Source organism: Chelmon rostratus, chromosome 20 (genome assembly GCF_017976325.1).
Source record: "Chelmon rostratus isolate fCheRos1 chromosome 20, fCheRos1.pri, whole genome shotgun sequence".
Lineage (NCBI taxonomy): Eukaryota > Metazoa > Chordata > Actinopteri > Chaetodontiformes > Chaetodontidae > Chelmon > Chelmon rostratus.
In genome coordinates, this window is record NC_055677.1 from 17,487,974 (window position 1) to 17,558,473 (window position 70,500).

At 40.1% G+C, this 70,500-nt stretch overlaps 1 protein-coding gene and 1 pseudogene across 1 annotated transcript; both read right to left on the reverse strand.

Moving 5' to 3' along the window:
• Positions 1-19,697: 19,697 nt before the first annotated feature.
• On the reverse strand, positions 19,698-55,272 carry LOC121624116 (2-lysophosphatidate phosphatase PLPPR4). Its single transcript, XM_041961731.1, has 7 exons — positions 55,201-55,272; positions 34,851-35,036; positions 29,646-29,775; positions 29,011-29,206; positions 24,924-24,981; positions 23,299-23,472; positions 19,698-21,398 (listed from the first exon to the last, which is right to left on the reverse strand). The coding sequence occupies exons 1-7, from the start codon at positions 55,270-55,272 to the stop codon at positions 19,698-19,700; spliced, it is 2,517 nt and encodes an 838-aa protein (XP_041817665.1).
• A 1,905-nt stretch (positions 55,273-57,177) lies between these two features.
• LOC121624321 lies at positions 57,178-57,322 on the reverse strand (annotated as a pseudogene).
• Positions 57,323-70,500: the final 13,178 nt, after the last annotated feature.

Genomic DNA, 70,500 nt, shown 5'->3' on the forward strand with positions numbered 1-70,500 from the left:
TTCTTGATAGGTGACATGTTACGGTAAAATTAGACTCAGATTTTTTTTCAGAAGATTCTGCCTATAACATTTGATTGCATTTCTAAATTAGTCATTGACAACTTCGTGTAATAAGTGATTTGCTTGCCTCCATTAGGAAAATAACATACAGGATAACAGAGTTTTCATTCATAACATCAAATGGTGAGGACAGAGCGACCTGAGGAGCTGAATTGTTGAATACACCAAACACATGTAAGATCAACTTTATTAATTCCCAGCTGGGCAAATTTGGTGCTACAGGCAGCATCAATGAAAATAGCAACGGCAATGGAAAATAAAAAATACAAAATAAGAAGTTGACTATGTGTACATTTTATACACATGACTATAGAAAATATGTTGCCAATGGAAAGTACTTGAGAAATCATCCATTTCCATTCATAAATGGTTTCAGCTCAACTGATAACACTTGTTGGTTGATGCAGCTCCAGTCAAAGAAAAGGCTTTCACAGTCCAGTGAAGTAACCCTGATAACAAGAAGAAACCCTGACAAAACGGATTCTGATGCTTTAGTTTCCTAGTTGCTATGAGTGAGATGTTTTCCCTCCGTGCAGCTGTGGTGGCCTCCTCCTTTAGCTCTAAGCTCAGTTGTCACATAACTAAAGTGCAATCTTTGGCACGACTGACTGTATTGTATTGCACCATGTATTATATTAAGCATGGATATTAATATTATAATGAAATCAGCATTTTCCTGAAGGATAAGGAGTCATTTATATGGATAAAAGGTATGGAGGTGATCTTAAAGTTTGAGCGTAAGGACATGTTAATAACATAGTAGCCTGGTGTCCAGACATGCGAAACAAGTTTGTGCCAAACGTCCTAAAATAGGTCTTATTTCTGGAACAAGTGTCTGCCTCACTGGCAGATTCATATAGCACTCAGAGTAGGAGGATCTTATCAGGCTTAGCGTAGCATAACTTTGTATAAATACTGTACACATAAAGCTGATCTGAGTCCTGCTTTGTCACACCGCGGTGAGGTCTGTCTCGTCATGGGGTTTTTTGTCTTGTCATTTCCTGTTTTATTTTGAAGGTCTAACTCTCCTCTCGTTTCAGAGCACTTGCCCTTCCTCATGTGTCCCGTGTGTCCGCCCTGATTACCTATTGTCTCCACCTGTTCCTGATTATCGTCCACGTGTTAAATAGTCTGCGTCTCCCTTGTCTTGTGCCAGTGTGTCTTTGTCCGTCGGCGATTCACCCGAGCCTGTCTACTCCCTTGCCCGTTCCACAGCCACAGTTATTGTCCGTAAGCTCTTGATTCCTCTTCGTGTTTTTTGTTTGTAACTTTGATAACTTAGTGTTTGGTTTATTTTCTCTGTTTATATCTTTGCCGAATTGTTTTCCTCTTGATAGAGTGATTTTCTGTTGTAGTAGTTTTGTTATTTAGTTTCCAGTTCCTGTGTATTTTGAGTTTATAGTTTTCATTACCTAGTCTCGTTTAGTCATTTCCGTTTTCATAGCCGTTTGAGTTGTCCTCCTTCGGGAGTGTCTTTTGTTTCTAGTTTTCATAGCCATAGAGTTTCTTCGTTATTCCTCTGAGTGTTTTCTGTTCTTATTTTTCTTATTATAGATATTATTATTAATATGGCTATTTGCCTAGAATAATTTCATAGCCGGTTTGTTTAACACTTTGCGAATTGGTTCTTGAGTGTTACAATAAACTACTGTGTGAACTGATCTCTGCGTCTGAGTCCTCTTCTGAGTCCCGGCCTGACATGCTTTGGTCGGTGTGAAATTTAGGCAAGACATTTGATTACATTAAATACTAATTATGAACCTGTCTGTCCTGACACAGCTGTTTATCCCCGTGCACCTGAACCCAAGCTTTTGTCAGTGGAATTGCATAAAAAAAGTCTTTAGCAAACAAGGCTGATGATGATTTACTGGCATTCTTCAGCAAAGTCAGGGATTGTGTGTACATGTGCTGCATCAGCCCATTAGACTTGCTTTGAGTTGAATTGGTTTTCTGGTTGTGGCATGATGAAAAACATCCTTGGTCTTTGGAGGAGTCAGTTCCAGAAATCCAGATAAAATGATGCTTTTCAGTAGTTCAAATAATGCCAATGTCTGTTACACTTACAGAGCTTAGTATAGCGAACTTGTATTGCAGCTTGTAAGTCACCATCTTTGGCTGAGTCCATTGAGCACAGATACTTACATCATACATTTATTAATTTACCTTATTTTCTACACACTGCCATTTGCTGTAGATATTCTTTGTGCAATACTTTTTCATTACTACTGTTTACTATTTTGCTATTTTATTTATGTATATAATCTTTTTACTGCTTGCTATTTTGATATTTTATGTATAGTTTGTTCTTTATAGTTTTATTTCACAATTTTTCACTTATTTCACTGTGTGTAATGCTGCTGCTGCACTGCAATTCCCAGCTTGGGATAAATAAAGTATATCTATCAGAGAAAACAAACTGAGGCGTAAGCAGTGAAGCTACTTTGAAGAATGCAGCTATTATCACATGTATCCCATTACAGCAGGTCATCACTGAGATGAGTCGTGGTGTCTGGTCCACCCATTTAATACGACTAGAAGGTCACTGAACAAACCACACTGGCAAACGCATAAGGCATAAATAATGTGTAACTTTGACATTTTACCATAAATAGCTGTAACCACATTTGATTTTCTGATACAGTACCACATGAGAAAACTGTCATCCTCTCAGCAATTTACACTTGACATTTTATGGAAATGATCTCGAGATTTTGATCTGCCACATTTGACCAAAAATGGCAACTTACCGGAATATTTTCTGGGGCTTTCAGCTGCATTGGTGTTTGTTCCATTTTCATTGAAAAAAGTGAAAATGGTTCAGTTCCACTGAACACATCAACTAACAAAGGCCACATGATGTAGCTGAAAGCTTCTGAAAATTTTCAGTAAGTGAACCGTGTGCTCAGATTTTTCTTTTGAAGCAGTTTTCAATGAGCAACTGATGAAGTTTAGCAGATGTACAATTAGGAGTATTCTTATGCTCACCCATTATCTTCTATTACTATTACATTTTCTTTCCCTCTCTCTCACCCTCTCCCTCTCTTTTCCTGTTTTTGACCTAAATTTTATCTGAGCGTTTCACTCTTTCTGTTAAATATATTTTGCCATGACGTCTGTAAGCCAGTCTGGAGTTGTCATTTCAGCCAAATCAATGCAAATACAAAACCTTCACATTAACATTTTTCAGTTGTCTTCCTTATGTAACCCTGGCTCTCTGAATCTGTGTTTGTGAGACTATCATTGGTGCACTGCAGTGGAAACGCTCAGACATGGCACTGACTGCTTATTTAGCTCATATGTCTCCTAGCATATAAAAACTCTATATGGACACGCTAACAGGGTTGAAAACTTTCATTTTGTTTATTGGAGGGGGTGTTTAACAGGCTGAGTGTACTCCCCATGGCTGATAAAAAGGTTTCGAGTTAGGCTATTATGTTTTTATGATTATCATGACATTTTGAAAATGTTACAGCAATTTCCTAACTTTGATGATCTTGTGATGAAACCCTTTGAGTGCTATTTTACAATTCAAAGTCGTTTATCTTTATTCATAGATTTTCTCTTAAAACCTACTCTTCATCTGCAGTTTGTAGTTTCTCCTCACTCACACACACACTATTCCTCATGCAGGCTCTCAGCAGGGGTTAAGACACTCATTAATTAAAACAAATATTCTGGTCGGGTTCAAATCCAACAAAACATTTTTCTGACGAGACTTCAATGTACCTCAGAACAAGTCACAACTTGGTGTTGTGGGAATGCACTGATTTCCACTCAAAAAGGTCAGAGTTACTGTTGGTGTGAGAAGGAGCTAAAGCAAAGAGTAGTGGGAGCACAGATAGCCCCCAAATCATATCCACACCCCAATACACCACAGACACACAAAGCTGTGACACTGTTGCAGTCGACTTAATTTCCATTTATCTGAGCGCAACATAACATCCATAGTACAGTCAGAGATTGGTTGGTAAATAATAAAGCTACGAGCTCTTTCCTCTCAAATTGACTTAGGTTCATTTTAGTTGAAACTCAACTGTGAACTGTCGTTGGAAAAGTGGACTTCTGGGACGCTGTCAGGTGCTGTAAAGAAGCAGGGTGCAAGCCATCATTTCCAGTGAGGATGAAAAAGACATGTCACCTTCACTTTTACAGTTTCAGTTTGACTTATTCATTAAAATCTCTCTAAACAGCGTCCTCTAAATGTCCATTATCCACTTCCCCTGTGTCGCCTTCATGTGTTCCTCTGCTGTAAATTCTTTTTGGACTTTAAGCTCCTTCCTCTCAGGATACATACAAGCTGCCCGAACCATCTGATTATTGGACCATGTCCAAAAATGAGAGAGAAATCTGCAGCCACTCCTCAGGACTGAAGATATTCATGTGATTTGATTTTCAAATGTCAGTGTGTGACATTCTCCTGCAAAGATCTGAGTACTGAACATCAATCAGAAGTTAAGCAATAAAGGAGATATTTCCTTTTAGTTTAAATGTACACAAATGCAGGAAGTCTTTAGCATTAAGATGTCACAGCAAACTCATGGAAATAATGGCATGATATACTGTCACCTTAGTTATTATACTCCACCTGTTTGTAAATACCTCCCTAATTACATCCGTCAGACACAGAGCAGGCATCCTGCTGGAGTTCCAGTGGGATGGCTGCTAGGAGTCCACCGAAAAATGTAGGTTGAATACTCACCCTGGTTGGTGATTCACTAACTTCTGAGAACTGTAACTGTGTCTCTTTAGCTACTAAACACTCCACTGTTCTGTTTTATATCTTAATTTTATTTAATTAAAATGTTGAATGTTAAATTTTATTAAATGAAGGTTGTTTAAGTTGTCATTTTGCATTTATTTGACAGTGACAGTAAAGAGTCAGACAGGAGACATGGGGAGCATGTGACATCTTACAAAGATGACACTGGCGCTATGATTATGTACCTGTGGTATCTGCCTCAACCACCACGTCACACCACATCACGAGGACGCCCTAAGCAAGCTCGTTTGCTTGAAAACTGACTGCCTATGAATTGTTTCTGGATCGATAAGAGTGGTAAGACTGAAGCCTATGCTCTATTTGCAGTTGTACAACCACCATTACATTTAGTCATTTGATTCAATGTTAGAGTCAAAAGTATTATGCAATATGCAATACAGATTTAATGACTCGTTCTGATGAGTGTTGACAGCTGACCTCAAGACAGCCAAATCTACATAATTTAGATCTTCATAAAGAAGAACATCATATTACTGATAAAAACCTAAAAGTGCAAGCCGAATGGCACGTCTGTCCTCTTCACCCCAGCCACAGCGGGAACAAATCTCTGCAGACCTCATGTAGCAGTGCAATGCACCTTTAAATAATTTGCCAGGCTCTCAATCCTTTGGAATGAGACAACTTCAGAATTTCTAGTGTGTATTTTTAAATTATTGATCACAGCTATTTGAATTATTCACTGTTGACATGACATGACTGTATGTGTGTCAGTCTTTTAAGCTTATCAGAACGGTAATGCTTTATGAAGTGTTCATAAAACCAGCCATGTGTAATCTCCTGACACTAAGGGAAAACATATTTCTATATTAATCCTAAAGACAATGCAAAATGTTAACCGTTTCTATGAATGCGACCGTTACTGCTACCATTACTGATGGTGGTGACAAATTGTGCACAAGACCAGTAAACAGTGAGGATGTTAGAGACATACGAACTCCAAACTCAGATATGAGCTCTGTGGGGTTTTCATTTGACAAAACTTTTCTTTTCTCAAAGCTCGTCTGAAACTGACCAGTAAACAAATCATATGTTCTGGACCAATTAAAGTGAAAATAAAGACTGTATGATGTATATTGTAATATAATGGAAGCAGGCATGAAATCTACCGTTTGGCCCTGAGAGCATCTGCTTGGATCATATGATATGGCTAGAGATATATATCAAAAAGGTATCACAAATGACAAAGCCAGAATGCGTTTGTCTTGACCTAGTGTGACGTCTCCCACAAGATGTTCCTGAACATTGACCAATCAGGTGCTCTCTCCAGAGTGCAGTCAGGGCAAACATGATGAAGAGGAGGAGGAGAGATGAACAGCCGAACTTGCTGTCAAGTGGGACAGCGATAGAGAGGAAGAGTTAGTCGAGCTGTGGCAGCAGCACCCCGGCCTGTTTGAAGTTTACACCATCTCTTGAATTTGCTTTCAATGTTATAGCATCCACATTTTTCTCTTCTTTTTCTGTCACGTCACCATGATTGACAGTTGCCATCCGAACTTTACATACATACGGCACTGTGATCCTTCGATCTGATGCGACCATCGTCAAAGACAAAAATATCATGTAGACTGGGCCCGACATTACTCACTCGACCTGAGCGAACGACAGTAGTTGTCCCATATGTCGATGTAACAGCTGTTTGTACAGTACTCTGCTCCTTAGACGTTGGTGTCTGTGTTGGTATTATGGGTGCTCTCAACAGATGATGTTGGTTTTGCCGATACTGTCTGTGGAACTGGCTCCTCAGACAATACCTGGTGTTGTGCTTCGTGTCTCATCGTCCAGTTTCATGAGAACACGGTCTCCTGTGTTCAGCAAAGGTAGATATGTCAACACATTTCTGTGGTTGTAGAGGTATGCCTGTCTCGGACGATTTCTTGTCCGACCATTTTGAGTCTAAATTCCCAGACAGGGTGGGTAAAGTTGTAGAATTTTCCCGGCCATCAGCAGCTCTGCAAAGCCACGTCATCAGAACCAGGAGAGGATCTTCCTAACCAAGAATCTCTTTTGCAGAAAAGAGATCATTTATATAAAATAGAACTCAGAGACACAGATGATCCTCATTCCATTTCAGTACGATTGGCCCTGAGAAGGTGTTGAAAATAAGATTTTGGTAAAATTGAGAGAACATCTGAAAATTTGACATTTTTAGATCACTGGAGCAAAGATGCAGATGAAGAAAATGGGCCCAGCTGTTTTTACAACATTAATGTAAATATATATATGTTTTTATTCATGCCTGAGTCGTGGGTGGGATTTGCAAACCACCTGGCAATTTCGAAGAGGGTTTGTCTGACTGTGAAAAATAAGCAGAAAACAATAAAAATAAAGAGAAGAAACACAATAGAGTTCCAGGAATGAGTGTCGTGATTTGGACCCCCAAAACTAAGTATCGAAATCTGACTGACGAGGTAAAACATTTTCATAAATGTGGCTTGTTTATAACGTCTTGTTAGCTTGCATTCATGTTTAGAAACCATATCTTTCGAGTTAAGTCATCTTAATCCTGGGGTGGTCACATTATTTAACTGCTTAACTTTTAACTTTGTCAGTGTTTCCAAGTAACATCAACACGAGCCAAAATGTTTGCTCATCTGATTCCAGCTCAGTGCCACCAGAGAAAAGGCTGAACCAGCAGCAGGACTCAGTGAACGTAACAGTGACACGGCACAAACTGCTGCACTGAACCACATGGAGCTGCTGGAGAAGACAAAGCTTTATTAGACTTTATCTTCGTTGAGTTTCAAACTGAGTCGGCCTGTTTACCAGCTGTTTTTTTTACTGAAGGTTTTAGTAAGAGGCAAAATATTAACAAGGAGTATAATCACAGAACACTGCAACTCAACATTTTTGTGTTTTTAATTGATATTAAACAGTGAATAGTTTGTTTTTCACATTATTTGTGTCAGAAAGTTGTTACTTAAAGAACCACTTCAATTGCCAGTCGACCAAAGTAAATGCACTTTTGATGAACATCAAATGGATTTTGATCAATAAAACATGTTAAACCGTGCACAGAAGAGGGAGAAGACATTAGACATTAAGACATTTTTAGACATAAAGGTAACAACTAGTGAAAGTCACCATTTATGTAATGGTACAGAAAATGTCAAATATACTGCTACGTTATTCCAAGGTAGAAGGGTTTTTATTTGTCATTATACAATACAGGATTACACTATGAAATGCAGTTGTAGCCCCGTCCATGCTACAACCACCAAATCCAACATCCAGCTGCAGAGTGTAGTGCACAAAGCCCAGAGTTCTGAATTTGATTGGAGATTGAGTAGCTGGCATTCTCCATGGATCTGTATGTAAACTGATAAGGGTCTAGGCTGGCTGGGATGTTATTTTTGATGTGCTTTAGAGCTGGTTTCTCAAAGCACTTCATAAGAAGGAGGCCGAGTGCCACAGAGCGGTTACACCAGACACTACAGACTTTTTAGGTACATGGACGTTGGTGGCTGTCTTAAAGCAGGTGGGAACACTTTCCTGTGAGTGCTACGTTCAATATTAAATTAATGACATCAACTTGCCATTTGACACATGTTCTTAGTACAAGGCCAGGGATGTCATTAGGCCCAGGAGCTTTGCTCACACTCACTCTCCTTCAGCTGGACGCTGACAGTGGCCAGTCCTCTGGAGGCAAACTAGACTTGACAGCTGACTCTTTGATGAGATCTCTCCTCTGGCAAAGATGACGGGGCTGCTCGTTCTTTTGTATTTAAAAATCACTTCACAATCATGATCAAAACCTTTGTATTAGCTGTACTGGCGTCATAGCAGATAAATCAGTCATTTCAGCATGGGCTTTATCCTTGACATTAGCAGAATTAAATAATGCCCCAATTTCAAGTTCTTCTCACTGTGCTTCTACTGTGGCCTGCTGATGCAACTGGGCACACCATGTGTGAATTATTTAGTGAATTAGTGAATTTCATTATTGTGAAATCAAAGTCTTATCTAATGTGTTTCAGATGAAACACACTCTCCCCAGGTCAACGGAGTTAACGGAACTGTGGCGCAAAAACAGCTGAACAAAAAAAAATGGCGCGAAAAAAAAAACGTGACAGATCATTAATAATAAATATTGTCTTGAAATAGTCTCAGTCAATATTTATGAACGCCCCCAAAGTCCTTGGTCCCTGTGCAGCGAGGATCTGATCCCCAGTGACTTTCTAAAAATGGAAGCACACAGCCCTGTTCTGACTCCCTCGGCTCATTGCTGAGTGGAAATAGGAGGCTGGGTTTTCAGGTTGTGGTGAAACATTAGCTGTGAAAGGCAGGCCATTGACCCACAGTGCACAGACAAAGACTGAGCTCATTACAAAAGTAAATTATAGTGTCGTCATGGCTAGATCAGTTCAGACATAGCCATTTGATTTGATTTTTTTTCCCCCAAAATATTTTTACTGAAGGAAAACTTACTTCCAGTCACAGAAATACTATTTACTTTTTTAAAAAATGACATACATATGGAAACATGAGCGTTCAATTGGGCAATACCTGAAAGTCTGTGAAACAAGAAATAAAAGGGTTGAAATTATGGAAAAACTTGTCAGTGCATCCTCTTATTGTATATTTAATTTTCTTGAGTTTTAGAAAAAAAAAACATGGTGTCTTTAAGCCACTGGGAGATGGATGGATATTTAGCAGCCTTCCAGTGCAACAGTCAGGATGTGTAAGCTTTAATGCAACTGAGGCGTCAGGAATCCCAAATATAGCAATCAATGGGCAGGGCTGCAGAAAAACACACAGACATATGGCTAAGATGACAGGGAGAGACTTGCCATTTTTCACATTTATCTTCCACTTCCGGATATATCAGAAAGTCTCAAAATTCGATAAGTCCAAGACGAGCACAAGAGGTGGTAGACCATATCCTATCTATAGCGCGTTCCCAGAACTCTTCACTTAATTGTGGCAGGTGTATGATCAACAAATTCTAGCAAACACGTGCTAATAATCATCAATTTCACACATAGGTCATTAACTGAAACAGAAACAGTTGTTCAGGAGGTTAAAAACTGGGTGAGGAACAGCCAAACTCTGCCATCGAGGTGAAGTTGTGGATACTGTTATACTGCATCAGCGAGGTCTCTCCCAAACAAAGATGTCGAGACTGGGTTTCAAGATGTGCTGTTCAAGCTCTTTTGAAGAAGTAGAATGTGCATACGTCAGGGTTATTGGTTGCTTTAAATTGTATCTTCTGTCCATGCTGGCTGCAAATAAAATCCCCTCTTAAATCAATTCCTGTGTAAGGGACAAAATCCACAGTTGTTTCTATGTGTAAAGTGGTAAGTTTACGCTGAAGCTGAGGCTTCTGCAGTCTGTGTTACACAAATAAAGTGGGTATCTTCTTCTATGTTCTAAGTTAAAATATTTTGGTCTGAAATTCCCTCTTGCTTCCACTGTGTTTTCGACTACATCGAAAGACACCAGCTTGGTTGGTCTAACTCACACTAAACCCTCATATTAGCTTTGGTTGAACTTTGAGTGCAGTGTTACACAAAATGCATGCAATGGAAAGTGTCCCACATTAGTTACTTTGAAACTGATTTAATAAGGGATTCACAGCCAGTATGAACAGAAGTAATAATTGTGGAGACCCAAAACTCTTCCAATGTACACATCGACACATAAGTATTGTTTTAAAACCAAAATGAGCCCATCCTTTGAGGAGGATGCATGAGTACACACCACCTAAAACAGAAAGCACGCGACAAACAGCTTTGTTATGTTGCATGAAAATGTATCTGAACTACCCTGTCAACATGCTTTAGTGTGCTTTTGGTCTGGGTATGTTTTTCCTGGTTTAGTCCTTAGTTTGAAAAAGAAATCTAACCTTAATGCTATAGCACACAGTAGCATTTTAGACAAGTGTCAACAGTTTTCCTGTTTCGACATGGCAGAGCCCACATGTACGAGGCCAGCTCCATTAAGAAGTGGTTTTCAGAGTTTGATGTGGAAGAACTTGACTGCTCTGTATAGAGCCCTGACATCAACCCTGTCTAACACCTTTCTAATGAGCTGAAACACTGACTGTGAGCCAGGCCTTATCACTCCATGTCAGTGCTGGACCCCATAATGTGCTTGTGTCTGAATGGGAGCAAATCTCTCCGGCTGAGTATCAACATGTGCAAAGTCTGAAACCTGCAGAAACCGACTGTGTACAGATATAATGTGTATTTTGATTACACTTTGTTACTATAAACCTATATTAAAATAAATCCTGCCCAGTGCCCTACCACAGAGATACCACAGGTCCTTCCTTCCTGCTGCTGTCAGACTCAGCCCTTCCATGATCCAGTAGTTTAGTGCTTTAGTGTATTTTACAAAGTTATTGCAGTTTTTGTCACCCTCTAATAGATAGAAAATGCTCAGTGCAGGCTAGATCAGGCCAGCCTGTTAATAATTTCATTGACCTACTTTAAACCAAATGATGATAATTACACATGGCAATCCTAGCGGGTTTTGTTACACTGCCACAGAGAGAGTCTGGTAGAGGCAGAGGAAAAAGAGAGGCAAGATCATCTGGAAAGAGAGAATAAACATGCTCAAATATGTGTGAAATCAATGCTGCATTATAATGGGGCGGGTAGCTCTGGTGCTCTTCTTCTTACCAGAAAATCTGCCTTCCCATGCACACATGGACATCCAGTTCCAGGCCAAACATCTTTAACTGGCAGCCAGAGGTGCAATGACTTTGCAACTGCTTTGCAGAAATGTTCAGATGCTTTGAGCTGGCAGGAATGAGGCGTTCATAATTCATCTAATGCTAGATGACTAATGCCCACTCAGACCTTGTGCTGTGTGGATTGGAGACGAAGGATTTCAAAGATATTTTGAATTTAAAAAGTTTTAAACGCTCTGCAGACTGGCTAGCATGTATTTGTCGTCTGTCTCCTCGTCCTCTCCCTCTTCCTACTCTTCTTCCTCAGAATTTTTCTTCTTTGCTGCTCAAAATGCCCTTTCTGCACTTCTGCATGAGTTAATTTAGCTTGACTATTAGTCTTTATGCACAGTTTGTCCTTATTTTTCTTGTTCTTTCTGTTATGAATATTGGAGTCCCTTGAACTATTCACCCATACATTAAAGTGCATACCATCATTATGGCGACTGCAACACTTATGTTCTCTTATCCCATGCTGTAGGCTGTGTGTACTTTTACGCACATAAATCTTATCACATGGTCATCTTACTTAACAGATGACATTTTCTCCAGGTAGCTCAACATGATCAGAGCGTGCCATAGGTGGCGAAGGTTGTGAGATTCATTAGTGCAGGAATTCTCAGAGCTAATCACACTTAGTAAAACTCAATATGACAGATTAATCCTGAATCAAGACCAGAATAAAAAAAATCAATATAAACAAAAAGCTTTGGAGCTTGTGAAGTTACTGGACAGCTTTGAACTTACACAACATGTAAATGAAGCCACTCATCAATATGATAACATTCTGGACATGGTAATAACAACAGGGTTGAACACTGACAATGTCTCAGTATTAGAATTACCTATTTCTTTTTAATGACAAACTAATCTTTACAAAGACTGCAAAGAAATTTCTGGTTCAAAGACGATTCCTTGATGGCAAGGCTGAAGCAACGTTATGTAATATTGTGAGATAATTTCAGTCAAACAGCTATGACTGCTCTTTAAATGACACGATTGACCATTTCAACAGTACCATGTCATCTGCTTTAAATGCTGTTGCTCCACTAAAGGTTAAAAAGAGGTCAACAGAGAGAATCTCCCCATGGCATGCCACAGCAGCGTTAATGGCTGCTGTGGCATGCAATTTCTGTCAAGCAGCTGAAAGAAATCGGAGGAAAATTTGTCTCTCAGTTCACTGTAATATAAACAAAGAAACCATGACTGTGTATAACAAAGCAACACGTGTGGCAAGAAAGGATTCCAAGACTATTACAGAGAATGCTGGGAACTCTAGACTATTATTCTCCCTTGTTGAGCAGCTACTCAGCACTGCCCCCAGCCACCCACAGCTCTTTACATCAAACTGTGAAAAACTTGCCTTCACTAACATAATAACCTCAATGAGAGAAAGCATTGCTTCTTATGTGAATATAGATGAGCTCAGTAAACCCTGTAAATGAGATGTGACCATGGTAAAATTTGCTTTTATTACATTAGCTGAGCTCTGCAGGACTGTCACTGAGTGAAACTCGTCCACCTCCTACAGCATTTTTAAAGCAGGTGTTTGACAGTGTTTCAAGTCACGTCCTGAAGATTAGAAATACATCTCTGCAAACATGCATCTTTCCTGATGCGTTTAAAACAACTGTCGTAAAACCATAACTACAGAAACCCAACGTAGATGGTAATGCACTCAGCAACTATAGGCCGATATCCAACCTTCCGTTCATCAGTAAGACACTGATTCAGTTAAAGTTAACGCCTTTCTTAAAGACATTTTAAGGACAAATAACATTCAGGAGAAATTTCAGTCAGGCTTTAGAAAACAACATAGCACTGAAACTCCTGTTACTAAAATAATGAATGACCTCAGACTGAAAATAAAATCTCAGTTCTTGTCCTCTTAGATCTGATTGCAGCTGCCCTGGTCCATTACTGTTCTCACTATACATGCTACCACTTGACGACATCATTGGAGAGCACAATGTATGTCTCCATAGTTATGCAGATGACACATGACTGTACATCTGTGCTGAACTAATTGATGCTGCATATAGTCTGTCTTTTGGCAACAAAGAAGTGAAAGAGCAATAATTTATTGACGTTTAATGAGGACGAAACTCAAAACCTACTAGTCGGTTGCCCTAAAACTGCCTCTTTCTTCTCCTTCTTCCTCCTCCCCTTATAATAATCAGTAGTTTTGATTGTTGGAATTGCTAGAATTCATATTGCTTATTCTGTACATACAGGAGGCATCAGCGTTGCTATTTTCAGAGTTTTTATGTTGAAGGTGGCGTATCGGTATATTCAGAAGCGTCAGTCATTCTTGAAATTGTCTGTGTTTGGCTCGATCTTCGCACAGGGGAAGAGAGGGGGGACCCTGTTTCAACTCAGACTGTTAGGGGAGGGGAAGGGGAAATGAATGAATCAGATGAGCTTAAATACTTTGTGTGGAAATGGGATGTGTTTGAGACCTAACTTAGTTATAAAACCTAATTTATGATACTAATTAGCAAAACTTACTATGTTAATCCTTTCATATTGCTAATAATCTCTGCCATTTCAAGCCACAACCTGCTCTATTTGGCTGCATGATAAGATAACGGTGAACAGCAGCAGCCTGTGGTGAATAGGCTGGTAGGATCAGAGGTAGCAGCGTTCTTGGCAGACTTGCATCAGTGACTTTGCCAGTCGGCAGCCACAGCTCTCTGTTGTGGTGTGATAATGCTGAAATGCAGTACACCTCTGCACAAGTCAGTCAGTTATCAAAGAGAAAAAGCTAAACGGTGGTCCTTTTAACATGCCTTTCATTTAATTATAACACAGTAGAGGAAATACATAAAACAATGTTCTTCTTGTTTTTCTTTGATTTGTTTTATTTAAATCAAATCAAATCAAATGTAACTTTTTGATCCAAAAGAGGAAATTCATTTGGTCAGAGGGGCATAAAATGGTGGAAAAAACACAAAACAATTACAGAAATTTAGGCATTTTAAATCTTCCATACTAGTCCTATAAAAGGGTTGCTTGATATAAAAAAGTGTCCAATAATTTTGGATCAAATCAAGTGTTAACCTTTCACATTTTTTCTTCAATTGAGATAAAGGACAAGGTTTAGTGATTCAATGTCCATTTGTTGTTTTTGCAGTGTAATAATCAGCCAGGCTACTTCAGTAAAATGCTCTGGGTTTTTGGCCAGAGTAAAACAAACTGTGAAATGACAACAGCCACATGGATGAGAGGACATACATCGATTCAATAGCAAACATTTATTCCAATCATTTAGACAATGCACAATTTGTCATCTACCCTGATCAGCGTGCTCTGAATACTCAGTGTGACTGCTAGATTCAACTGTCTTGAAGCATTCGATACTTTTAACACAAAACCGCAACCATTGGGTTGTTTTTTTTTTTTTGTTTGATTATTTTTTTAATTCATTTTTAATTTTTTTTGGAACTGAACTGATGGTAACTTAATTTTTTCTGGCTGCATAGAATTCACACAGCTGATCACAGTATCAGAAAACATTAATTATTCATCCAGGGACAACACAAGAGGCTACACATGCAGAGAGCATCCATTCACAGGTCTACGCATTGGATCTACATTTCTACTCATGTGTCACATTACAGTCTTTGATTTCACAGGCCTTTGGGACAGATTCTAAATCAATTTAAAACAATGCAATAGAAAAATCCACATCATATCTCTTTTCTTTATATCCAATCAACATATTAGATATGTTACTCTGGGGGGATTTCTGCTATCTCTATGCGCCATCCTAAAGGGAGTATGGACAATGTTAAGGCTTATATCTAAAGAATATATCTTTTATTTTGCACCTTCTCATCATGCAAGTTAAACTTAGTAAAGATGACCACAATCACATGATGCATCATGCAGGCTGGTTTCACATAGATTATGATTGTATGTAAAAATGGCAGTTTTCTTTGATATGTCAACTGTTAATAGGCTGGTATGAAAAGTTATTCTTGAATAAATGAGTAGGCTACTATATTGTTTCAGTGGCCAGCTGTATTGTGCACAAGAAAAAGAAAAAAGTACTTTAGTTAGTCATACAGTCCTATATTAGATTTTGAAAATTAGCTCCTGTACTGTACTTCTTGTTTTTTGAGGCAGACATATTTGTCCAGTATGTAGGCCTAGGTTAGTATGTTTTGTTAACATTGGCCAAATCAATACAATAGGCCAATTACTGATTTGCAATTAGTCTGCAATGCAATGTAAGAAAGCACAAGAGGACCAAAGAACGGATAAATCTGGTGACATGTCTCTTAATGTCATGATCCCAAACCTGATATATCTTATTCCTCTCTGCCATAGAGCTCTATTGTTGCACAAAAACTATTAAAATCCCACCAGTGAGCTACACTGTTGCACTGCGTGACATGTTCCTTCGTTATCACACTACATCACGTTACACACACCGTGGTTTATTTTGACTCCATCCCACATGCACCGCCCTGCTGCCCAAATACTCACTAGAGCACAACAGGCCTATTATTCCAAATTCCTGACCCTTTTTTAAAAATGAAACTATATATTTGTGAGCCAGTTTCAAAAATGTAAATCATCAGTTGGAAGGAATCAGGTTGGTGCTAAAAGGGGACTAACATGTTGTTGGTCTTGGTCTTTTCATATGATTTGTTTACAATAAAAAAATTATATTAAAAAGAAAAATGCAGTGTTTTGCTTTAAGATAGTAAAGTACCACTGTTATCCTCGAAGCACTGCATCATAAAAGATCACTTGGGAGAGGCTGCTGGTCCTAAAGACACTGTAATTCTTACTGAGCTATGTTGTAGTAATGCATTTATGATTGTGACTGTGTAGTGCGTTGGAAGTATAAATTAAAACAGGAAACAATAAAATAGAACATTAACCCTCGAGGCTGAGCCACCAAAACACATCATCTTTCTAAGACTTGCATAAAACATTATACTGTATGGTAGCCACTCTATGTGTTAGTATTTTTTTTTTTTTTGACAGGAAAGCATCTCTAAAGAATGCACCTCAGTAGGATAGTGAAGAATGTAATTTTTGCCTCAGCTGCTGAGCATGTCTGACGTAAAAATACTCATTGAACAATCCTCACAAAAAATAAATCTTCACTGGATTGGATTGAAACAGTGTTTCTCTCATTTTTGACATTTTGACATTTTGAGAGTAGTCAAAACTACTATACCTGTACCCACTTATTGTGTGGCTACAAGAAATTACCTTAAAACCATATCCACCAACTCAAGTGCTTGAGGCAGTCATACACTTGACACTTGGCTCGAGAGTTTAAACAACACAAAAAACTGTATTTAAAATATTCAATCCATGTGGATTATTTTAAAAATAAATATTATCTTTTCAAGATTTTGATTCAGCTGAATCTAAACCTCAGCTATTTTTGTTTAATTATGCACACATTTCAGATTAATGACGCAGATGGAGTGGCAGCTTCATTTAAGGAAAATAAAGAAAAAAGAAAAAAGCCAGCCAGCCTGTAGTGATGGCATGAAGGGACAACAGTACTTAGATAAAAAAGATTGTCATATAACTCTTAACACTGAAATAAAGAGCCTACTGTTAAACATTTCTGTAAATTCAAAATAACAGCACATTTATGATAAAAATGTTGATAAATCTGATAAATCTTGTGATATGCACTTTATAAAAGTGACCATGCAAATGCTGGGGTATAGAATAAATCATGTATATAATAAGTACAATGCAGGCTTGCCATACAATAGTGAAAATTACATCTAATAATTCATATTCTTTTCCAATTAAAAAATTCTGGCTTTGGCAAATTTTCTCACAATAACTCTAGCAAAATACTTTCATAGAACAATTGGTGCCAATAGTGGAGTGCTTGTATCAAATATACTTTATATACAGTGGGTGCTTATATAATCACTGAGACACTAATTAATGATATGCACCAAAATGTAAACCACTGTAAACAACAGATCTCATGATTGCTCAAATGATAAACAGTCACTGTCCTTCATGTACTGAGTATTAATGAATAAAAACAAAGAAAAATGTGGTTTCTGAAAGAACTGGCAGCATCTGCTGGCCTCTACATAGCATTTTGATACACTGGGTTGGATTTGGTAGAAAATCTGCTGGTTGCTTTATGGCACAAAAGGAAATGACAGCACAAAGCTGAAAGAAGGTGCTGTTCTTCCAGTGCATACAGATGATGGAGGGAGTGCTAAACCCAGCAAAAATCATCTGTTACGTATTCTGTTCAGCAAAGCCAAACATGCTAAAAAGTTTTCCTTTGATGATGATAATTATGCGGAGGTATTATTTTAACAGCAATATGATATATTCTTGTTGAAAAATGCTACATGTAGCGCTTGTAAATGTGTGCTACAACAAATCGTGTTTGATTTTTGCTACAATGTGAGCACAGTGCTTTATAGAGCATTCTGCTTAAAAGAACTATGATCTCATTTTTTTCTGATAAACAGATGATAAAAGAAACTGCAGCATTTTGGGAAATATTTTTGTTTGCTATCTGATCCAGAGTCAGAAGATAAACATCAGTCTCATGTCTGTGGATCCAGTACAGAAATAGATCCTGGATATGTTTAGCCTAGCTTAGCAGAAAGACTGGAAAAGGGGAAAACTGGTAGCTTGTCTTAATCAATAGAAAATGAGATACATGGGTATGTGTGTTAATGTTTTTTTTTTTTCATCTTTTGGAATTATTTCTGTATTTGTACAAACAACTCCTAGCACAAACAGTGTAGGAAGCTAGATCTTTGTGCTTCATCTTAGTGCTAAGCTGGGCTTAACACATCCTCAAGCAACTATCTCTGTTGCAACCACATAAATATAAAACTGATAAAGAATTGCAAAGTGGTGTTTTCCCCACTGTAAATTGCTCTTTCTAAATGTTATTTTATTGATATCCTCACCACTCCTCAATCTAGAAACATGGGAGGCTTCCAGATACTATGACAATGCCACAGGTGTATGTTCTGGCCAGCAGGTTTAATTATTTCAACTATGTTTCTGGGAAATCATCATTTCTTTTGGTTTTGTTATAGTAGTTGTTCATCTACTGTGATTTAACTTGGAGTGATCCATCAAAGCCTTAGAAGCGCTCCAACTTCCAGTCACCGAACCATGTCAGTGCAAAGACATGGTTTTTACTTTAGAACTCTGGATGCCCCCAAAACAACTACCCCACTTCATGATTCTGTGAATTTCACAAAATGTTTCGAAAGCTACAAAGAGAGCTTTTAAGCAGAAATGAAACCTGACAAATAATTTTATGATGTTTGAGGTCAAGTATTGCATTGAGTTTTGGAAATGTACTAATTATCTTATGGTATAAAGAAGCATAATATTCTGCTATTTTGCTGCTTTTTTGTGCTGTACATATGGGATTGACATGGACATCAAAATGTAAGTACAGGATATAAAGGTAAGGTCAGGGTTTACAGTATACAAGGTACAGTAAACGTATATTTCAGTGCAAGTCACAGCATATTTGACTTCATAGCTACAGAAGGAATGCTAAGCACACTTATGGTTCAAAACAGTATTCTGTTGAGTATGTGGTATCTGTACAGTAAGAGACAAAATACAAAACATATCTCTGTCACATATTAATGACATTGTTGTTCACTCTTTGTAAAATAATTCATTCTTTATCTATTCAAATTATACAGTATGTTGTATAGTAAATAGTATTTTCCGGCGTAGCACCCTTTTCAAACATACACAGTATTTACAGTGCAGGGAAGTAAACAATGGTTTCACAGCTATGATACAATTATTTTGCTGTATTTGCTGCTTTTGCTACAGTTTGAATATTACTGTGCAACTTGCTTTTTTCTGTTTTGTCATGATTTATATCCAAAACATGGAACTGTTTAAAAAAATGTTCTCCTATCCCCAAAGCACTGGCACAGCATCAACATTACAATAGGTTTCCTTTGGAGTGACCACAAAAATACACAGTGATTATTTCTACAACACTTAAAAGGTTGTGATTTAGTGTAAACACGTACAAAAATCTCATGCTGAATAAAACCTTTTCTTTTGAAATAATTATGATATATACACTGGCAGGTAATACTGACTGTTGTCACAGACATGGGGTTCTCTGAACATCCAGCTTTCTCGTTTTATTAGCTACATCTCTGAAGGCTCCATTTATTTAGTTTTTTAGTCCTTGAAAACAGGAGTCATCGAAGTTCCCTTGTAGAAAATGTTCCGGGCGTTATCTGGACTGTTGGCTCTCTCTGGAATCAGGATGATATTGTTTCCTTTTCTCCGCAGCGTGGACTCACGGCTGGAGGAGACTGAGGGGGTTTCTGAAGTGGTCTCTCCACCTCCTCCTCCACCACCACCTCCACCAGATCCAGAACCACTACCATCCCCAGGAGTGACCCTTATGGTAGAGAGACCCTGGGGGTGAAGCCTCTGCTCTGACTGGCCAGTGTTCTGGGTGTGAACAGTCACTATGGGTGGAGTGCTAAGAGTGGCAGTGGTGGTAACAATGTGATTGGCACGCTTCCTGTCAATGGACCCTTCGCGTATAGAGTCTGAGCTTTCTGAGTCTCTGTTTAGATCATTGAGCTCAAAGGACTGCCTCAAACTCCCACCTCCTCCTCCTGATATTCCCCCTGCTCCACCGGTCCCTGTACCTCCACCAACTCCAGTGCCATGATCCAGGGACCGCCACCTCCATGATCCACTTCCATCTGTGGACGGAGCTTGGATCACCGGCCTGCTGTTTTCAGGGTGGGCCTCTACTCTGACAATTGCTCCAGTACTCCCTGAAATACTGCCGGTGGTACTACCCAGTGAGCTGGGCCCTGTGGTGCTAGTGGGGTCTTGATCAGTTAGCGCCCTGTAGCTAGCAGGGCCCTGGCAACTCCCAGTGGTGCTGCACCCAATGCTACTCTCATCTAAGCTCTTGGAATGGGCCTGTAGTAGGCCCTGCTGCTTGGACATAGCAATCACTTGCATGATTCGTGGTTGGGTACTCTGCCCATTACCATTGGTCCTGCAGGCTGTGGTCTTCTCTGCTGCCCTTTGCCAGTTAGCCTGAGCTGTGCTATTTAATGTCGACATTCCCTCACTTCCTCCTCCTACCCCCATCCTTGGGGAGGTGGTGTTGTAATTCTCATGAGCTTCCTCTGGTATGTGGACCAGCTGTGAAGACCCAGGTCTGGACTGCATGGATATCCTGGCCCCTCCGGCGATGCCACTGCAGTTACTGGGCAGAGTGGTACTAGCACCTGTGGCCAGTTTGGACATGTATGCATGACTATCAAAGCCTCCATTCAGGCCCATAGCTGATGGTTCAGAGCTAGATCGGAGCTCCATGCTGCCATGGTGGTGCGGATGCTGGGTGGACTGGCCAGATGATGAGTCTACAGAGGAAGAGAAGGAGTCTGGAACCTGTAGAGAGCATTTGTGGTTGTTGTTCTTACTTTTCCACTGAGACAGAAGCTGCTTTGAGCGGCTAGAGTCCATGGAGGCATGGTGGAGGGTGGCAGCATGACGTCTGGCTGCTTCCTCATATGCTGCCATGGCCTGGGGGGTGTGGACCCGAGGAAGGGTGTGGCTAAAGGTCACCATGGCGTCTTTGTTCTGAGGACTGCGGGGGGAGATCACTTCCACATCTGCACTGGAGCGTTTCTCATCAGGTCTTTGCTGTTGAAGGCCTCGGTGGAGGAGGCCCTCAGAGTGGGAGGTGGGCATGCCAGGCTCCCCAGACATGCTGGCTTTCATTTGCAGGTGGTGGAGTACAGCTTCTTGGCTTATGTGGGGCAAGGAGCAAGGGGGGCGTTGTAGCAGTGGAGGGGGGCTGGTGTTGGCCTCCTCACTAGGCTGAAAGTTTCCGACTGCATACAACCCCTGGCAACAGAAGAAACAGATATGTACAGTACATTTTACTTGATGCTTATTTAACCTGATACCTTTATGAGTCCTTTGGCTTACGGAAAAGTTAAGCTTACAGAATTATTCATGGTTTTGGTGGGGTACAGCTTTAATTGTTCCCATTATTTTAAAAAAGAATAAAACTAACCAAATAGACAGCATATGCGATTCAGCTTAATTTTGCCCCGCAATGCTGTCCTTTCAACCCTTTCCATCAGATTCAACAACCATTCACAGTTGTCTTCATCCAACTCCAATGACTGACACTTAAACTTAGTATAACAGCCAGAAGCACTACGAACCAGGTGGTATCAATGACCTTGATAATGATCCCACAGTGGTTCAACTCCTGGGACTCCTCTCCAGTCAATTACAACTGAAGGGGCCCCTTGGATGAGGGGCAAAACATAGTATCAAAGAGTCCAGTTGCCCTAAATTCAACCCTCTTTGGATAACTATAATCTGGATAACTGAGAATATGAACAGACTATTTTATTCATGATTTTACCAAATTGTGCTTTTCTGAAATTAAGCTCTAACATCAATATTCACAGCAACTTTTTTCTCTCACTGGAGGAAAATCACCAGAAATTGCATGACAATAACTGTGTGAACTCCAAAGGACTATTCAAAACTAAAAATGGATGTTTAACCATGCCAGCAGCGTAGCTCTACAGGGGGTAATGTCTGTGAGTAAGTGGTCCACCACTTTGGTCAGGACTGAAATATCTGAGCAATTACGTGATGGATTGATGTGAAATGTGGCACAAGTGTTCAAGGTGTTCCTGACTTTTACTGAAACTGGATGGTATTTCTGGTTCAAATTGAAATGTCTGGACAAGAGCTGGGTGGATCTCCATGACATTTGGTGCTTACAATTCTTCAATGACATCCATGGTCATGAACTGTAATACTAAAGAAACCTGTGGCGATCCCCTAACGCTTCATCTAGTGCCATCAGAAACTAAATATCATTTGGTTTGGTTTGCTTTATGAACAAATACTTGCAAGACTAATGATGTTCCCATCAGCCTTAGCTGTATTTAGTGCTTACAGGCAATTAACAAATGTAAGCATGCTATTATGCTCAGCTAATATGTTGAACATGGTAAACACTACTTAGCATTGTCATTGTGAACATTTTAGTATGGTGACCTAGCATTTAGCTGAAACCAATGCCACTAGACTGTAGAATCTTTAGTCTTGTTTATTCCATGCATACATGTTAGAATATACAGGTGTGTTTCCAATAATTCTACAAATTGCTTGTTCTTCCTGTCAAAGCACAGCTGTGATTTTTACGTTTAGCTCAATTTTGTTTTGTATAACATTAAATTCAGCTAAACATGCCCAGATGACTTTTCTGGAAGATTTCAATATTTGTTTCAAACTAAGTTAGACTGGAAATGTATGGGTTCGTGCATTGCTTAAAATTGTGGGGTGGAAAAATGCCAAATCAGCTGTTTTGTTATGAACGACCCCTGTCAGGACACAGGAGACACTGTGAAGTACATGCTGCCAGTGACTTGCTGTTGCTTTGGGTTAGATGTGATTTGATGTTGCACTTTCAGGTGCTTTACAAGGGTAGATGACAGCCTGTCTGCAGAAATTAATTTACCAAACATAACAGCCTGATTTAAGTTAGATTTGTTCAAGAATCCAAGTTAGGGGTAAATTTTTGGTTAATTTCTCAGTTTTACTTTCAGTAACTCTAAATCAGTGTGTAAGTTTTTGGCTGAAAAATTCTGATAGACTAAGTAGGGCTGCAACACAGGTTTACGCTTTGTTAATCAAGGACTGCTGCTCCATTTTCCAGACAGGCCTTTTATACAGCAAAACCACTTGAAAGGAGGCTGTTGACAGAACTGGCCCCTACCAGGTAGACAGCGATAGCACCCCCAAGCAAGAAGCCCAGGTAGACATCGATGGCGTGATTCTTGTACTGAATAATCCGGGTCAGACCACAAATGATGGCACAGATGATAAAGGAGAAGACCAGCAGTGGCTTGAGCAGCTTGGATGAGTCTGTCAGAGTGCTGTTGAAGTACATCTGTGGACACACAGGGTAATATATTATGTATTTCTTATGCTAAACTGCCACTGAATACCCATGACTTCCGATCCTCTTGGCAGCACTGCATTAAAAACTGTCATGACTGTACAAAGGATATAACTAGATGGGCTCAGGAACACTGAGGAAGACAGTTGTTGGCAAACACAGTTCATCAGCGCATCTACAAATGCAAGTTAAGAGTCAACCATGCAAAGCAAAAACCACAATTCAAAAACATCCAGAAACACCGCTGACTTCACTTGGTGAAGTGCTGTGATCTGACAAGCCCACATTTCAAATTGACTTTGGAAATCATGGACATCATGCCCTTGAAAGAGAAAAAGGACCATCCAAGTTGTTTCCAGCACAAAGTTCAAAAACCAGCATCTGTGATGGTATGGGGGTGTGTTAGTTCCCATGGCGGCACGTCAACAGAGACCCCGACTGTTGAGCAACTGACGTCGTATATCAAGAAAGAATTGGAGAGAAGAAATATTAGTGTTCCCACTTCCCAAACACTTACTGAGTGTTCAGATTCAGATTCAGAAAACTCCATTGATCCCCATAGACAAACTGCTTTAAAGAAAATGTGATGCACACCGTGGTAAACATGCTCCTTCCACAACTTTTTTGTAATGTGTTGCAGGCATCAAATCCAAAATGATTGTATATTTACAAGAAACAATAAAGTTATCAGCATGAACATTAAATATGTTGCTTCAATTGAATAAGAGTCGAAAAAAAAGGATTTGCAAACAGTTTACAGTGTCCCAACATTTTTGGATTTAGGGTTATTATTGGTAGTAGTAGTGTTTTCATTATTGTTATTATTTTGTCTTCTGTAATAAGAATTGTTACTTGGAGTTACTTGAGTTGAGTTCGAGTTTTAAATGTGTATAACATACACAAACATACAGCTAAAATGTTTCCTCCCTTTTTCTCTCTCCCTCTCTCTCTGTCTCTCTCTCTCTCACACACACACACACGCACACACACACTCGTTCTCTCTCTTGTCTTGTCATGTCTCATATGTGTTTTCCTGTGACTTGGTTGATAATAAGTCTTGCACTATCAATTGAAGAATAAGGGCCATGCCACTTAGCATCTAATCTGACTAATGCTGACCTTTGCACATGAGCTTTCAGTGTTCTGTTCAGTGTGCTACAGCTGACTAGCTAATAGGCTAGCCAGCTTTGCACCACTGCACCCAATATTAGCAACCAGTCTCATTTCTTTGTTCCTGGAATGTTGACATTTTAGAGGTGAATGCATTCTACACAGTGAAGCAAACATAGTGTAAAGAACCGAGCTGAAAAATGTAATCTTGGCTAATTCCATCATCCACCACTCAATCTCAATCTTTGTTCACATCTACTTCTTTGTAATTAGGCTCTTCATGGGAGCGTGAACAGGGTTAAGTGTTTGCATGGGCTCAAACCAATACTCACCGAAACATAGACAGCGGCGAAGGATGCAAGAGTAGCGTGCTGTGACGGGAAGGATTTTCTGCAAGAGATGGAAGAACACAAATACACTCAGCCTTCGTTCACATCTGTATGTGGAGAGGGGGTTTGACCATAGCCAACAAAATGCAAGCAAAAATGAGATATCTCAAACACCGCCTTGAACACGCACACTTGAACCAAACCGCTTCTTTTCATGTTCTTCTACTTTGTGTTCAAAAAAATAAAACATATTTAACAAAGGCAGTTACACAACAGTGAAGATTTACAGTATTTTACTTTGCAGTGATACCTTAATCTGATGCTACGAGCCAAGTACTGATGAAACATAAACAGTGTGAATGTGTGAATATCTGATCTACAGTCATATGCTGCAGTGTGGCAGCAGGAGCCTCACTGTGTGCTACATAATGCAAGTGAACCTGTGGCCCAGTTTCTCACTGAGCTCCAACCTAATGACCTACTTCTGACAACCCCTGGTACTCACTCCTCCAACCAGCGCTCATCTTGCTCCTGACTATGCATGTGTGTATTTTGGTGCATTCATGCAGTTGTAGGTATCTGTGTGTGTGTGTGTGTGTGTGTATGCACTACAGTTGTGTGCTCTTAAACCATAATTTACAACATCTGCGGAGTCATAAAAAATTCATTCACAGCTGAAAACTCATAGCTCTGCTTCTGAATGAACTGACCCACTTTTAGCATGAACCAACCAGCAAAAATATAATTGTATTACTACGCATCTGCTATCATGCATATATCATTGTTTATGTATGTTGTTATGAAGGCGATATTTTGGGTTTCTAAATACTGAGAAATAAATATGTCAACAAAATTGATTAATAAAAGGATAGCATCACATTTTTAAAAGTCATGTGCCAATGTATAAATTGAAACTAATTTTTTCTTGCTGTCATCATTCCTCCTGTTCATACTGGCTGTAAGGAGATCCCTTTCTAACGTGCTTCCAGTGTAAATGATCGGGGAGAAATTCCACAGTCTGTGCAAAAATGTCAGAGTCAGACAAGCCGAGTAGTTATCTACCAAAGTAGCATTTTTTTAATCACAGCTTTCTTTGAGTTACTCTCCCTCCACTGAAGCACAGCATGGAAAACACACTGACTTACATCTAGCACAGAAAAGACTGTAACTTAATAAGACATAGACTTGATTTGACTAAGTCAGATGCGTGAAGCCTCGTGTTAACTTCAGATAAACTCATTTTGTAATGTTACACATGTGGGTGAAAAACATTGTAGTGACTGTCTTGCTGTAGCGACTCCTAGTGGCTGTTGTAAATACTGCAACTGTAAGTTTAATGTTTGTTTCTTAACGCCTATTTGTGGTCACATGGGTCGGCTCATAGTTCAGAGCTCTGCATGGAAATGTGCTCCAGCGCGCTCGTTCTTTAATCCATTGCATCTGCCGCTGTTGAGCCTTGGAGAAGCTTTGTGCTTTCACAGAACTGTGTGGCGTTGTAAGATAGCACGTTGGCGAAGCTTCATAAGTAAACAGCCTTCAACTCTACTTCCACATCTGAGTCATCTTTACCCTTTCAGTGCCTAGAACACCTGTTTACCTGTCTGTCACTTTGTGTAGAGCCACACACCCAAGGGACAGAATATATTTTCTTTTGGAATTGAGTAAAGTTTGGCATCTCTTGCTCATCTTCTGCTAGCTGTCCAACGCTGTCTCTCTTTCATTTACAGCTGCTCTCTTTATCGCATTCTTTTGAGTCACTGGGAAGTTTCCCTTCTTTTAGTATTCATAGTAGTGGTAGCCAGAGATGCTTACATTGTAAATGAAGCTGTACACAAGATGTAGGTTTGAGTCTGACTAACCAGCAGTCTGCAAACATTACCCTGATATATCCTGGAAGGTTCTAGTCCTGTAGCAGCAACTTTTTTGGATCCAGGAGTGATGGCCAAAAAGAAGTATAGAATGCTCCTTAGTTTAAAAAGTTCTTTCAAATCTTCCTTCAGTAGAAATGCACTATTTTGTATCGTTAAAAGACGTCCTCAACTATGACATTTTTTATTTGTCACTTGGTCCTTCTGCTTCTGCAGTTAAAATGATTATTATCCCTGGTGCACAACTGCTGCAGCAAAACAGCTTTCCACGCTGCTCTGGAAAAGAGACTGAAGCTACAGCTGCCACAGAAAGCGTGGAAGACAGTGTTTATGCCAGGAGCAGAGGGTTATATTTAGACCCCATAGTCTGCAGTCAAATCTACATGTGTCCCAAATGTACGGGTCAAACCTCGCCTCATCCCCCTTATCTGCCTCCTGCCACACACATAGATAAACTCACATGGAGACAGTCCACTAAATCACACATAAGTCTCTATTAAGGTAGCTGGATAAATAAGAAACATTCAAGTTTAGGATGGATAGGGCTGCAGACTGACAGACTCATGCTGATGAGTTGCACTGATGACTTAAAGAGGCCATATTATGCTTTTTTGATGTTCCCCTATACTTTATTATTTATAGCACTTTTTTTTGCATGCAAAAGGTCTTGAAGTTGCTAAGCCCAAAGTCAACACTAAAGGCAGCTATGCTTTTCTAGCAAAAAACAGAGCTCCTGAACTGTTTCAAATGCCCTGTCCATAGTCCAGCATTTTCTTCTGTTATTTGATGATGGATGGAAATATCCTCCCAAGGAATAGAAAACTGTGTACATTTTAATGTAACTCTGTTAGACGGCTTTGACATCGAGGGCCAGTAATGGCACAAGCCGACTTCAAACTTGGAAGCTGTAGGTTTTTGCTCTGTTTCATGTTGTCATGCGAACTAAATTTCTAAATAAGACAGATAGAGCTGTCTAGCTGGGCATCATTTAGTGTTGCATCTGTCTGTATTGAGTCCTGCTCTCAGAGGACATAAAAAGAGCTAAATCACAGAGAATTATCTCACATTCCTCTGTCGGTGAAGAAATTAAAGAGGTTGGCTTTCCTGCTAAATTAATGTGTGGAAAAATTATGTAGTAACTGGATTTTCCAAAAATATGTACATAGAAATGGCACATTTATATCGTGCTTTTCCACACACACACACACACACACAGTTACACACAAATGGCAGCTACCATGCAAGGTGTTGGCCTGACCATCAGGAGCTCAAGGACACTTCACTATGTGAACAGGAGGAGCTGGGGATTGAACTGCCAACCATGTGATCAGTGGACAGCCTGCACTACCTCCTGCACTACCTCCAACCTAATAGAACTGAGTAGAGTTTACAGTTTAGACAATATTATACTGCTGGTCCAAGACAAAACTGACAGAAGGGTCGAACTGAAAAAACAGCACAACTGCAAAGCCCTCTGCTACATCAGCACCATGGATTTATCAACACACAGCACAGCAACTAAACAGCCCCTCTGCCCCCGCACTGTCTCTGTTACTCTGGAATGGAGAAGGGGGTGGCAGAAGGGTCATGCATTTTGGTCATTTCGCTAAGAAGGTAGATAGCATCCCCTCCCATCCCCCCTGAAATCACCAACTGACTGCACTTATTTCATATCAGACTTCTCCCTTTCATCTTAATTTAGAATTTAGTAATTACTGAGCCTACTTATTGCCATCACTCATTTTGAGGTCATTGTTTACATACTTTCAGGGAACAAGCTTCACCACAGGGAACAAAGCACTATAATGATCCCGTTTTCTTGAAAATCCATGCAGAGCTCCAGAAACCTGCCAGGATTTGTCTTTGTAACCTCATTAACACAAACATCACTAGGATACCCCCCTCTCTCTGTCTACTTCTCTGTGTGACCAAAATAACTCTGCTCTTGCTCATTCTTGCATGAAAATAGATTCCAGCAACGAACAAAAAACAAAAACAACAACCTTATACTATATTTCACATGGTTAATTCAGCACAATATTTTCACAGCACTAATCCTATCAATAGCCATACCATACTCACCACTCTACTGCCCTCGCTCTCTCTCTTTTCTACAGTTACTGTAGCATTCAGCAATGAATTTCAGCTGCATCTATTCTCATTTCAGTGGAAGTACAGACTCCCTTCATCAATACAAATAATCTTCCCAGATGCCTCCTCACCTGCCCTGGTTGATGGCTGCAGGGTCGGCCCCTGAGCAGATATCCTCCAAGACGTAGGGGTTCTGCTCACAGCTGACGTTGAGGGTGGTGTAGTTGGGTTTACACACAGTGAGGAAGTAGGGCGTTGGGTAGCCTGTCATTAGTTGAAGTATGTCAGTGATGAGGGCCGTGGCACAAAGACCGAATGCATGAACCCCTGAGGACAGAGGAGGATGTGATGTAATGGCTGGTAAACAATGTAACAAGTGAACAAGTTGCATGTACAGACAGAGGCATAACCACTGATACTAGAACGCAAACACAGTCAGCCTTTAAAATGCATAGTTTTTACCATTGATAGGCAAAAAGTATGTAATTCACATAGACATGAGCAGTTGAATAGATAGTAGGACTTGCCTTAAAGCTTGCTGTGTCTTTCTAATTCAAATATGCATGCCTACACACAATTTGGGTAGAATGGTCAAAGAAATCTTAACATTATAGTAAAACTAAAAAAGTAATCGTTGGTTCTTGCTCAATGGAGAAGATTTCCGCTGCCTAATACTGCGAAATGAGAAAAAGCAGGAAAAATACTACTCAGTCAGTAAACAAACTTTCAGGTCAGTATACATAGAGAGAAAAAAAAATCAGTGTACCAACGAAGCGGACAGCTCTGCGTATGAAGGAGTTGAAGTTGCAGCCAGCGGCATTGATGTTAGCCTCAGCACCGCCACCACTCTTCCTCCGAGACAGACAGCAGAACAGGATGGCCTCTCCAATCATTATCTGTTAACACAGCAGCACGTCGGTCACGTGTTTGCATGCAGAAGTGGCAGACATGTCCCCTCGCTTTTTTAAATAATATTTTAGCCTCTCAACTTTTACCCTTTTAGGGTAAATCCACACGCCAATTGTTTTTTGTGATTATTTGTGTTATTCATATATGCAATTTCACATTTTTACATCATGCTTGGACAGAGATGTAAACAGTCACATCTGAGTGTCAGAAGGCTATGACCTGCCTGGTTTGGCTGTTAGATATGGGCCGTGTCCCACAGCTTGACCTATCTGTGGCCCTCCAAGACATGATGTGTTGCAGCGGGATACCTGACTGTCTGCAGAACAACCATCTAAGATCACAGATCTGTTCATAATAGGGAGGGTGGACAAAAATGCATATATAAAGGTATATGAAGCTGAAAAGAGGAGAGAGACGAACAATGTGTGAAGAGAGGAAAAGGAACAGAGAGAGGAATTAGAAGTACTTAAAAGTACCAAATCTCAGCCAGTTCACCCGATATCTTCCCCAGCCACATGGGCCTGATTTCACCAGAGGAATTTGAACCGAGTTAGAATAACTTCAGCTAAAGTCAAATTAATTTTCCCATAAGCCTTGAGGGCAGGCAGGAGCTCTACCAAAGAGTGACAGTCAAAGCGCTTGATCGCTCAGTAGCCCGAGAGACGCATCCTGATCTGAGGACGGGAAAGCCCCAGGTCTTCTTCTGCTCCACACGTTGCTGGGAGATGGACCTCTGTGGAAGAACGTGTTATCAGCTGATATGAGGAATCTATTGATGTGTGAGGCTGAAAAAAAACCCTGTTATCAGAGGGTGCTGTATGAGATGTGCATGGCTCAGATCGATGTTGGAGAGTTGGGTTGTCCCTCATCTTGTTGGTGAGACAGCTCTGCTGAACATGTCTGTCTTAACTTCAGATAGTGAGCTTCTGAGAAGACACTGTGGCTTTAGCTCTTTGTGTCTCTCCTGCCAAAAATGACATCGCAGCTTACATTGGAATCGGCCTTTTGCTGGTAATGGATTTGCAATCCCTCTGAACTAAGAGAGCCAGAGTTGTTTTTTCTTCTGTCTTTGAGCCTTTTTTAATGTTTAAGGCATTTTGGTGTCTGGCAGCCAGAAATATGGAGACGAAAGAATGTGATTTTAATGAGACAGCTCAGTGTTGATGTTTCAAAATGCTCTGAATATCAAGCTGGGAGGACCATGGTTGGTTTAGGTTTTAGAATTTGGGAACACTAACAGAACAAGGCAATCCAACTGACATCTATGTGTTAATCCCCATGTAAATTTATTGTCCCAAGTTCGATTGTGGCTGATCATGAACCGAAAGTTATTTCTTATATTTACTATATGTTGCCTTAAGTTGCATGTACTCTACTATTTGCCCTGGGTTTTGCCACTCAGGTCACATGGAGGCTGTACATAGGCTGAGAGAAGGCTCTGCAGACACTAACCTGGACTGAAAAGAAAAAAAAAAGTCTTTAAGTCTTAAAATTGATTTTGGTGTATGGTTTGGGGCTTGAATTTCTGTTGAATTTATCTCCCAAATAAAGCCAAAGCTATTTACATTGCTAGATTCCTTCATTCTTTATAATAAGCTTTAGATAAGGGGTGGGGAACCTCTAGCCTCAGACCAATTGATCTGACCAGTGGAGCAATGTATGAATAGAAAAAAGCAACTCTTTTTGTTTTGAGAAAAAGACACCTTGCTAAAATGAAGCAGTTCCAGTCATTGCAGACGTTAATGTGATGTATGTTTTGTTCCACGGTTTTATTTTGTCCTACATGCACCTTCAAAACCCACTGGAAGTGTTTCAGTAGCACTTTGCCGGCCTGCATTTGTTGACTTGCTCAGTTTTTGCTGATCCGGCCATTTTTTTTCTCCTTTACTTTGTAAGTAGGTTACGTAGTTAAATGGTTTCTTGTTTTGTCTGTTTCAATTGAGTTTTGTTGTTGGCTTGATCTACTCTGTGCAGCTTGGCACAGCATGAAACAAAAAAGACTAGGCATGTATTCTTTGCAGTGAAGAGCCACTTCTGGGACATCACTGAAATGCACATGTTGCTACATTGCCTAGAATGGCAATGTTCATCTCTACCAGCCGTGTTGAGATATTTATTATGAGATTATTATAATAAATATATTTTGCTCTGGAGGAACATTAATTTTGCTTTACCTACATTAACAGAGCAGAATGTACATTATCTGCAATACAGTACAAAATGTTATGTTACACCCAAGAAGCAATATCATCACTATAAAGAGTTAACAGGACAGGCCCCATGATTGGGCCCTGAGGGACACCTTTTGTGTTATGCAGCTCAATATAATTGATGCAACAAGCTTTAAATAGCAGAAGGAAGAATTCTTTACATGTGTAGCTGTAGAGTAATGAAAGGAGTTTCCTGTGGGTGTAGTGGTACCTTGAAGGCATCCACATCTTGAGATACTCCTGAGTATGAAATGTTCGTGTTGAAAGTTTGGGTGTGACAGTACACGTATTCGTTCCAAAACCTTTTGGTATGGGTCTTTTGGTTCGGCAAACTGAACAAATGCAGCTTTATTTTAACCACAGCACATGCAGCACTTTTGTGTGCACTTGATTTGAACTTGATTTAAAAGAACATGCTTCCCCCTGAGCAACTTTCCAAAGGGGCAGATGTTGTTCATTCAGACCCGACTAAGCATGCCATGGAGAGATCGCCAATAATGTAGCACAGCACAACGTTGTAATTATGGTGAATGCAGATAAACCAGAGACTTGAAGATCCTTCAGTGTCATTAAAGTCTACTGTTACAGTTAACACAATACCAATAGACAACGTCCAGGACCACTGAGAGTTACTTAACAGTAACAGCACACTACATCACACATGACTGGAGCGTGGAAAGGCAGGTTCTGCAGTATTCTAATGTGGCTCTGACAGCTGCTGCGTGAATTACATGTGAATTAATGTGAAGTACAGTTCAAGTACAGTTAATTTTCTAAATGCTGCACTTTAATATTATATTTTTATTTATTTGAAAGAATATTTATTTGGATTTACTTTAAGTAAATCAGCTCTGGTGAGACAAGGAAATGAGATGGAAGATGCACGGTTTAGAAAATTCACTGCCTTCCAGATTTTTGTAGAACTGAATATGATTTGGGAATTAAAAACAAATAACAGTTACAATTAGCCTTTCTTAATGCAGCTTTGCATTTGTTTCTAAGTTGCCTAAAAGCAAGCCAATGACCAGAGTGCAGCTTTAATTTATTTCTCTCTTTAAGTAAGGAGGAAAGTCCTGAGCTATTCTGTATTCTATACTTTTTAGAAAATGCATGCATAAATGCTCAAGAGCTAATTCAACATCTGAGATTTTAGACAGATACCACTGCAAGTAGAGAAAATATGTAAATATTGTTTGTACTTTGTGTGAAATGTGCCTTTAAGTTTAACAAAGACTGGAGAGAAGCAAAGTGGCAACTATGAACAAAAAAAAGAAACAAAAACATTAAGAGATTGTTCAGGCTGAGATGGAGATGGAGAGTACTGGCTGCGCTCCTTGTTTTCAGAAACTGTCATCAGGGAGACAGAGTATTTAAAGCTTTGCCTGTTTTTTGTCAGCACAAAATGTTGTTGAGCTCGCGATTTCTCGACCAAAAGCAGCTTACTATGAACATGCCCCACAGTTTGAAGAAGGTAATGATTCATTGCTCTGCTTCAGGGGAGCTGCAGTAGTCCAGATGAAACATGACTGAAGTCTGAACAAGGAGGTGAAGTGAGTGCTTGGTGAGGAAGAGTTTGATATCATGAACACTGTAGTGCATGAGGGGGTGGATTCATTAGCCTCTTCAGTATAACCTCAGTGTAAAGATTATTTTCTTTCTGCATGTTCTCATATCCTTTATTACCTTTATCAAGAGGAGACTTAGTGCAGACTTGTGCTCCGCCCCTCAGGTGTTTTGCTTAGGTTGCCCAATTACTCATGACGGTGTGGCTGTGTATGAACATGATTGACTGCTTTGTTGCTCCCGTTAGGGCAGAACATTCTTTCTGACATTAGGACATGTGGTTTTACTGATTGCAAAAGAATCTTTACATTAGTCTTAATATCAGATTTTTCAAGTGCAAAATGCAATTAAAGGTGTGTTGGGTCATTCTGGGGAAAGACCGCTGATATTTGCCGAAATTTAAATTTGGTCCGCTAGCAGTGTGTGCGTGTGTGTGTGTGTGTGTGTGTGTGTGCGTGTGCATGCGTGTGTGCATGCATGTGTGTGTGTGTGTGTGTGCGTGTGTGGGCAGGTGTGTTTTCAAAAGCCTCTAAGGAAGTGATAACATGCCTGGTTGGCAATACGTGTGCTTTCCAAGAGAGCCTCTCTGGCCTGAGGTAGACAGGATCATAGCTGATAATATAGATCAACAGTCAGCTTGCTTTCCTGGCCTGGAGAGGCCTGTCCTGCTGACCTACAGCTCAACTCAGACCGTCTGTATCTGCAGTGTGAGGACATTTGTTCGTGTGTTCTGTGGGGAATATTAAAAGGAGTCCTTGCCAAAGGCAAAGGCTTTTCATACTGTCTGTGTGTGTGTGTGTATTTGTATGAAAGCTTCAGTGGGTTTAATGCCAAAGTCTGACTCACCAGGAATTACTGTGCTAGATTAGATTAGATAAAATTTTATTAATCTTGTAGGTGAGGCTCCATGAACCCAGACGTGATAATTATTAGAAAAACTGAAACACCGAGTGTCAGGTGTCAGACAACAAGATACAAATATATGCTAGAAGTAACTTACTATAAAATATTGACTGTTAATATGTGTACTACTACTGTATACACAAGCTTCTATATATGCCAGCATGACTACAGCTAGATATCCTGGTGTACATGAGTGTGGTTTCCATGGGAACGCAGCCACCAAGGCATTGGCATTACAGCAGTGGGAGTGGTTTCATCTAAAACCTCACACCTCCACCCCCCACCCCTCCTCCTGCGTGCTAGAGGTTGTATTCAACGTGTGAAATCAGCTTAAAATAGGGACAGCATCCAGTGTTCTTTCTCTAATGTTGGTTTCTTAACCTTACCGTGATGGCTGGTCCAGCGAAGGCCAGGCTGAGCAGCATCAGCAGGGGGATGACCTCATGGTTGGGGTCGATGTAGGGCAGGCTCAGGCTGCGGTCATGGCAGTTGAAGCCAGACTTCACCGGCTTGAACAGATCCGTCCACTCCAGAAAGTACAGACTGACCACGGACGACACCAGGATCGGTAGCTATCGATGAGACAACAGAAGAAGACAGAAAGACGAAAATATAAGGCATTTCAAAGTCATAAACAGCTGAGGCAGAGGGGACTGATTCACCGTGAATGACAATGAATAAATAAATAGCTGAACAGGCAGTGAATGCTGCACATGTCCTCATAACCCCATGGTTCATTGACCATGCTAATTTGATTTGATAATGAGAATGAAGGCATGGAGAATTGTTTTCATGACCTGGGGGGTTGAGGATGGGGCTGAGGGTGAGTGAAGATGGCAGCTAAGCTCTAAACTGCTGTATGAATTCTAGTACTTATAGTCTGTGTTTCTGTTTCCCACAAGCTACCTATCTGTGTGTGTGTGTGTTTCTCTCTCTTCTTCTTCTCTCTGTATCTCTAGTTTTTCAGGCTTCTCTCTGCTGAACCACCAACCATCTGGGAGGCTCTCTCTCCTGGCTGTCAGGCCCTCATCCAGATGTTTTTGACAGAGTTCAGACTCTCATCTAAACCGACAGCCGAGACCTGACACTGCTCAGTCTCCTCCTGGACTTATGTTTTAATCATCTATATACTTTTATATCTGTATTCTGTATTTATTTATCAATATTTGTATCTATTGGAATCTTTCAGCTCTTTTTTGTGTAGCCTGTCCCCTTCCAGATCTCCACAGTTCTGAGGAGGATGGCTCAAATCCCACTTGGCGACACCTGAAGTTGCTTAGTTGTCCTCCTGGATCCACTCTTCACAAATATTTTAAACTCTACCAGACATTTTCCCATTGCAATCTGTATATACTGTGAATTTGTCCGCTCTTGCGTACAAGCAACATCTATCTATCTATCTTGTCTGCTCATCTTGGGAGAGGGATCCCACTTCCACTCCCTCCTGTCTCCTCATCAGCTTTTTCTTGCACGATTTTAGGATCTAATGGCAGAGGGTGCTGCGTGTCTTGAGGTCTTAATATCATAAAAGACCAATCATAGCAAAGGAGATAAATCCCAACCACGAAATAAATTTAAAGTAATAAAGCTGGTGTTGATCTCTCAGTTGAGCGAATCAGTGATTCAATGGTCTGTAGAAGAAAGGGTTCAGCTCCGCAGAGGGCTCAGTTGGTTATGCATTTTTCTGCTTTAGACATGCTGAATGGCTGGCTCCAGCAATTTCACCACTGACCGCTCACAGTGTCACTGTACTGTGCACTGTAAGTTAAACACTTTACCAGCGGATATCCAGTCCTGTCACGAGCACGCACATTTTCACCATCAAATAGCTACGAGGAAAACTAGAGACTGCAAGATGGCACATGTTAATGTCAACGAAAGGTGTTTACCCAGTGCACACACAAAAAGCTTGTTTAATTCTGTCTTAAGAAGCCCTTTGCATGTATGCACTAGTAGTTCAAGAATTTTCTTCATTCTGGTCTCCCTCACTTGTAGATTTTTTTATGACACCGCCCCCAAAATACTGACCCTGACCTATAAAATGACACATGGTTGCCTTTACGTCATTACGTCGTATACAGCATTCTTTTTATTCCGGGTATTTATCCTTCCCCACAGCTGACAAAAATCTGCAACTTTACAAGGATGTTTATATTGTGGTCTTTTAAGGACATGACTATTTGGTGTTTTCTATCTTTTATAATCCTTCATTGCTGCTTTTGTATTTTGACTGATGACACACTTTTTATTATATCTTGATTTCCGAAGCTCATTCCCTTGACTTCACATTAGGATAATGCCAAACTCATAAAAATTGCTTTTCTTTGTTCTGGGCAAGTTTTTGAACTAGAAACTTAAAGCTGACATACTATGGTCATTTTCTGACTCATGCTTTTATTTTGGATGTATGCTACAAAATATTTACATGCATTAATGTTCAAAAAGCATCTTATTTTTCTCATACTGTCCAATGCTGCAGTACGTCTGTTCACCTCTGTCTGAAATGCTCCATTTTAGCGGCTGTGTCATTAAGGCCTTTCATTAAAGCCCACCGTGCTGAGTGTCCTGTGTGAGCAGGCACCACCAAACTTTTGCCGGTTTGAACAACCAGGGGATTACTGTGACTGAGTTTAGGTGCACTTCTACCTTGTGTCACATCAATAACCACTTCTAAACCAAAAACTTCACAAGCTCACTTGTCTGAGAGGGAATCTGATCCAAAATCATGGAAAAATGAACAGCATCAGCAATCGGGATTAGAGGTTTAATACTAGCTTAGTATTTATACATGAACTTATCCTCTACATACACACCAATTACATCAGGCCAGTGACACTTGCCACAATGAGGCAGAAACTTGCATGGAATAGACGTTATTCTCAACCATGTCAACAAGGAATTACTCATCTTCTAAATAACTTGCTTATATACTTGAAAACTGCTCAGTAGCCGAAGTATCTGCAGCTACTGTGAGCAAGTGTCAGAGATCATTTATTCACACATTACACTAAGCTCTGGAATGAGATCCCACAATACATTAGAGCAGTAGCTTCTATTACACATTTCAAACAGGCATATAAACACGATCTGATGGAAGAACACACCTGCAACCACTGATTCAACTCACACATATCATCATTATCTATTTGATTCCGTTTCAAAATACTGCAAAGAACTGATCTCTGATCTGTAAACACAATAATAATAAAAAGTTTTGGCTGTGAAACATCTCATGTTGCTATTTCCTACCTATAGTAAAGGATTACTAGAAAAGTCTTTCACATATTCATCGTCAGGATGTTAAACGGACCAGTTTTTTTTTACCCTTCTACGTGCATGAAATCAAATAAGTTTTTCATGAAACCATTGTGAAAGAATATGATGTATTTCCCTGAATACCACATTTTCCCGACTGCTAAATTAAAAAGTGACCAATCCAGTCCTTGGAAAAATGGAAATATAACCACTGTCAGCTGGTGCTGGAGCTCTCAGGTCACAGTGGACATCCTGACATGATCTGTGGATACTGAGACGTCGTGATGCTGCAGGCTGCTGCGTTGTCTTCAGGTCATTGCTCGACTGAGGCATGACACCTGCCTTGTAATGACTTCCTCCTCTGATGGTTTCTCATTCTGTGAGCAGAGTCTGGGAGTCCAGGAACACCTCATCCAACACGAGCTTCATCAGCTCCCTCAGATCATCTGTAAAACAAGGCAGACTCACTGTTCTTACAGTAAACTGTCATCAGGGTCAACCATGTAGGCCTACAACTTGGTCTTGAATGAAGGAGAAGCATGCAGGTGTGTGGTGATCACAGAATGACCAGAGGAAACCAAAATGTGTGAAGACACTCGTCCATTGTAATTGTGTAATTCTTGAATCTAGTTTGTTTCTACTGATATTCAAATATTTTTCTTCTTTTATTGTTTTTCTATCAGGATCACCTCTTGAGTTGGGTTGATTTAAGTGTTGTCACATTAGGAAAGTTATTTTTAGCATGTTTATTTTAGTATTTATTATAATTTCAGGAGCTATGATTTATTTCCATGTTAATTATTCTGAGCACTGAAAATAGTTTTCCTTCTTGCTTCCTTCCTTCCTTCCTTCTACATTGTCATATTGTCTGTTTCTGTGACTATTGTCAGTAGTTGCACCTACCATGCTCTTAATGTAGACCCATGGGATTAAACAGTAGAAATCCTCAGTGATGATGGCTCAGCTTCTCCACATCTCTGAAGACTGTTCTAGAAACAGGGCCTGCCACTGAGCCTGGATTAACTTTACAGAAAAGGTTCAAACACTGAAGTAGACTGTAGTAGTTTCAGCAAGTAAACAGGAAACTCACATATACACACACTTATAGGGATATATTAGAGTAAGTCACAACATGTCTGTCAGCTCTGTCAGAGCTGTGACAGAGTCTGCAGGGTCAATGGTGGCATCCTGCTCCTCCTCCTCTTCCCCTCCTCCAGGTCCAGATGAGGTCTCTGTATTGGTGTGGATGTTAGAAAGACCTGAAGCTGCATAGGGAACAGCTGATGTGCCAAAACCCGTCTTCACAGGACGTCCTAATATATCAGGCTACAAACCTGCACTTCTGATGAGGATCCACTGCTGTCCTCGTGGTTTGTCTCTGTGGTGGGTCGGTCTGGTAATGATTTGTTGCCTGTATGCAGGAAACAGCTTTAGTTTACTCCAACATCATCTCAAGTGCGTAATTCATCATTTTTGAATGGATAAAGAAATTGGTTACACAGAACATTTGACTTTGACTGTAACTTGTGTTCTCATGTGCGAGCTTTCAGGTAAGAGCAGGACAGCAGCTTGGTGCTGATCAAAACTGTACAGTGTTGCCAAGCAAAGGCATTCCTTTTGACCAATTTTTTTTCACGTGTGTACCACAGGGCATGTCTATCAAATCATCCTTTAACAACGTTAACAACAAAGCCAGCTGAGCTAATGTTGCGGTATTTAATTCAGTAGTTTAGTTTCCACATCCAACCTGCTACTCTCATTATCTAATTGTTCAAACAGTTTCTCTTGACTGTCCTTCAGTACTAACTAATCCAACGTTGCTCCAGCGTGTTGGCCTACAATAAACACTAGCTAACACTGCTAACACCATGGTCAACAGGCTAACATGGAAGATAAACAGTAAAGCATCATCAAAATGAGAAAACTTACTGCTTCCAAGTTTGCAGTTGGTATTGATCCATCCTTGAGCCTCATTAATCCTTTGTACTCACACTTGTTGAAAAAGTAGTCCGAAGTAAAATGGTTTGTGCACACATATGAGAGTTTTCAAGTTGTTGGCAGACATTTCCATCAACAATAAAGTTAACCCTCTCAGCTCTTCAGTCCTCTGAGTCTGTTCCCTTTTATTTCGGAAAACTTTGTAGCGGTGCTCTCTTGGGGAAGTATTTCCCCAATGTTTTTTTGTCTTGCAGTACTGCATGTGGCCACTGGGACAAACACACAGCATGTTTGACTTTGCCACACTTCATCCACCTGTCTTGTATCCGTGAGAAACAACTGTGCATGTTGTGTGAGTCAGGCATCTTAAGAATGTACAGAAACTATACAGAAACAAGAAGTCAAGTAAACAAGACCTGCACGTCAATAAGTGGCTGGTAATAACAGTGCATGTCTCTTGGGATAAATGTGAGCACCTAAAATTGCTCTGGCATATTTCTCATTGAGACTTAACAAGAAAGAAATGGAAACTCAAATACAGAAGAGTCTATTTTGCACACCTCTGCAGTCACGACGTGTAGGAATTCCTTCCCAAATGTTTTCTTACAGCCCTCCAGGCTCTGTGGCGTCCCATTAAAGAGTATCAGAGACAAGTGAGGTGCATGTGTAGGCACAAAGCTCTTGTGTAATTGAAGGCAGTAAAGTGTCCACAGAGGACTGCACTGAGACGCATCAGTGGGAGTTGAATCTGGCCCATAGGCTTTATCATGCAGCTTAATTCCCTGATTCACCGGTACACAGTGGCAGCCACGACGCTCGCTCAGCTAATGCTAAGTAGAGCAGCGTGATGGAGGAGGGCCCCACAAGGAGCCCAGCACAGGGGGATCTCTTCAAGTCAACACAGTCCTGCTGCGAGCTGAGCCACCAGTGTACACACACACAACCACACAGAGGGCCTCTGATCACAGACTGTCTTCTTTTGAGCATTTTATTTTTCATCTTTCACTGTTCAGATCCAGGTTTTCTACTCTTCTTCTTCTCTGTCTTTGTTGGTGTACTGATAAGTTTGTTTTATGTGTTACTGCAGATCAGTGGAATAGTGTCAAACCAGTTGTAGGACTATGAACTGTGTCACCTGTGTTTTCATGCTTGTACACAAACCAGACAAAACAGGGACCCACTCATAAAACACGGCTCCATAGCCTTACTACAATAGGTCAGTCCACAGGATAAACTGAATTGCTATCTGAGAACATGGCAACATCACTTGAAAGCAGAACTCCTCTAATTCCTGCAGCCATTTTGTGTTTTGCTTAAGCTGCACAAAGTCCTCCTCCTCACTCTGAAGGATAAGCTGCCTTGTGAATAGCTGTATTTAGGTTCCAAGATTTCATCGAAGAAACGATATTGAAGAAAATGTCATCCCATCGTAATACTTTTGATAGAGTTAGGAAGCTTTGTGAATGTGGCCACAGATGAATTTGTAAAGAATAGAAGTCATCTTTAAGCATTTTCACTGATCCAACCATCGTCAAACATAAATTATCTGAACTGTTTCGCAAAAATACTTACCTTCAATTTAGAATTACAACTAACTTGAATATATTTAAGGTCCCAAATGCATTGAACCCAAAGGTATCAGTAGTGTATTTCTTTCAAAATGTGTGTGCCATTTCAGTAATCCATAATTCATAATTTTAAATACCGATAATTCCATTAATTGGTAATTAATTCATTTTAATGAATGATAGTAAAGGATTATATTTATGATTCATTTATTAAAATCAACAGAACAGACCCATCCTGTCATAAAGTATTTCTAATACATAGTGTTTTAGTATTTCAGCTCGTGTTGACACCAGCCATCACCATCATCTGGACAAAGTCACATACTTCTATCAAGAATCTGTTGCACAGGATAAGGCATTTCCCTCGATAAGAAACCTTTTAAAGTGGAGAGACAGGTTAGTGACACAGATAAAGTTGTTAATCTATACAACAACAAAAGGGCTTGAATTATTCACAGATAACAACAATTTGCCCTGTCGTCCATCTTAGTGAAGGTACGCCTGAGACACACTGCCTGCCCGATCAGTGTGTGTGTCACTGAACCTCTTCCTTTCATTTTGATAACAGGTTAAACACAGCCCATGTGTGCAACAGCAGTGGCGCATCTTTTAGAGTGTCGAGCCCTGTTGTCAGTACACATTTTTAACAGAATACTTCAGGTAATCTGCATTATTTTTCTGTCTAAACTAAATAATACTATGACTATTATGTAAGGTAAACACAATGTAAAAAAGATAGAGAGTAGTAGCAGCACCGCAGCAGGAACTCTGTCTGTGGTCTGTGAGCCAGTTCACTGAGGTAACCTGTCCTGGAGACAGAGAAAAATTAATAAGAACTCAAGATATTAATAAATTAGTAAGAACTCAAGATATTTTCTCACCAATTTAGACTTTTCATTGTTATTTCGTGTGTATATATGTATTTTGTATTTGATTTGTCAGTACATATATATATATAATATATATAATATAATATATAATATATAATAATATAATATAATATTTCAATGATTGTTTGATCTATATAGTGTAAAAAAACCCAACACTGTCTGGTTCAATTTTGCAGAGCTCAAGGTGATATCATCAAATTGTTTGTTTCATATTTACCTTGCGAGGCAGCTGGATCACACGAGATCATGCAACACGAGAATCCACCTTGCCAGGCTTCAAGTTATCCGCTTGTGGCTCAACCACAGCGGTTCGAATCAATCAGTGCACTATAAGGAACTACTGGCAGCTACGGTTGGGCATGGTTTAGATGTGATGACTGTCCATTTGAAAACAACAATGGCGGCTCCTTAAGAGGTTAGCATAGATGCTGCTGTAGCATCAGTTATATCAGAAATAGAGCGAATGTCTTCATTGAAAGAGGAGCAAAGAACGGCACTGAAGGTTTTTATCAATTTTTTCGCTCATCCCCTGAATGGTTTCAGCAAAAGTTCTGCTCTCCCACTATGTCATGTGATGGCCAGATAGTGCATCCATTCACTGTTTAAAGTGCCTTCACTTTTACAAATTGTTTTCATGGATCAAGACAGACATGAAGAAAAAGTCAGAAGTTTCAGTGCCTAAAAAACTTTTTCCAATACGTGTTTCAGTGACAAGGCTTCCTCTGTCAATTTTTGGTTAATATATTTTAAAGGCACTGTCCTAGCTCCTATATTATAACACACACTCAAGTATATAAGTATAACCACAAATCTCAGAGCAAATTAAAACATGTGGAAGATATGTAGCTTGGTCACGATAACATTAATGATTATATTGGGCTAGATTACATAACATCATGTGTTGACCTGGCAGTCAATGAACAAGAATGCTGGAAGACGTCCAATGTTGCCTGGATGTTGATTGTTAAAAGAACAATCATGTAACAACTAATGCCTGTTGGGCTTTGTTACGCAGGAAAAGGACGTTTGTAACCTGAACCTAGTACACTAATCTTTACTAAAGAAAACAGCTTGTCATTACTTCTGTGAACAGAGCAGCAAAAGAAAGAAGAGTGGAGAGAGATCTAACAATTTCCTTTAGTAAGAAATGACATGTTGTGTTTTTATCGATCCTTTAAAGACATGTAGTGCGTCATGTTTTAGATCTTGAATGGATAGATAAATGCATGAAACAACATGCATGCAGGAAGCATCTTGCTTGCGAAACTAGCTCAAGCAGCCCTCGCTGTCAGCCTCCCTCACCTCTCGTCCAGCGCTTCAGCTTGTGGAAATGAGAAATATAGGTCAGCAGCATTGGCGCTCGCACCGCACACGCTCCGCAGAGGAATACTGTACTCCCCGGACTTCAAAGAAGATTCCTGCAGGATATTTTATGTCACATCCTGTTCATTTGAAAGTGCGGTGTGATTTGCTCAGGCCAGTAGCAGCTAATCGTATTTGACACGCTTCAGCGTCTCCACACATGCTTAGTATTCCTTTAATTTAATGGTGAAATTAACCAGTGTACAGAAAGTAAGTCGCTCACCATCTCATCAAGATTTATGCATGTTCTGTTCAAATCACCGCAAACAACATTCAACTGTCAGTAACGATTTCCTACAGAAAATAGGGTATCAAGCATAATATGAATAAATCATGCACGTTGCACAGACTGTCTCTTGTCCTAATAGCGGCTGTGCCTTCAGATTGTGATGTCTTCATTAGGCCTGTCTGTCCAACAGGTAGTGGTGGATTTGGTGTGGATCGTCCCTGAAGCAGGATTCATCATGATTTGATGACCTCTTGACCTTTGGCCGACATGACATCTATTAAACTAAAGGTATACACTGATGCTCCCCAGAGAATGAGCCTCATTTTTGCTGACCTCCCAATCATTTGTAAGCTAAACTTCCTATTTGTGTTTCTTTACGTCTAGGATCCTTTGCCTGTAAAACCATAGATACCACTTATCAGAAGGTCAGTGGTTTGATCGCTGGACTCGGCAGTCTACGTGTTGAAGTATCCTTGGGTACTTGGGCAGGATACTGAACCCCAAGTTGCTCCTGATGCTGTGCACCAGTGTGTGAATCTGTTAATGTTCGTAATGAGCAGGTGGCCTAGCTACCATGTGTGAATGGGTGAAAGCAGGCTAGTGCTGTAAAGCACTTTGAGTGGTCGGCAGACTAGAAAAGCGCTATATAAATACAGTCCATTTACCATGAAGTACACTTACTTCATTGGGTGTTTAAATCTCGATAAGCGTACAACACCCCTCTGAAGGTTTTCCTCACGATAATCCTCTACTGGCTCTCATGTGGTCCTGGCTGCCCCTCAGTGATTACAGAGATGAGAGTACAGAAACGAGACAGTGCAGTTTGAATAATAGATGTGTAAAAATGGAAAGCAGCCTCCAGTGGGCTTCGGCTGGCAGTTATTTTTGGTGGGTGCTGGGCCAACAGCACTAACAGTCATTGGGTTGAGTGGTAAGTAGTCTCTAAGTAGAAAATTGAATGTGTTATGAATTGGAATTAGACCCACGTAAATCTGGATAAAATGGAAGGAAATATGCCCCTACTGTTGCTGAAAAGTTATTTAAAAGAATTAATTCATTGCAAACATGCACTATTTAAAACTGAACTAGCCAACTAGGTAAACTGAAAATCTGATCATATATAGAAAAGCATCAGTATTTATTTATCCTGATTTCAGCTGATATGAATGAGAAAGAAAAGCTCTAATGTTTGATTCCAGCTTTATACACTGAGAACTCAGGCAGGTTGGATTCAATCTGGCATTAGTCAGTTTTTCAGTTGTTATGAGTGTAGAAGTCCTGGGGCAGTAAAGGAGTCTACCTGGTGTGCCTTGTCTGCTTCAGATACAGCAGTATAAGAGCATAACTTTATTTGGCCTGCACCTATCAATGGATCCAACATTAACACCTGCCAAGCACCAAATGTGGGTAGATTTTCCATTTGTGAAGTAAATCTCAGAAGGCTAGCCACCATATAAATAGGTATGTAATAAAAGTTATTATTAGTAGTATAGCTGCTTTGTTGTCTGTGTTGGTGCTTGTTCATTTAAGCACACATGGAGACATGGTGGGACTTTATGATGCATTCAGGTGGGCCTCATAAACTCATATATCGCTTTGTACAGCAAAGCACATGGGTGGCAACAGGAACTTCATAGTGCATTCAAGTGCACACGTAAATGCGAAAAATCTATACTTGACTGGCCATGAAAGTTCTTCAAAAGAGGAAAGTTTATTTTCTTTCCTTTGTTGGAATGCATACAGTGCTCAAAAAATTTATTAGACCACAACAAAGTGTAAGGTGTTTACCACCTCTGCCCTAAATTAACAGTATTGCTGATGACCAAAATACTTTTTTTATGTTTCTGTAATGGTTTATCCACCAGTATGTGCAAGCTCTTTAATCAAAACGATGTCTGTAATGTTAAAACATAATTATTGTTTTTATCCATGAATTTTCGCATTTACATTTTTTGATTGAGATGCCAAATTACAGTTATTTACTTGATTCCTGCTTTAGTGTTGTATTTTATTCTTGATTAATTTCTTTTAAGATTACAGAATTCCAGTGCGCTGGCTCAAATTTGGGTATAAAAACATTAATTCACTCCTGTTCAAAATGGTGACACGTAAGGAACTCACTGAGAAAGAAAGAGTCCGAATTAAAGCACTTCATTATGCTGGAAGGTCTTTGAGACAAACAGGGCAAGACATAAAGCGTTCTCACAGTGTGGTCAAGTATGCCTTGGACTCGATTGCAGAGATTGATACTTCGCATGCATCAAGGAAGAGGCCGAAAATGAAAGCTGACTGAAGCGGATGTCAGGCACCTCAAGATTTCAGCTACTATGACCACTGCTGATCTTCAGGCAGAGATTAATGCTTCTAGATCAGAATCTGAGAAAGTCTCCAGAGTGACCACAAGCAGACGACTGAAGGAACAAGGCTTAAAGGGACGAATAGCTGCTAAGAAGCCACTATTGAGGCCTGTAAACATCCAAAAATGCCTAAAATTTGCCAGGGAGCACAAACACTGGACTGCAGATGACTGAAAGAATGTACTCTGGACAATCACCCCAAGCACACTGCAAAGCTGTGCAGAGACTACTTGACCAAGAAAAAGGAATCTGGAGTACTGGAACTGATGGACCGGCCAAGTCAGAGTCTGGACTTGAATCCTATTAAACAGATCTGGGATTTATTGAATTCAAAAATAGAAAAAACAGTGACAGCAAGGATGCAAGCTGTTATCAGGGCCAAAGGAGGTCATACAAAACATTAAGATTTTTGGTTAATACTGTATATGTGAATAATGACTCTTGTTCCAGTTTCCAAGTTATTGACAGATTTCTAAAACACCTAATAAACGTCTAATAAATCAGTTAAGCACTGCATGTATACATGGACTGATTTAAAAAATTTAATTCAAAACAAAAAAGATCAAATTGTTATCAACATCCTAAAAGATACTATTGTACAAATTGTCCATAAGTACATCTGTCATAATTTTCAAATTAATCAACTGCAATGTTGTTGAATAATTAAATACTAAATATGCATTCACTTTGGCCGGTCCAAAATATGCTCAGCCTGTGGATTTTCTATCCGCCAATACCTGTGACTGGTAAGTCAAAAAGTGAATTTCAGACACATGCATTTGCAACATACTTGCAAACATTTGGGCAATCAGATAAACCCCCATCTGGCCCTCACCTACAATCAAATTAAATGGTGTCAATTTGGGGGTGACTACTAATAAATATGTTCATGATAATAATTTTCATTTCTTTATTCAGTGAGCATAGGCTATTCAATATTTCTGTCTAAGTTAGGGGTATACCTATTAAAGCAGAAAGACATAGGAACTATGTATGGACCCAGCCCAGTCCCAGCAGGGAGGATATTAATGTATCCAGAAAATGCACACGTCTAATGTTACCGGAGCTGACAGCAGCCCACTGGCCAGACTACAGGAGGTAACTTCCGAGTTGTCTGAGAATCATGAAGCTTGTCTATTACTGACATATGACATTGAAATTGAAGACTTAATAGTCTCTTCGCATAATCCTCTTTTATTGGATCATCATTTAATTACTTTCAAATTCCTATTACCAGATAGTGGTGTAGCTAACAGAGGACTGATAACAAAACAGAAGAGGTTAGCTCCTTGGTATACCCCCAAACCTGCAAATTAAAGCAAACATCGCGAAAACGCGTTCCACCAATTTGGAAGTATTTCATCTCGCCTGGCAAGACAGTCTTAAAACATACAATAAAGCCCTCCGCAGTGCCAGAGCAGCATATTAATCTTCACTAATAGAGCACTGTACCCAGCTGACAGAGAGTCATAATTCCATTGAACCATGTATTCCCTTAAGCCTCAGTAGTAATGACTTCATGTGCTTCTTTAATGATAAAATTCTTACTATTAGAGGCAGAATTCATCACCTCCTGCCCTCAATAGTTGCTGATTTATCTTCAAATACAGAAACCATCGTAGCTATGAAACCCTCACCCACTACCAACTAATCTCAACAATTTCTTCATCAAAATCATCATCTTGTATTTTCGACCCCCCTCCCGACCAAGCTGCTTGAAGACGTTTTACCCTTAATTGTTTTGACTTTATTAGATTTGATCAACCTGTTTCTATCAACGGGCTACGTACCACAGTCCTTTAAAGTAGATGTAATAAAACCTCTTCTTAAAAAGCCGACTCTTGACCCAGGGGTTTTGGCCAACTATAGACCTGTATCTAACCTCCCCTTTCTGTCTGAAGTCCTTGAGAAAACAGTTGCCAGTCAGCTGCATGTTATGACTTTCTACATAACAATAGTTTATTTGAAGATTTCCAGTCAGGATAGCACAGAGACAGCACTGGTTAAATTCACAAATGGCCTAATTGCAGCAGACATTGTCTCTGTGCTCGTCCTGTTCGATCTCTATGCTGCATTTGACACCATTGACCATGGTATCCTATTTCAGACTGGAACACTTCATTGGCATAAAGGGAACTGCAATACGCTAGTTTAAATCCTACTTTTGATTCAATTTCAATTTGATTTCAATTTGTACAAGTTAATGATGACTCCTCTGTGTACGCTAAAGCCAGACATGGAGTTCTGCAGGGTTCCATGCTTGGACCGATCCTATTCACTCTAAATATGCTTCCTCTAGGCAACATAATCAGGAAAGTCCTGGATGACCTGCAATTTTTTGTTACTAAGTTCAGACAAAACTGAAGTTATACTACTTGGGCCTAAACAACTTGGAAACTCACTCGCTGATGATATAACAACTATGGATGGCCTCTGAAATGTAGTGGGGTAAAATTATAAAGCAACAGAATGAAAACAAGGAAAGTACAAGCACCTCAAATTTGTACTTAAGAGCAGTGCCTGAGTACTTATTATGCTAATTATAGTTCATGACTGGCCATGTCAAATACAAAGTGGAAAGGGCTTATGATGCACAAAAAAAGAACAAACAAGCTGAGCAAAACATGAACATACAGTAAGCAGCTATTGACAGGATTCAGTGCTCTGCCCCAGGCTGAAATACTGAATATCTGCCATCATTTGCAGCAAATCAGATGCTTCTGACTCTAATGTTACTATTAGTTGGCTATTATTAGTGAGTGACTGGTTTTTCTCACTGATCGACTGTTTGACTGACTGCTGTAGCTGGCTGATCTTACAGACAGTGATGAATCTACTGAAGAACAAACAACACAGTCAGAATGAAGGAATGTCAGTGATAAACCACAGAGCACAATGTGTTAGTATTCCTTACGCTCCCTTTCTCCGAAAAGCCTCGGCTCCTCTGGGAGAGTTCAGCTCAGCAGAGATGCTCCATTGCCCCACATCTGCTAACACTCACTGCCAGCCAGCTCTCTGTGTCTCATCCTCTTTGTCTCGCCTTCATTACCTCAGTTTCTGTCACACGCAACGACTCTATCTGTGTCACATATTGTGCTGTTCTATCTTGCTATCAGCCTCTTCTCGTTCATGCTGGCTGGATCTCTGGCAATGTCCTTCCTTTCTCCCCCTGTTTATCTGCCAGTACTCAGATCATCTGATAGGGATTTTCAAAGCCTGATAAGATGGTGAAAGTCTCATATCAAAACTGCAAATGACAAGCATTGCATAAGCCAGACTGCATCTTGCAGGTTTTCACCTCAAGATTTGACTCTGGAGAGCCTTTAATAAATTCAACCAGGTCAGACATATACAGGCTCAATCACCACACTATGAGAGGAGTTTATATGATGTTCAGTCCAAGGCTTAACATTATGGTTGTGTTCTCTGAATATTCTTAATAGCATCAAATGTGGGATAAAACTTTGTTGCACATTTTCTTTTTACACACAACTGGGGTTATTGAAAATGCAGAAACATTTGATGTGAATAGTTGCAATAAAGACTTTGACTTGACATCTTCAGGTTCCTCTGACAGCAAACAGGTGCTTGCAACAGCATCAAAGTCACTTTGTATAGCCATCTCAATTATGGGTCATACTTTGGTTGTCGGTTGTTTGCAGGAACATCCTAACCAATAGGTAAAACAATTAAATATCTACAACAGTAAATATGATTGTGCTGCTCTTCAGAAAAGTGGAATACAACCAAATCTAAGGCATGCATGTTGCTTGGATCACCATAGTAACCAACATGGAGTGTACCAAAACCTAAAGCCAATACTGCTCGTGAGGAACAGGACTTCTGAAATTTTTACTGACATTAAAACATATCAGTGGGTTCACAAATAATCCTCACTCAGACAGAGAAATGTGATGTTGCCAAGCACTGTACAGTGCATAAAGAATTACTCAAATACAATGTTTACCTGCATTTCACTCTCATTTCAGTTTCTAGACTGTGTTAAACGGCAAGAAATATTCTGTCCTCACCAATATGGTTCTGATTAACCTCACTGAATCTTTCCTAATGACAGCAGTGTAATTACCTACTGAATGGAGCTGGGAATGCTGAGGATACCTTTGTTTTGGTTACTTACTGTCATGATGTTAAGCGGTTGATGCTGGAATTGCCATTATTTTGTACCTTTCACACTGATCCTGGAATTCCCTGGAGAGTTCCAGTTATTGGTTGTTTTTGTTAAGCTATTTGTATTTGAGAATGGAAAAGTCATCGTGCCTCCTGCAAGAACCACTCATATGAATTTATTTGTTCTTTAGAGGCATGTGTGAGTAATTTTCTCATATTTAGAATATTCTCTTAGGGATGAACAAAACTGACTCATGGACCAGATCCATTGTTTGTCATGAACAGATAGTCTGCCTTTCTCCAAAGGGGAAAAAACACTTTTGTGACTGATTATAAGCCACAATCTGAAGGAATGATCATAAATGTGTCACCAACTACTTTCTTTTTTAATAATATGAATATATGAATACATTTCCTCTGTGCTACAGCTGCTGATCTGGCATTTTTCTTTTGTTCTAGCCTTACATAGTTTATAATGATTTTTCATGTGATTTGCTTTTTCTCTGTAAAGGATTTGACTTGAAAAGTGCAAACTCGACTCAACTCACTTTTGGTACCAGCTAGAGCTGTCAAAATTAGTCAGAAAAAACATTCAGTTAGTCCTTCTAAACAAAACAAAAGGTAGGTTTGAACCATTTGAATATCTGTTTTTGTGCATTATTTTCATAAGAGGGCAAATCAATAAGACACATGCTTCTTGTATATTATTTCATTATAAAGATCTGAAGATCTACATACCTACACATCTTAAAATAAACAAATAAAACAACGCCCTCTACTGTTCTGTTAAATTATTTGCTTGTTTTAGCTTGACCTACATTTCATTTTCAATCAATGACAGTGACGTTGTGAGCAGAGTTTCAGCTGGTGCCGGTCCACGTGTCCTGGGAGACTTCGATGTGCCAGACAAATGGGAGGAATTCCGATCAAATATTATCTGATTATGTTCTTGTGTCCAAGTTACTAATGAAGACAACATTTTTTTTTAAATTGGTTCAGTTTTGAACGAGAGGGCTGCAGCCAGCAGGCTGTAATCCATCCAGGTGTCCGCATAGCTACAATGTGCATCCACTATAAGTATTTGCCACTGACAGGCTCAGATTGTTATTCTGTGTTTGACAGCATTATATGGATTTAGACTATTCCTGGACAACCCTAGCACCAGGTACTTTACTCTACTTTGCTTTCCGCTGCAGATATTACCCCCACAATGTTTGCAGGATTCTTAGCTCCCTTCACTTTTCCAGCAGTTGGGAAACGACACACAGGAGTGAGTGATGATTAAAGTGATGATTCTCTGACCAATCAGTCGTCTGCAGCGTTTTCAAGTCACCTTTTAGTCTCGGCTCAGCTCACTTGGAACCTTGACTGAGGTGATACCAAAAAAGGACCTGGCACCAGGTTTGATCCTGAATGGAAAACCAAAAACATGTGAGTGAACTTGAGCCGAGATGAGCCATACCATGCAGTGGGAACATGGCTTTAGTCTCTAGCTAGGGTCAAGTTCCAAAAAAGCCTAGATCAAACAACTCCCATCACTGTGACATCATCAGGGTTATTTTTTCACACTTGGCAAAGCTCCTCCAGAGCCACAGCAGACATACACGTGTTTCCTGCTGAGGTGTACTCCTCACAACCCATAAACTGATTTTTGTTTAAAGGGAGGTAAAAATTTTTTGGCAAGTGTCACTTGACTCTTTAGCAGGCCTACTTTACAATTTACCACGTTTCTTTAGCTTGAAATATGGTTGTAGTTTAGCATGTTAAAATGGCCGTGCAATGATGTGTTATGGATGTGATACACACATCTTTAAAAGGGTGTGCTGAACAAATTTATTTTTGTTATTATCTGTCATACCATGTCATATATTTATTTAATAATAATGTCTGACTCTTCTTTGCTTTTGATATCAAAATTGAGGGCTCTTCATTTTATATGCTGAAGATACCAGTATTTCCCTTACAGATAAAGACGAACATGGGTTGATAACCCGTGTTAACAATGTTCTTGATGGATATTGCTTATACAAGGCTAAAATTAGAGCCCTGTCACATCATATTTGCCCTACTCTCATGGCTAAGAATGCACTTGAATATGTAGAATGCTAGCTAATTCTAGCTGGAATGCTCATACTCAACATCAATGAACTTCCAAGAGGTACTTTTGTATTTCAGTTTCATAATAATTCGCTTCCCATTTCCTTTCACACAGTCTTTGTAACTAGGTCTCCAATCCGCTGTTGTCACATAAGATCTGTTGATATATATATAGAGTCATTTGTACAGAACTAGCCATGGCCAGTTTTCAGTTAGTAACAGAGGTCCAGTCATATGGAACTGCTTTTCTGCTTCACTTCACACTCACTCGTCATGTTTTGATTTAAAAAAAAACAAACAAAACAACTTCTCTTGAAGTAGTTCAGCAGTGTGTAAATGAGGTGTGATAACAGGGTGTGGAGGCAGTACAAATATTTGTTTTTGCAATCCTTGGTTTTATCTCTTTTCTCCTTCTTTTCATTTCCACTATTTCTTATTTGAAAATTGTTTTCTCTCTTTAGTTTTTTTTTTTTTATTACTTGCATCTGTAAATTTGTGGCAAGCCAGCACAGCTCTCTTTAATCTCAGTGTTTGCTGTGTTCCTTTTACAAGCCATCAGGGTTTTTTCAATCCACCTGTGCATTTTGTCTCGTAACATAGTTAACAGCAGTTAACACTATTCATGTCAATCTAATGATGTGTTAATATGCTGATTAAGGTTTTTATTTCTGTTATTCAACTTGCATAGTTGCATCAATATCATTCACACTTTTATCCAGTTTGTGGGCATTGATGCAGCTGTGTAGCTACAGGTACTTACTGTATGTAAGTGGGCAGATGACCCCCATCTAACAGAGGAAACAGCCTTTAATCATGCTGTGTTCAAGTGATAAAAGAGTTATCAGAATTACCATCTTACAATTTGTAAATAATCTTCACATTAACATCAAAGTTGTAATTCCAACAAGAAACTATATTTATTCTAAAAACTCTGTTCCATAATGGTGCATCATTATATGAAAGTGCATGAAAACCAAACCGAACACCTCATGTCAGTTTAAGTCTATTGTTTAAGATAGTTAAACCCAAATTTAATAAAGCTATAAATTCAATGCACTATGCATTGAACTTCAAGCTTTATTAATTTTTTATTTAATTTTAACCATCACATGACCAAATCTGCAATCACACAACCGTCTAGGGTTGTCCGATGACGTGAACGGGAATCTTTCCTGTCTCTACCATCCATTCCACATGGCAATTACATTTAGGTCTGTGTGAGATCTCCTTTTTTCTCACTCTAAAGCTATCAGCGTTAAAAATGCGTACGGCAGGCGAATAGCCATGAGTTCTGATAGCAGAGGAAAAGGGGGGGGGGGATACATCATGATTGGCACGCTCTGATGTCTCCTCCATGTCAATTGTGGGACATGGCAGTCACAGCTGACAGGAGAGCAGGATTGGATTGAGCTGGGCCACCACCTTCGCTCTCTGCAAACCGGCCACTGATACACACACTCAGGGAAGGAGCCTGAGTGGGCCTAATTATATGAAAAAGTGCTGTAGTTCACTGAGTAGAATTAACTTTCAGCACTGACCTAGTTTAAATGTTGCCTGCTGTTTGTAAAAATAGAGGCCAAGAAATCCCTCCGTGAACAGCAGCTTTAGCAATTTGTAAAGCTGCCGTCTGACTTTTCTTGTTCATTGTAGCTGTAGTGAGAGCGCATTGAAATGTAAATGAAAGATTCTGACAACAAAACCAAATCAAGGGAATCCCCTGGCCAAGTCGCCACTGCCAGAGAAATCCATTGGAATGATGCAGTCATCCCAACAGCATCCATCATAACTGTATAATATATGATGCCAGTTTGATTAGAGAGCCACGGGCCACTGGTGAACTAGAGCATGCATAAAGTGCACAGCAGGGGAACGAGTGACAGTCACCACGAGCTGCATGCAATCTGTTCTTCACTGTTTGAAATTTCAAATCCATTTGACTTGTTCTTATTAAATGAGTTAACCTGATATACTTAAAATAAAACGTAAAAAATCATCATCGGGAGTCTGGTTGGCCCCATATTAAAAGACACTGTTGTCACTAAGGAATCCCCTCGTCCACATCTGTCATGGCTGCACTTCCCTGTCACCCCAGATTTGCACTTGACAGTGTGAGTCTGCTATTCTGTTTGTTTAAATGTCCTTGTCGTGTTTGCGTTATGCCTGTGCCGCACATAACGTTAACCTACTTAGCTGGATTGTGTGTAAAATCATTTGTTGATGTGGCAGCAATTTTCAGAATGCGCACTGCATCGCAAATATGATAGAAATGATCAAAATGCGCGTTTGAGTCTGTGATTACAAGGTCGTCTGTTGCATCTGTTGGAAAAGTTCATTAAAAAACTGAATTATACACACAAATAATGTGTGTGTGTGTGTGTGTGTGTGACGTTCATGTGTGCTTCCTTCCCTCAAGGGAGAGGATTACTCTGTAAGCATATATGTGAATATATACAGTAGGACTGTTACCGTGTCAGTACTTCAGTGCACGAACAGCCAATCTCAGGTTTTTGTGAGAAATACAAAAAGCAGCAATGCATTTCTTTCTAAAATAATCAATCCAGTCATTTCTCTACATTATGAGTACAGGTAGGCTACCAGAGGAATGATGTGACATATTCACGCTTCTGTTGGAGGAAAACCACCTCGACGCACTACATGCACATTGCCTTTACTGAATGCAGTGTTGCGTTTTAATAGTGCCTTCATTCTTTTTGACCTACATATTGAAATAGCGTCAGTCATGTTCAGCTGATCGTCATAGGAAGCCCATCTTTTATTGGGGTGATCTTTCGTAATGGATCTTTGGTGATAGGTGCGCACGACCACATCAGACTACACGCTCACTGAGCTGTAGTGTTGTCATATGGGGAGACAGACCGGCTCTGAAAGAGCAGCATGCAACATCAACCCACCTCTACAAAATAGAAACATGGCAGCAGGGTGACACTGTCTTTGGTCAGGATCCCCTTCACTCTCGCAGACATGGTCAGGCCTCCAAATATCCAAACTGATCCAAGATGTGACGACGGAAGAATGGCTGAGCTCTCCAGGCGTCCTGCCGGGATCAGGAGCGCTCCATGCCGCTGTGTGTAGCAGGATGCTCAGGACAACAGCCGGTCTGTATCCAGCCCAGACTCCCGATACCCAGACCTCCGCGGCCCCTTATCTCTGCTTGTCAGAGGCTCCGGGCTCGATTCTGAGCATGTCTCCGGATGAGCTGTCAGGTAGAGAACGGAGCCGCGCAGACAGAGGGAGCAGGAGGAGGAGGAGGAGGAGGAGGAGGAGCGAGGCGCAGGCGCACTGCTGACACGGACAATGGATGGATCAGACTGACTCTGTACGCAGAAGTGTCAGTTTCACACATTAGAAAAACAGAACAATTTTAGCAGTGCGCCTGCATCCTGTCAGCGCAGGATGGCACAGGATGGCGCACATGCAGGTGTCATGACATATTCTGACACGCTCCCACATCCGCAGGCCTCTGTCACGACCAGGTAATCTCATTTGTGTTGCACAGCCGTTATTCGTGATTAAAACAGGAGGATATTTGGCACGGAGGGTCCCCTCTGCGTTCCCCTCTCATTCAACAGTGTGGTCCGCAGCGCCACCACGCAGCCGCAAACAGGCCAATTTACGCAGAAATATTTTCTTTAGATCCACAACATTCACCACACTACTGTTTTAAGTATTTGCAAATTAATAGCTTCGTTCTTTTACTTGAAAACACCTTTTCATTATTCCTCCATTGAGAGCATTTGTTCTGATAATAGCATGTGGTCCAGTCCTGGTGTAGAAAGCAACCATATTCAGTCCATCACTTTATTCTGAGTCGTTTACAGGTGTGTTTCTATTTGATGCTGCTTCACTGTCACTATATTTCAGAGGCAGATATTATACCAGCAGGGCTATAGTTAAAGGATTAGCAGATTTAATTTTAGGGGGCTAAACCAGATTCTCTTGCAGTGTCGCTTCTTGGACAGCTTCCAGACAATATATGTTCATACATAGTGAACAGCTTTATACAGTTATACATTAACCAATGTCAAGTTAATACAATTAATTTTGAGACTTTTAAATTGAGAGCGATGCTGCAGTTCGTTGTAAGATAGTGTTTTGTTATTGCAGAGCTAGAAGGATGATTTTTTTATTCTATTCTACTATTAATGAATTTCAATCGTGCAAATCCAAGATCCAAGTTGAACAAACGCAAACTCCTGTGAATATCTGCTGGAGATCACACAAAAGAAGACATACAGCAACATGCAACATGCTTGAATTTGCCCTATTGTACAGGGCACAGCTGAGGTGAATGAGAGGCAGAGCGAATAGTCATGACTGTGTGATATGACCTTACAGTCACCTAAGGTACAATTTTGTTAACGTAAAATATTATCAAATATGTTTGGCGATGGCAATTGTTTCCACGACTAAGACAAGATGATGACGAGACGGCACAGATGTCATTAAACACTGACACACTTAAACTGTGACTGTATGAACTATATCTAGTTCAGTTTATAATAAATATCACTAGTATTTTGTAATATGCAAAAAGACGAGACTAAAATGTAGTTTACAAAATATGTAGCTTTGTAGGTCGATATGTGATTGTGAACAAATGACAGATACGGTCTCTTCTGTACAATATCTTTTGACTAACAAAGAAAAGCATGATTTGTATTGATACCAAAACCCTATTTTGACTTTCAACTTGCTGATTTCACTGGCAGTGTTAGCCAGTTGGCTAATTTTCAGCTGCAGTCTTTTGACAACATGATCTAAAACCAATTAAAAGACAGACAGACAGATAGATAGATAGATAGATAGATAGATAGATAGATAGATAGATACTTTATTAATCTCCAAAGAGAAATTTGCAAAAAAAAATTCAGGGGAGAGCGCGTACGCAGTCCCCCACTACCAGAAATTATGCAGTCGAGATTCCCACATTTGGGAAATTCGCAGGGGTCAGCACAGCCTCGCCCAGGGTGAACCACCTTCTTGATCATGATATCTCCCCTGCCAGGTAAGTATGAATATATATATATATATATATATATATATATATATATGGAAATCATGTAAAGCAACTAGAAGAAACAATGATGCAACAATACAATGATGCAACAATACAATGAGCACATCCACTATTCAGTGCATGCAGCCATTCGAAGCAGTGCAGCAGAGAACAGACAACCAACTGACAGTATCACTGACTTTTGGTAAGATATGATGATATATATGATGTGGTTTTATCAGTCTATGCAGTGTAGAACTGATCAGGAGTGCCTTAATGTGAATTGATTCTAATGCTGATCAGACTCCACATGTGAACATGGCATGTCACTATTAAACTAGCTGCATCTGAATTCAAAAACTATATACGATGCTATGTTAATATTTTGAACTTCAACATTTGTGTGTGCGTGCTGTTGTAATGAGAGAAACCATTATCATGTACAGTGTGAGGTTTAACATCTCAGCTTTGACACACTAGCTGCCTCCCAAGGTTTCTCCCATTGCTCTGTGACTGCTGGCCTTGTAAATGGACACCACATGCACAGTAAGTCGTTTGTGTGTGTGTGTGTGTGTGTGTGTGTGTGTGAATAAGACTCTTGTTACTGCTGCTGGAACAGCCACAGACAGGGGTAATGTTGCCTTCATGGTCCTCTCTAAGCTCCAATATCTAAAATCTCCAAGTCAAAAGATAACATGTTGCACATAAACTTTAGGTCAGACACATGTGTCTGGGAGCAAAATCAGAAAATACAAATATCTATTGTCAAATGTCATGTTGGGATGGAGTCAAAGGTAGGGAAGGTAATGTTTTTTAGCTCCACTACCTTCATTGGGCTCATCAGTGGAGATGAATCCACCCACAGGTGGGAGATTGACCGTCTGGTGACCTTTGGCCTCACGTCTAATCAGTGCGTTGCATCTATACCTAAAGCGTACATGGGCTCAAAAGCCAAAAATGATTTGTGCCAAAAAATAATCAGTTTTACAAACCGTGCACACCCACAACTGCAGCAATAACACTGACTGTGTCTGCCAGCCACTGAACGAACAGCACAGCCATGTTCACTGCAGCGATTATACACACAAAATCATATAACAACTAAAATTGTATTGAAATACGCACAGTTTTATGTGTATTTGTATTGACACTGTTCTGAGGTTCTTTAACACTATGTTATTTTGAATGTACTTAGCAAGAGTGTCAGGGGCAAAGAGGGCCTCTCCTCTGCGTTTCCATACAGATGCCTACAAGTTTGTTTTTATAGATCCAAAACTTTGCATAGGACATGGTTTACACTAATTCCAGGCCCCTTTTGTGCATACACAACAGTTATAAATTAGGCCCCTGGTGTGGACAAAAAACTGGGAGCTCAATGCTCTACAGTGGAAATTGTGGATTACAGAAAGAACCTGCATCCACCCACCCATGCCCGTCATCCTGTGTGACTCCCCAGTGGACTCTGTGGAGTCCGTCTGCTTCCTTGGCACCATCATCACTCAGGACCTTAAGCAGGGCCTGAACATAAGTTCACTGACCAAGAAAACATAACAAAGGATGCACTTGATGGTGCACATCTACACTGCCATCACTGAGTTCATCTGCACCTCCTCCATCACCACCTGGACATTGCTGCTACTGCCAAGAAGAAGGACAGACTGCTGTGCATCAGTCACTCTGCCGAAAAGGTGATTGGCTGCAATCTGCCATCCCTCCAGGACCTGTACGCCTCAGCTGAGCAGGAAAAATTGTGGCCTTTTCACACTCAGTCCCCTTCACCTGAACAGCTCTTACCATTTTTAAACAGATATGTTTACATATTTTTTCAAGTTAATTTGTATTTTATATTGAAGATTCTTAACATTCAGTACTTGTGAGTTTTTCCGTTTTCTTGCTGTTTATTGTAACCATGATGCATCAAAATACCGAAGCAAATTCCTTGTATGTGAAAACCCACTGAGCTGTTTTTCTAAGTCTATCAGCATTTTCCAGTCCTTTCCTTGTCTTCAGCTGTTATACATCATTCCTGTTCAAAAATGCTTTTTACCTGACCTGTTCACCCACACGAACAAACAAAATCCCCTTTTTTTGCATGAATTTACTGAAGCCCTTGCTCTCAAGGGCTGCTGTTTGTCCTATCGCTCACATTTTACATTTTTAAAGAAATGCGGCAACAAAACTCAGTTAAACTCTAACAAGAGTATAGTTCATTTATTGCATTTGAATATTGTCCACTTCAGAGCTGGTTAAGTCATTGAAAATGAAATTTCAAACAGCTTTCCCATTTGCATTTTTTAATGGTTATCGAAGACCCATATGAGTATATGAAAACTGTATTGTTGCATTGTTATTTTATTTTTTAACCAAATAACACATACATAAATGGAAAAGTATAATGCTATGGAGTAATTACGTTTTCATTTTCAAGTTTGGGTGGTCATTTTAATATAATCCCCTTTGGACTTCCATACCGCTGATGTTTTAAAACTGTTGTTTTATTTTACTTTATGCATTTATGTTGCTGGGCCATTACTCTTTTTCACCTTATTTCCGACAGTACTTGAAGGCAGCATGCACCTCAGCCCGCAGCAGACCGACCTGAGATGCGCATGCGTCTTAGCAGTGGAACCCCCTGTATGCGCCACCAAGGATGTGCTAATTAAAACAAGGAAGATGCGGAAAAGTGTGAGGAAACAAGCTGGAGGCTGCGGAGCCGGTGTAAGAGGGTGACGTGACAGCTGCAGACACCACCGCTGTCAGGACCTTAAACTGGCGCATTTTGCCGCTGTTCTTTAACAGGCTGCTAGTCCAGAGAGGCTTCACAAACTCGTGGAACTGTCCAAGGTAGGAAGCTCTCTCCCCGGTGTCCTTTAGCCGTGGAGCTGCCTGTCTCGAGCGCGGACCGGCTCACGCGACCAGGAAGTGTGTGTGACACACCGTGAAGCTTCAGTGAAGCCTGCTCTGCGTCACAGGAACAAACTACACCTGAAAAAGAGCCAAGTTACCTTTCTGTCCAAGTCTCCCTCACTACCGCTGAACCTCGACAAGGTGAGCTGTTTCTTTACAAGCGCAAAAGTTGGGACGCTGTGTAAAACCTAAAACTAAGAACACAATGCAGCCATTTGTAAATGTGTTGTCTGTGTCCACCAGCAACAGTTTCACTAAGTGCCCCTGAGCCTGAGTAGTAGTGTCCTGTATATTACTGTCTTTCACAGAGGGGGGGACCTCGGTCCATCTTTGCTTGTGAACCACTGAGCCTTTCCAGGGCGCCCAGTCAACCTGTTTACCTGTGGAATGAGCCACACAGGTGTTTTTGGAGCAGTCCACAACTTTCCCAGTCTCTTGTTGCTCCTGTTCCATCTTTGTCTGAAATGTGTCGCTGGCTTCAAACTCAGAACACATTTACAAAAATCAGTGAAGTTGATGAGGCCAGGCATTTTATATGTTGTTTTTGTACTGTTTTCAGTTCAGTAGACGTCAAAAGGATCAGGATTTTGTCACATTCTGTTTCATTTCTGGTTGTCACAGCGTCCCAGCTTTTTTGGGGTTGTTAAGCTGAATTCTCTGTCTGGTTATCTAGCAGTTATAGTTCTAGTCATCAAACTCAGCACCTCATGGAAGCTGGTTGTCCTCTCGGCCGGTGTGTTATCATGATGCCAGTCACTGAAGAGAGCGGAGCAGAAATGAATCAACACATCGAGGTCAGCCTTCTGTCCAGGAGCAGGACTGTCCAGCGCGTGGAAACTTTTGTGTGTCTTCTGTGTCTCCGGAGAGGAAAATAACCCCGAGTCATAAGTCATAGTCATGTCATCGGGTTATCTGATAGAGACTATAAATTTGCATAGAACTGAAAGGGGTTATGTTGTTCAGAGGATATCAGGCTGGGGGAGTCTAATGTAGAGATGCTATCAGTTTGTCTCATGGAAGTGTAGGCTGCAGTGTTTATGGAAACTGGCCGACACAAGGGGCTAAACGTCGAGTCTCCCAAACCTCTGGAAGTGCAATGCTAAATCTCCTGAGCGTTCATATTTTAAAAATGAAAATAATAATTGGTGAGTGATTTTAAACAGTTCCTGTTCCAACTCAGAACAGAACTCCTAGAGATCCCAATCAACAGAAGAGCCAGTGCTTTGAAATCTTCGTCAACATTCAGTCATAAAAGCATCATTTAAAGGCAGACTGAGGAAATAGAATGAATAATTTGATTAATCGGTTTTCCATATTCTTTTTAACTGATCAATTAAAAAAAAGTTTTCATAATGCATGCAACCTCTCTCTTTCTTTTGCATTCTATGAGCAGATGTTTTACAGTTTCTGGTAGGGATGTTGAAGCAGACCACTCGACACATCATTGACCTTTACAAGGCAGAAGTATTGCATGTTTCAGTGCATCACTTCACCATGCCAAAAATCTGTATGACCATCCAAAACAAGGCCTTGTTACCTCACAATCATATCAGAGAGGAGATGCACTGGTTTTGATTGCGAACTGTGCTTCTCAATTTAATCCTGCATTTAAGAACAGAGCAGTTGGCCGTGTTAAAATGTAATTACTTTTTTACAAGGTCAGCTTTATTGAATTGAACAGTTCACGGTCTCAGTCTCTATCTGTCCATACAAATACAATACCAGGAATGGCCAACAGAGGTCATCATTCTGACCATCAAATGCTTCAAAACAACGAACCTCTATTTTCACCCTGATTCAGAGAGCTTTGTTTCCCTCATTAGCAGTCTCTGGCTTTGCCCACAGTCCACACAGTCCACACAGTGTGTGCTGTCCCATGCCAGTCCACAGTGCCCAAGTCTGAGTCGACTCATGACTACTGTTTCCCTTCTCTCTCCTTTAACTAACAACAAAAAACAAAACAAAAAACTACTCCTTTACTAGCCTGTAATGCCCAAGTACCCCCAAAGTTTGCCGGTTGCGTGAGTTCATGGCCTGATGGCCAAACACATTTAACATCCAATAGCACTGCAGGGTTATAGATCCTACAACCTACTGAAGATTCTGCTGAAGCATGACTGTATTTCACTCATTGGTTTCTTCAGTCAGTCTCACCTGAAACAGGTGATCTTACTTGTATCCATAAACATTGAACTACCATTTGAACTGAAAGTACTGTGTGTCATATTTGCAATTTATTAAGGCATGTACATTAAATTAAGTTGTGTTCTGATCTTAAAAAGGCAATAATAATTAAAACACATAATTCTTAGTGGGTTTTATCTGTGATTTACTCAAATTAGTGAGTTATATTCCCAGTAAGGGGAAGCACTGACATGTTCAATATACATGCTCACTGTAGAGATGACGTCACAAAGCCACACAGTGCTGTGTGTGTTCAGAGGCTTGTAGCAGTTAGATTCGTCTCCAACAGTGGCCCACTGGGGTGTGATGGGTGTTCAAAATGCAACTATGTCCGACTGGAAAAACAGATTCACATGGCTCTGTGGCAGTAGGTCGGCTGTTTGAAGAGGGCTGGCAGACTGCTGCTCAGCTTGATAAAGGTCACTAGAGGTCAAGCTGGATGTGCATGCTGTGCTGGGCTGTAAATACTGTGTGTGCGTGTGTGTGTGTGGAGATAATCAAAATGGATTGCATGACCTTGAATGCCATTTTGAGCTTCTCCTGGGTATCCACAGGTGCTTCTGATATCGCCACAGATTAACGTCAGACCATAAAAGGGTTTCACAGGGTTTTGTATGTCATTAAATCAAATAAAATACCCAACTTCACTGGACGTTGTGTCCCAATAGCAGTTTATTTCCAGGTGTGCCAAGTCCTTTATAGAGGGAGTTGTTGCCTCATTAGAATGACAGCTGCCTAAAATGTGTCTGATATTTTTTTCAGTTTTGTTTTTTAAAATGGTTTAAAAATAATTTTATACTTCCCAAAGTGAGGCGTTACAAATATAATTTCAAGTCTAAACATGTCGGAACCAGCCTGTAAAACACCCACCATGTAAGTCTTTAATTGTAGACATTAACTCCCAAACGGAGAGAGAGTCTACTCATTCTGGTAGTTTTGTCACGGTCCTCCTTGATGTCTCTCTAGATTTTGTTGCTTCACAAACACATTTTGAGTGACCATAATGGTACATTCACAATGCTGGTTTGTAATGAATTATCCACTAATGACCACCTGTGGAAAGTAGGGAGACTGCAGTTTTTGGTTGCTGCACTGCACTGAATAAACACAGCACATTGATTTTCATAAAGTGCAAGAAAGACCTGCTGGTTTAATGGATTTTCAGTTGACCAGGACACATTATGATCTTGGGTCTGATTTTAGCCCAGAATCTTGTTGTTATTCCCCCTTTCTTTCCTGTCTGTCACACTCATCTATTTTTACTTGTCTATTGTTCTTTCTCTGCAGTTCATGCTGATAAGAAGAGCACGTCAACATGCCTGCAAAACGACTCAGTAGAAAAGAGAGAAGGAAATTGTACACCTCACTGGCAGGAGAGGTAAGATACGTGTCACAAAGACAGCATGAGACTGGTGCACGGATGAAAAGTTCAAAACATAAATCAGCTTCACCGGCTCGTCCTGTGATGGAGATGAAATCAGCATTATTTATGTGTTTATTGCAGCTGCTGATGATTAACTGTACACCTCATGAGCCGTTGAACACAGTGGTGTCTGAAGAGTGTGTTTGGTTTGATGAATAATTCATACAGCTCAAACCTTCAGTTCATCAGCGCAGCTAACTGTGTTTTTGAGAGTCACAGTGGTGCAGTTATACAAACCATCATGTCCTGATTGTTGGATTGCTGCAGTTTGTTCTTTATTAACCATGATGGCATCTAAGTGTACTTTTCAAAAGTTTATTGGCATTTACATTTTCCAAATTGCTGATTTCATAAGGGATATTAACTGCAGCAGCTGACAGACTGGGAGCAGACTTGGGACCTACCTTTAGAGCTGAAATGCTTTGTGAATTACCCTTAGACCCTGTAGTTAGTAGTTAGGCCTAACCTTCTCACTTGTAGGAGTTTCTCCCAACTCAGCCAGTGAGGAGCTACTTATAGCTTTAGGGTGGTTCACCAGTATGGCTTCAGCTGTTGTACTTCTTGAAATCCCAAGGTGCTTTTAACCAAAAATAATCTTCTGTCGCCCTCTAGTGGCAAGACAATCGAATCACACATCTCTGCATGCAGCAAGCCAGGCATCAGGGCACACTGAGGTTTCATTACTTTACCATATTTACAGGCTTTTGAAAAGTGTTTTCATGAGACTGACTATTAGAGGCTCTGACTCACAGTCACAGTGAAACAAGGTTAGAGCATAATGTTACATATTTCAGAGGGAAACGGAGTGTGTGGTATGGTGCAGTTTCTACAGGGATGTAAATCAAAAGCTCAGATTTGATTGATTGATTGAGCCTGGACAAAGAAAACCATCAGCTGCATCATGCCACTTTCAGGAATCAGAACCTTCAGTGTTTGAATCAAGTAGCTCAAGTAATGAAAAATAAGTTAATCATCAGTATCACATTTAGTAGCTACGCAAGTCACAGACACATATTTATTAAACAGCACATCATCTCCAGCTGAGTACACTTTTCTATTAAGCATGTCAAGGTGGGAACTAACGTGTTATATCAAGTAACTTTTGTTGGAGTAGTTTTAACGCAGAATACACTACACTTTTATTATTTTTATTTATTTAGATTTTAACAGATGCAGAGAAGGAATGTCAGCTTAGCTCTGTCATATAGACGTTGACAAATGACTTCCTGTTTAGTTTGGGAGAAGCTGTTGTAACCATGACAGACGTAAGTTAGCTCATTGGAAGATATATGGTGTAAACTGTTGAGTCTTGAGCTGTAGGAACAATTTTTAGCATGCCTGTTTATACTCCTGCTGTGGACTAGATGTTGTAGATGTTGAATTCAGATTGTAGATTTAGGCTGTGTGATTTCATTCTGTGCTCAAATCCTGTAAGAAGTAGACTTACAAATGCTGACACTGGGAAAATGAACCGGAAAGCTAGTGTATTGAGAACTGAAGAGTTACTCTGACTCATCCTCTGTGATGTTTCTTCAGAAATGTTACCAGGCTCTTATTCAGTTCAAGTCTTGCTCTAGAACATAACAAAAAGGAGAAAAAAAATCTTTGTTTCTACTTCCTCCTTTGTCATTTTCTACTTCTGAACAAAGCTCATTATTAATGCATAGTAACCAAGGCGTGAACTGCACAGTGTCTGAGGAAAGACTGTTAGACAGCGGAGGAAGTCACAGAAAAGGACACACAGAGTGAGACAAAAGCATCACATGAAAAGTCTGGAACCAGTTAGAACTGTGCTAGTGTCTCATCTGCTGCCAGGCTGAGCCAATCAGGCTCCAGCATCTCCAGGGCTTCCACAAAGGACATCTCACTCTGATCTTCCTAATTGGCCACAGTTGTCCACATACATGTGAAAATCAGGCAGTCAGTGTACTGCAGTTACATCTTTTACTTTACATTGAGTGTAATGTTGCCTGAATACTAATCAATGTCAAATGTGGTGAAAAGAGCTGTTTGCAAACTGTTGCTGTGAGTTGTATAGTTTTATTATTTATTGCACCTCAGGCCAAAAGCCCTCTTACTGTTTTTCTGTAAGGTTTGGTTCCAGGTTGGACTCATAATTGGTTAATGTAGCCTGGAGCAGCCAGCCTCAGTCCGGGAAGAGGAGTGTGAAACAGAGGTCTGGTCAGAGCTCACTGAATTTAGTTCTTGTGCATGAATAAAACTACAGCAAAATACATTCAAACACAATATTAGATTACATAAATTCTAAAGTTTGTTACATGCCATCAAGTTGCATTTTGGCAGAGCTCAGTTGACTGAACTACAAATAAAGTCGTGCAGACTTTATTTAGGGGGAAAAAAGAAAAGAAAACTAGCTGTTACATGTTGTGTACTTACAAAACTAAACTAAACAAAAAAAAAACAAGAAATGTCTTCAGTTTCAGTCTTTTCGGTTTGTCAAATTGGGCAAATTTGTCAACACAACAAGCATGAGGAGGCATTGGTGTGTATGTTTGTTGAGGCACACAGTGTGTTTGTAGTGCTTACTCTGAACTGTTTAAACCTTGAAAAATACCTCTCATCTTATTGTAGAAAAAAAATGAAACGAATGCTGAAACTAATAAAAACTAAACTAAAACTAAAAAAACTATTTTTAAAGGTTCTATATATGAGAGTTTGAACATTAATACAGCAGCAAACAGCTATTTGCTGTGTAAAGAAGTAGTGGAGTAATGGCCTCCTGAGCAGAAAATAAAGTCACACAGTCGAACTGTTGGCCCTCCATGTTTTTCAAGAGACGAGCTGTACATTAGTTGTAAGCTCCCGGGAAACATCAGGCGCCAAGGGTGTGTTTTTGTTCAATTTCTCACTTTGGAGGTGAAGTAAAGTGCATTTCCCTTCCTGTCAGCAACCAACATGGACAAAGAAAGACTGTGGCTCGCTGCTGCAGACAGGTCGAGAAGTGAAAGTGAAGATAAATCGTTTAAACTTTTTAATACCAAAAGTTTGAAAAAAAAAAACTCTAAGCTCTCCTCCTGCTGGTAAACGGCTCCGGAGCAGAGCACAAGCTGTGTGGGGCCAAATAATTCAAAAGGCTGGCCTTGATAAACACCACCTATCCAGCCGCCTGGCACTGAGCACACAGCTCACCCATTCAACGTGACACATGATCCAGCAGGGCAGAGCGCTGTATGGACTTCTGACATCGCCATCACACTTTATTTTGTTGACAGCAATAATTTTTCATGAGTTAATTTTAGTTGTTTTCCATTAGCATTATTATGTTTGAAACACCCCCCCCCCCTTTGTATAGAATGTACATATATAGAGCTTTTTATTTCTTCTATTTACTTTAAATTCATGCTACTATTGCTGTTGTCTGTAGCATCTGAATTTCCCCAGCAGAGGATTAATAAGGCTGTATTTTATCTTACCTTATCTTTAGTGACATGCTGTTTCTGTTGCTTATTTATTAGAAATAGGTTTTTTTATATTTGATCACACATTTCTGCAGCAGCCAAAGAATCTGTTTAACACACATTTTTTTGCAGGCCTGGTTCTATGAGGGTGCAAAAGCATACGTTACATGCTCAGTTGAATGTTGTGCACCTTCAGTTGAATTTGAATAATGAGTGCCAAATGCAAGGTGGTAGGTCTTAGCTACACAGACTGTGTGGGCATCTCTGTGCAGCTTCTGCTTTGGTTCATGTATGTGCAATAGGACAGTGTTTAAAAGGGCTGGGTGAGGGTGAATATAATCCACTCTGAGATCGGGTTTGCAGAAGACCTGCAAACCCGTCAGACAGAGTCCCTCGCAAGGGAAATAGAGTGTTTCTGCCCGAGTTTAGGGCCGAAACACCTTATCAAACCTTATCAAAGGCAAGTTGCATTCCCTAATAGTTGCCTCTTCAGCAAATTGTTGAGGGTCTCTTGGATTGACTCATAGGCAGCCAAAAGGGACCAGCGTTGTTGGTGCTTGGATCGGTGGGAATGCAAACCAGCACAATGTAACACCTGTTTAGCACCTCTTTCCCTATGCAGGGCTGTACAGTGCAACGCGATATGAAGGAAACGGTCCATGTGATGAATGAAATTACTACAGTGTGAGATACAGCTTTGCAGTGTGTGTGTGTGTGCGTGCGTGCGTGCGTGCGTGCGTGCATGCGTGCGCGCGTGCGTGTGTGCGTGTGTGTGTGCGTGTGTGTGTGTGTGAGGTCTGAAACAGTGCTTAAATGCTTGTCTGGATGGATATATTTTACTTTTAAAATGATGTATCATGCTCAGCGGCTGCCAAACCAAAGTTGGTGATTGTTGGAACAGTGAAAAAAAACAAACTAACATGCTTTTGATTTTGTTTAATTTTGTTTCTGTTGAGTTGAATGAAATGTGTATGAAGACCTGCAAGGTAAAATTATGGTTTCTGTCAATGGAGTTTGGTGGTTTTAAAGGGAGTGAAGTGATTTAAGGGCTCTTTGCAATAATCGGTTATCTCCGACAATTTTTGCAGTTATCGGGGATAACGATTATCATTTATTTTGGTCTGAGACACTGGTGCTAACGTGACATCCACTGGCAGTGAATGTCATGTAAAGAATGTTTAAGCAATAAAAACTGAACTGAAATGAGAAACACAATCTGAAAAGTAACTGAAACTAAACTGAATTGAAAACAAAAATTGAGAGCAAAATAAAATTTGTTTTTAAAATTTCTTTCTTTCTTTCTTCTGTTTATAGTGATTGAACTTGACGGAAGTCCACTAAATTACTACATCACTTGCAAACTCTTTAAAATAAGTCTGCCAGTTAATGAAAAACATTTGTCATGGCTTTGGTTTAGGCTAATGTAAGGTAAACAATAGCTATGTGTCATTTTGTGGGTCTACTGTGATGTTCTGGCCTTCTTTTGCCCGCAGATGGAGGGTATATTGTGTGTATTCTGTGCTGTTAGTATAATATAATATATCATAATGTGTTACAGTACATTTTATGTATGTGTAATGGAACGCCCACACACTTCCAGCAACAATGGTAGAGATTAGTGAGCAATGATCATTGGTGGTCATCATCATCATTCAGCTCATGTCTTTTGTAAACTCAGGCTTCTGTTGGGATCACAAATGACCTCATGTCATGCTCTGTGCTCACATTTCACAGAAAGCTACATAAACAGTATGTATGCTGTGGTGTTGATTGTTTTAAATGAACGTTTCGCTGACAATGGGACTGGGCTCTTGTTGTTCAGGAGTTCACCACTGGAGGGCGCAGCCTGTGCACTCAGTAGAGAGAAGGGAGAGAATGAGGGTAACACACACACACAGTCTCTGTTGTTTGTTCAGTACTGTTATGATGCACATTTTTGCTTGTATCGACCTGCACTAAGACTGACTGACTGAATACTAAATTATATTCCACTATACTAAATGATAAGTCAAGCTTTTCTAAAGAACAGTATTTTTGAATAAGCTATATAAGGTCACCATGCTCTGCTGCTCTGTGCCACATTATACTGCTGTATTTCTATGTCTGCTATGCCATTGTAGCAGCCCTTGGCATCAATAATCACAGCGTTGAGTTCGACTGGTACAACTTTATTCTTCCGTTAGGATACCGTGAAACTAAAACCACATAGCAAAAGAAAAAAACAAAATCAATTCCATAATACATCAACATTCAATTCATGTATAAATTACAACAACAAATAATATTTCGCGTTTCCTTAAACACCACACACACTGCAGTTGGTACAAAAAACATCAATCTCTAATAATACAAACCCCCCAGCAGCCCATTAATAGAAAGATAACACATACCTCTCTTCGCCTACCAAGGGTGCAAACTAGATACAATAGCCTTGTTGAAATGGTCAAATACATCGGACCAACTGCACTCAATGATAAACAAAAGAAACACATTCACATAAATGTTGGGCTTATTGTCAAACATCACGAAATCCTAATTTAACTTCTATTCGTTTTAATTTTCAACTTACTTTGTACTATTCACTATTTGATTTTCCCTTTAAACTTTCTGGGGAGCGCCAACCCAGGAACATGAATAATACACAAAAACTGCGGCTCCGCTGGCCACTTACAGCCATGTAAGAGTATACTATCACATGCCTTGCTGTTGTGTTCTATACATACAAAACTAATATATACCATATTACATAATAAAGCAAAAAAACATTCGTAATGCACTTTTCATTTCTTAGGCACAGTAATCTAGCAGTTTACTGGCAAAGACAAAGCAGGGGGTGTTGGCTTATGGGTCTGTCTCTGTGTGTTTGTCTCTTTCCATGGTTACACTTGAAAGAAGGATGGGAGAGATACACAGAGGGAGAGAGCATTTATCCTGATAGCCGTGGAGTTCACTGGGTAGAAGTGACAAAGTAATTCATCTTTATTTCTATACGTCATGTATGCATCAAGTTTGCATCACCCATTCTCCCCAGAACCACTGTGAGGTTAGCATTATACCCTGAGCAGCTCTCATTTGAACTAAATGTTTCCTAAAATACAAACTGAAGTCAGCATACCTCTACCGTGATAATCACACCCCACATCGCTTCCTGTGGACCTGATGAATGTGAATGTATACAGATCGGCTTGTTATTATAGCTTTGTGTTTCTTTCCTGAGAGGGCAAGGAATCAATTAGTTTGGATTAGAAAGCTAATGTTTTGA

What these genes read in the sequence shown, in the direction of transcription:
- LOC121624116 (XM_041961731.1), bottom strand. Translation starts at nt 55,272, where the DNA reads ATGTCTGCGAGAGTGAAGGGGATCCTGACCAAAGACAGTGTCACCCTG. An exon ending in TCGCTGGACCAGCCATCACG is followed by an intron (nt 29,776 to 34,850) that starts GTAAGGTTAAGA and finishes CTGTGTTAACAG; the next exon opens with ATAATGATTGGAGAGGCCAT. An exon ending in GTGCTATCGCTGTCTACCTG is followed by an intron (nt 21,399 to 23,298) that starts GTAGGGGCCAGT and finishes TTCTGTTGCCAG; the next exon opens with GGGTTGTATGCAGTCGGAAA.